Genomic DNA, 72,089 nt, shown 5'->3' with positions numbered 1-72,089 from the left:
TGTGGAAAATCTACATGTTGCTCATCTTTCCTTCTTTCTCAAGTGTTCCTTCTTTGTGTGGCTCCAGTCTAGCCTCAATATGTAGGGAGAGTTTGCCTTATTCCAGACTTATTTCATCCCCCTGGAATTGGTTGGGGGTGGGCGCTCTAGCTGTCTCTACCTTTCATACCTCAGTTATGAGTGAGCTTGCATACTTCCATCGCCAATGTGCCCAGCATTGAGTAATTAATTAATCTTCATTTTCCATTTCACTTAGACACGCTGCATCAGAGGACCTGAGTAACTCTGAAACTGTGTGATGATGTAAACAAAATTCAGATCCTGTGATTAACTACAAGCCTGACGTTAACCTGAACCTATTTGTCTTTTCCTTTTTAAGGTTCATTTCCAATGAGGTATTGTTTCCACCATTTCTCAGTTAGTGCATCACTTGACCCTTTCCTATCTTGTTTGCAGATTTGAAAAATCTACTTTGATATTGAGGGAAATGTCCAAAAGGCCTTGAGTTCAAATCTCTTTCATTTCTCACATTGGGATTTCAGTTTCACAGTTCAGTACTTTAGCAAGCCTCAAATGAAAGGGTTGTTTCCAGGTTATGATAATGTAATTGGATCCAAAGTCATTGTCAGCATTTCATCCCACAGAAAGTTATTTTGATCTTTCTCCTGGGGGCAGAAGTTGAGTTGGTGGGGGGAGTGGGGGAAAGAAGAAACAGCATCTTGCTGTGTTTGAAAGGCTTTAATTTCATCCCACTTCTTCACAGCACATGAAAAGTGCCCTCGTATGCCCTCCATAGCTCCTGCTATCTGCTCCTCCCCTGACACTTCTTTTTCTACTCCTCTTTTCTTTGCTAAAATGGAGGTGATAGAGAGAACAGGAAGATTCCAGAATAGGAAGGATGAGAAGAGAAAACAGTGTCAGGATATGTTCTGAAGGCATTTTTGTGTAGACACAGAGAATACCACAGAGGGGGCCCTACAAGGGCATGTGGAGCTCCTTGGGGGCACCAGGTGCTCATTCCATTGCAGCTGGCAACTTTGCTTTGGCCAAAAACTTGCCCACATCTCTGTTCTCTTAACCCAAGCTCTACATATGAGACAATGAAACTTTTAAGTGAGTGATGTCAAAGAGCAGCTGAAGATTAATCCAGTTTCTGCCAAAAGTAATGCAGGAAGAATTTTTATATCATTGGTAATAGATTTTCAAAAGATAAATCCCTTGCACATCTGCGGTCATCATTGTATATCTCCTTCCACCAAAAAAAGCAAACAGCAACAGAAAAAATAAAAAATGAAAAATTAAAAAAACCAAAAAACCAAAACAAAAAACAAACAAGCAAACAAACAAAAACAGTATCTACTTCCTATTCTAATCTGTACAGGTTCTATGAAATTCTTTAAGATCCAGGCATTCCACTTCCTGTAAGAGGTAAGAAGTGTTCCATGAAATCCTGCTTCCCACCAAGCTGATCAGAAATCACCACTCGGGGGGTGCCTAGGTGGCTCAAGCAATTAAACCTCTGATTCTTGATCTCAGCTCAGGTCTTGATCTCAGGGTGGTGAGTTCAAGCTCCACTATCGGGCTCCACCTCAGGTATGAAGTCTTCTTAAAAAGAAAAAAGAGGAGAGGAGAGGAGAGGAGAGAGAAGAAAAGAAAAGAAAAGAAAAGAAAAGAAAAGAAAAGAAAAGAAAAGAAAAGGAAAGGAAAGGAAAAAGAAAAGAAAGGAATCACCACTCTGTTTCTGCTTCCCATCACCCTCTGTCACTCTGCCATGAATGCTGTGTGACTGTCCAGATCCCCACTCTGTTCTATTGTCACTCGATCTGTTTTCCCCTGGATTAGAGACATTGGTTTAAATGTCAATAAGACTTGCAAAGTTTTCTGACAATTCTTACTCTTGTTCTGAGTTAGACCCTTTTCTTTCTCTTCATAACTGATTCCAACCTTTTGCCAAGTGCATTGACCCCTTTCTCATTGGTACCCAACTTGTCTTGTCTGCCTTGTACTTATTTAAAACAATCTGAAGCTTTTGGGCACAATTCCCCCAACTTCCTTTGCTTCCATTCATTTTTATCTGCCCTGAAACAGTTACAATATCAAAATCAAACATGCCCCTAGTCTTTGCTAATGAATTAAATCATCCACCTGAGTTCTTAGGCCTATTTTATGTCTCCTCTAGGACTTCACTTTCGTCTGATAAGGCCTTATCTCTACTTTATCTTCCATCTTACCATTTTCCTGCCTTACTCTTGAAAAACATTCAGGTAATCTCCATCCTCAAATAAAAGACAGTCTCATCAAGTTACTGTCTCCTCCTTTTTATTCCTTTACTTGTAAGAAAATTTTACAATGAAGGTGTTTATTTAAAAGACATTATTTATTTATAAGAAAAAGTATTCCTTTATTTATAAGATTTATATACATTTTACCATAAGTTATGTGCTTATGAGAGGCATTACAGTACAGTGCATGCATTTTTTTTTTCTCAAAGAAATGATGTTGCCCTTCAAGGGGTAAAAATTGGTTCTTTGTAGACAAAAAGTTCTAAAATATTACAACTGTTTTTGGTCTTCCAAAGTTCAACTCTACTCAATAAAATAGTAATTCTTAGTGATTAATTTATTTCTTCAGGGAGAGTTTTAATTTATTTTTCTGCCAAGGAATGGGGTCTGATAATGAAAAGGAGATTGAGAAAAACTGGTGTGGATCCAGACTACCTGGGTTCACATTCTATACCCACCCATGCTTCACTGGTTGTGTGAGCTTTGACAAGTTACTTAAGCTCACTGTGCTGCAGTTTTCTTACCTGTAAAATGGAGATATTAGCACCTATTCCACCCAGCTGATTTTTTAAAAAGACTAACTGAAGTAATCTATGTAATGCCATGAATTCTAGTCTACTCTTTCAGCCAATTCAATCGTATATACAATAATCTAGCTAGGAAATCTGGTTCCTGCCTACCTCTCCAAATTCACCTCTTTTTTTTTTTTTTTAAGATTTTTTATTTATTTATTTGACAGACAGAGATCACAAGTAGGCAGAGAGGCAGGCAGAGAGAGAGGAGGAAGCAGGCTCCCTGCTGAGCAGAGAGCCCGATGCGGGACTCGATCCCAGGTCCCTGGGATCATGACCTGCGCTGAAGGCAGAGGCTTTAACCCACTGAGCCACCTAGCCGCCCCTAAATTCACCTCTTTTAACTCCAGTTCTCACCCCTTCCACTCCAGCTGCTCTCGCATTTCTAACCATACCCCACGCTCCAGGCTTGGGTTCAATTTCAGGTCTTGGCTTTTTCTGCTTTCTTCACCTGCAATCTCTTCCCCAGGATGTTTCATACACTTTCTCATTTAGTTCATGTTTCTGCTTAGATATTATCTCTCTAAAGAAGCATGCATGGTTTCTATCCTTCTTCATCTCTATTCCCTTTTATCTCACTCTCTAGCATGCATCAATAACTAAAATTGTACTTTTTGTCAGGTAATTTAGTTGTGTATCTCCCCCTAGAGTGTGAACTACAAGAGGATGGAAACCTCTCTGGTTTAGTCACTCTTGTATTCTCAGTGCCTGGAAAATTGTGAAAAGGTCACATATTGTATGATTCCATTTACATGAAATATCCAGAATAAGTAAATACATAGACACAGAAAGCAGATTCGGTTTTCCAGGTCCTGCTTAAAGATGTGGGTGTCCTGTTAGGATGATAAAATTTGGGGGGCTAGATAGAGGTGGTGCTTATACAACACTGTGACTGTATTAAGAGGCACTAAATTATTCACTTTAATTTAATTTTCTTATATGGATTTTATCTCAATAGAAACAGATTCGCTGGAAGCCCACTGAAGAACTGTGAACTAAAAAATCTAAAAGACTATATTTAGAATATATTTGGCTTAACTTCTTAGACACCTCTGACCTTGTTGACTGTCTTCCATTCTCTCCTCCATGGGATCTCATGACATTATTCTTGTCCAGCCTTCCTGCTTGCTATTCTTTCTCATTCTTTTTTATTGTACACTTCTTCTACCTTATTTATACAAGTTTCCCAGCCATTTTCATGGCTTGTGCTCTTTGCCATATTAGAGTAACCTTATGCATACAATATTAAACATATGCTTATGACTCCACAGAGGGCTTGAGCCCTGACTTCTTTCTTGAAATCCAAAACACTTTTTTTTTTTAAGCAAAGAGCATATTTAATCAAATATCCATTGGCATCTGAAACTCAACATGACCAATCAAAATCATCATCATCCTCCACACATTTATTTCTCCTCTACTGTCCTCATTCTTGGCAAAAGCCAATGTTTCTCCAAGTGTGGTCGCCTGACTAGCACAATTAGCCTCATTAGGGAATTTATCATAAATTACAAGTTAATTCTGGGACTCCCTCCAAACCCACTCAATCAGAAACTTTGGGAGTGGGGCCACTAGTCCTCTGGGTGATCCTGGTTCATGCTAAAGTTGGGGAATCACTGGATAAAAATATATGCACCCAGTCACCTGAGTAGAAATCTTGAGTTTGCTCTGTACTCCCTGCATTTATGCCATATTCCTTCTCCCACTCACGGAGAAATTATAATTGATTACCAAACCCTCCTGATGTGGGAAACAGAAGCAGAAGAAAAATTATTAGATTTCCTTACCCACTGACAAGGCCTTGAAACAGGCAGAGTGACGTTCTTTTAGGGACTCAACTACCTCCACCTTGGGGCTTTATTACAGGCAAAGAGCAATCCTAGCCTGACTGACCCCTACCCTCAGCCAGGGTCCTGTCAGTCTACTTTAACAATTCCTTTGGAAACTTCTTTTATCTCTAAACCCTCCACGATAATGTTGACAATCATTCCCAAACATATGGCCCACTGATACACATCTAAAGGGTCTCACGACAATGGTTTTATTACCAGTAATAAATAACTTTTTCCCAACAATAGCTAGCCCCTCAAGGTCCTGGAAACCTTGCTTCCAAAATTCCTTAGAGACTTACACCATCCCTGACCCCCTCCCAACTCACAAGCATATAATGGACCACTCCTCACAACCCAGGGGCAGCAGCTCTTTGTGCCCATGGGTCCTGTCCCCATGCTATAATAAGCCACCATTTTGCACCAAAGATGTCTCAAGAATTCTTTCTTGGTCATTGGCTCTGGACCCCACCAAACCTCACTTACATTCTAAAACTTCATCACTCCTAAGCATTGAGTTCTGTTTCCCCCACCCCTCTCACCCTTCCTTCACATACTTCTAAAGCCTTCACCATCATTCTTGGAAAGGGACCCTGGCAAAATTTTGCCCTGAATCTGGGTCTGGAATCCTCCCTATCCATAAGGTGAATTCACACACAATTGTTTTGGGATTTCTTTTCATTCAATGCCCACAGTTCTTGGTCATGCCACTTCAAAAGAATGAAGAGGTAGACCATATGAAGAGTGGTGGGCAGCAAGGTGAAGTTTTTTGAGTGATAGTACAAAGCTCCTGTAGAGGGAGGGGACTGGGAGAGGGTTGCCACCAGAATTTCTAAATCTTGGGGGTTTTATGGACTTGTTGGCAGGCTTTTTTAATCTGATTAACCCTCCATGCACCTGTCACCTATAAATCCAGTGGGAAAGGGTGCAAAATTTCTTCCAGAGTGGTGCAAAATCCTCTTAAGGATGGTTTCCTCTTATAGAGGGGTCCCTTGTTCCTGCCTGCCTTTCTTCCAACTATCCTTCATTAGTCATCACCACCAGAAGCTTTCTCAAGCACCCTCAATAAATCAGTTGCTTGTTTCACTTTTTTCCTTTAATATTAATATATTTGCCTCTGCCATTGAACCACTGAGCTTCAAAGCATGTTTCTTGGTTCACCTGTGTCAGAATCATCCAATAATCTAATTTAAAAATCTAGATTCCTAAGTCCTACATCTGACCTCAAAATCTCTGAGGATAGAACTCGGAAATCTATATTTTAACAATTGCTCCCCATGAGCTTTTTTGATGTACAAGAAAATTGAGAACTACACTAAACTATGAGCTTCAGTTTCTTTGTTTTCCCAAAGCCTACTGCATGGTAGGTACTCAATAAATATTTGTTACACACACACACACACACATACACACACACACACAGAGTTTTATATAGATGCGTGTATATACACACACATACATTATTCAAGTATAAATAACATACAGTGTTATATTAGTTTCAGGTATAAATATAATCATTTAACAATTCTAAACATTTTTTCAGTGCTCATCAAGATAACTCTACTCTTAATCCCTTTAAATCTAACCCATCCCTCCACCCACCTCCTCTCTGGCAACCACCAGTTTCTCTGTATTTAAGAATCTGTTGAAAAATAAAATATGGTAAAGACAGAGAGGCAGGCAAACCATAAGAGACTGCTAACTATAGGGAACAAACTGAGAGTTGCTGGAGGGAATGTGGGGGTGGGGTATAAGGTAATTTGATCATGGCCATTAAGGAAGGCACTTAATGTAATGAGCACTGGGGGTTATCTGAAACTGATGAGTCACTAAATTCTGCCCCTGAAACTAATACAATACTATATGTGGACTAATCCGAAGTTAAATAAAAATTTGAAAGAAAAAAAAATAGGTCTTTTTTTTGTCTTTTTTTCTTTGTTCATTCATTTTGTTTCCTAAATTCCACATAAGTGAGATCATACAGTATTTGTCTTTCTCTGATTGACTTATTTTACTTAGCATTACACTTTCTAGATCCATCATGTTATTGCAAATGACAAGATTTCCCTTTTTATGAGTAATATTCCTGTGTGTGTTTGTGTGTGTGTGTGTGTGTGTGTGTGTGTGTGACATTATTTTTATCCATTCATCTATCAATGGACATTTGGGTTGCTTCTATATTTTGGCTATTACAAATAACGCTATAAAAAACATAGGGGTGCATATATTTTTTCAAATTAGTATTTTTGTTTTATTTGGGTAAACACCCAATAGTGGAATTACTGGATCATAAGGTAATTCTATTAATTTTTTTTGAAGAATCCCAACACTGTTTTTTCTTTTTTTTTTAATATTTTATTTATTTATTTTATTTGATGCAGAAAGAGAGAGAGAGCACAAAGGGGAGCAATAGAGGGAAAGGGAGAAGCAGGCTCACTGCTGAGTGGGGAGCCCAATGCTGGACTCCATCCCAGCATCCTGGGACCATGACCTGAGCTGATGGCAGATGCTTAACTGACTGAGCCACACAGGTGCCCCAGGCAATCTTTTTCAAGAACAAATGTCTAAAAGAATATTACAGCAGCTCTCCTTCTGTGGGCCTTAGCCACTGAGGCCATTTTTTTAAAATTATGTTTGTTAGTCACTATAGAGTACGTCATTAGTTTTCGATGTAGTGCTCTATTTCTTAATCAGCTTCCAAAACTTCTGAAGAAGAAGACATACACCAATGCTTAGATGGCTGCCAGAATTTATAGTCAACCATCTTCTTTGGAAGAACTGGTTAAAATAGATTCTGATTTGTATTTTTAGTCTATCCATGGATTTTGCAATAACTCCAGTCTCAAAATTATAATTTTCAATCTTCTCTCTTTTTTTGTAGATTTTATTCACAGGATGGTGGTATCTTACTAAATACACCTTTTTCCTCAAAAAAAAAAAAAAAAAAGAATTTTGAAGGAAAAAAATGACCATATTAAAATAAGAAACCAAAATGATGCATAATATTTATTTGACTTTCCCACTTGAATTTCTCAAATGAATAATAACTTCATCCCATATTGTCTTTAACTAGATTCTTTAAATTTAAATCTAAATTCAAATTCAGTGATACACCTATAAATTATCATTATTCTCCATAAAATATATGCCTAGATGCATTTTTCCTTTTTATATCTTTTGTACTTAGGGCTAAGCAGTTAAGTAAAAATCATTAAAGAAAACAGATATTAATTGGAATATACATATATATTCAAGCAACACTCAAATATCCTGAAAAAGTAACACTATTGCAAATCCAGAGAACTAGAATCAGTACTTCTAAGATTCTGTATTTCCACTAGGGAAGTTTGAGGCTAGAAATAAAAACGTGTTTATTAATCTTCAATTAACAATGAGGATGATTCAGAGATATTTGCCATAGAAGTAGTATAAAGGTTCAGATCCTACTCTAAAAACAGAGCTTTCCTGTTGAACAGTCTGTGATCTAGTCCAGGAGAACCTAGTGGCAGGCATTCAGTAATTTTCAATAAAAGGTTTTTGTTAATATGGTATTTGACAGCAACCAAGTAAAGGAGAGCACTCCCTCTTTGATATAGCCATTTTATAGAGAAAAAGCTTAAACTATTTTTATTTTTTTTAATATTTTATTTATTTATTTGACAGACACAAGTAGGCAGAGAGGCAGGCAAAGAGAGAGGAGGAAGCAGGTCCCCTGCCGAGCAGAGAGACTGTTGCGGGGCTTGATTCCAGGACCCAGGGATCATGACCTGAGCTGAAGGCAGAGGCATTAACCCACTGAGCCACCCAGGCGCCCCTATTTTTATTTTTTTACTAGAAGTTGAAGTCAGAATGAAAATTAGAATAGCACCTCCAAAAGCCTCCCAAGGATTACTTCATTACTCAATATTTTTTGACTGATAGTCACTCCAACTAAGTATGTATAGATTTTTAAGAAATTTAAGTAGCTAAATCTATGATTTAGGATGATAGCCAGAAGTATCTTAAATAGTCAACTCACCCCTCTATTTAGGTTTATGATGGTAACATGGAAATAAATACAACTAAAATAAAAAACAGCATCATTTACCTATATGAAAGGTCTTCTGTTGGATAATATGTGTTTTGACTTCTATTAAGTATAGAATTTCTTAATTTCTTTGTTTTCTATTTCTTTTTATCTACACTCTGTCATTGGTATGAACACCATATGTCCAGATAAGAGAGGGAAAAGAGGAGATATGTATAGTTCCTGGAGGCCACCAGAAATTATTGTCGGGTTCCTGAAGATCCATCGCATTAGGACTATAATGTACCTTATAACCAAATTCTGTCATTCCTACAGATTCTTATAGACTCGCCAGGGAGAAAAAATGGAGAAGTGGCTGGAAGAGGCCTTTAAAGGAGCTCCTTCCTGTGTGATCCTATCCATGATCATGTCTATTAATGGTCAAGTCAGTACTTTAGACCAAATCTGCCAATCTACTCCTTCTGTTGCAAGGGACTAGGTCAACATTTCTTTTCTTTCTTATGTACTCTTCATGTCTTATTCTGTATTCTACATCAGTTAAAACTCAAAACTAAGCCAGAGTTAGTAAGTAATTTTGCCTAAGGTAGATAAGCCAAGACCTTCCTTTAATTTTCTTAGCAATTTTTCCTCCTGTTGCAAGTGCTTTATATTTTTAATTTATATAGACAGACCAGAGAGAGAGAGAAAGAAACCATTGTTCTTAGATCAAATAAATATAAAAGACTTAGGATATTTTTCAAGCAGTGTTTTAAAGCTGTCAAGATTAGTAGTAGTAGTAGTAGGAGTTTGACTAATTCCAGCTGCCATTTGAGTTGGGGATGTGGTTGGACAAGATTTAAATCTTGGATAGTAAAATATTCCAAAGCATTCTGCTTTCATATCTAAAGCAATATTGTAATGTAAACCATATATCCATCATATGAAAAACAATTTCTCACTTTATTTTGGAACTTGGATCCTAAATAGTTGTACTACGTTTGATGTCGAAGGTGTTCTATTCAGTGGCATTTTAAAGTTATTAGGACGCAGAAACAAAGTTACCTACTTCAATATTTTGGTCATATAGTGAAACTGTTCATTGATCGAATCCAAAATAAAGGAATTAAGAACAGGAAGCCAAAAATAAAATACTCAAATATCCTTCTAGCCCTGTTGCCAAAAGGGCTTATTTGATTTTCGAGAAGAGATGGTATGTTGTCTCCCCCATGCTCCCCATACTCCTATCACACGAAATATCAGCAACCGTATCAGAGGCAGCGACTACATCGTTCAATATAACAAGAAATTTCAATTGTTTTCTCTAATCTTTACATTTACCTGCAAGGTAGAATTTATTTTCTTTTTTTTAAATCACAGAGTAAACATACAAAATTAACTAACTTACAAGATTAGACAGCTAGAGAGAAGCAGTACCATGTGGCATTTAAGTACATGGACTATAGCATCGCACGGTCATTTATTCCAGATCCAAATCCTCCTTTTCTACTGCAAGTGGTTTCACCTCTCGCAGCTCTGTTTCTTTGATAATAGAGTGATAGTTCTCACTGCATCTCCTCTATTGGGTTTTTTGGAGATTGAGTGAGATATTCAAATGAAAGAGATTAATAAAGTGTTTGGGACATTTGGGCCCATCCCCCCTCACACACACACACAAACTCATGCCCATTCATGGCAAAGCCTATGTTTCCAGTCGTGCTTGTTCTCAGACATTTGTGCTTTCCCCTCATGTACTGTATGTACTCTGTCTTCACTTCTATGATTTTGCTAATTTAGCTGCCTTTCACCATCCAAATAGTATTTCTTTTCTTGGACCACAATACAAGCAGAAACAATTATGTTCTCATTCACCCCTCAAGTCTAAGGATAGTTTCTTCAAAAAATTATTCATGCAGCCCAGAACTTAGCTAGATCCCTATAGAATCCATTAGATTATTCTCTCATATTACTTATCATGTCCCCTGTAAACCCTCCTACCTGTCTGTATCCACCAATAGAGGGTGAGATCTCCAAGACAAGAGCTATGTCCTTTTTTGTTTTTAAGATTTTATTTATTTATTTGACAGAGAGAGAGATTACAAGTAGGCAGAAAGGTGGGCGGGGGCGGGGGGAGCATGTTCCCTGCTGAGCAGAGAGTCTGATGCGGGGCTGGATTCCAGGACCCTGAGATCATGACCTGAGCCAAAGGCAGAGGCTTAACCCACTGAGCCACCCAGATGCCCAAGAGCTATGTCCTTTTACTCCATATCTCTCAACACTTAACACAGGACCTAAGCCATAAAACATAACAAATATTGGAAAGGTGGATGAATCATAGCAGGCAGGAAATGACTGAGATACCAATGCTGTCCTCCATGTGGACAATCCAAACCAGAGTAAGCAGGCACTGAATAAAAAGGAGAATCACGGATTCAAGACACATGTTACCACAGCTGCATTTATCAGGCTTTTCTCCTTTGGGGCAAGGTACAAATTTAAAGACCAAATGCTACAGAAGGTAATGCAGACATATAGAGAATTCAGACTTTGTCCTTCTTCCCTTCCCAAGTCTGTAGGGGGCTAAATTTACCTGATAACAGAGACACTATGGGCTCCCAACACTAGAGTAATAAGTGGTATTGCCGTCTACAGATCCCTCAAAGTTCCCAGGAGAACAGGGCTCCTGGAAAGTGCTTCTCAAACTTCATGGGTAATGTTTTTAACAGGAGATGTTAAAAATGCAGATTTTGATTTAGTTTTACTCTGTCTGGGAGGGAATTTCACAAAAATTATAAGCAGTGCTCAAAAACAAACAAAAAACATGGGGCACCTGGGTGACTCTGTCATTAAGCAGCTGCCCTCAGCTCAGTAAGAATCCTGGGGTCCTGGGATTGAGCCCCATGTTGGGCTCCCTGCTCAGTGGGGAGTCTCTTTCTCCCTCTCCCTCTGCCACTCCTCTTGCTTCTGTGCTCTTTCTGTCAAATAAATAAATAAAATCTTTAAAAGAAAATAAGAGGTATTTTATTCTAAACCAGTATTTCTCACGTTTGACTGTACATTATAAAGACCTGGGAAGCTTCTTAAGAGCACAACACCTGGGGCGCCTGGGTGGCTCAGTGGGTTAAAGCCTCTGCCTTTGGCTGAGGTCATGATCCCAGGGTCCTGGGATAGAGCCCCGCATCGGATTCTCTGCTCAGTGGGGAGCCTGCTTCCTCCTCTCTCTCTCTCTCTGCCTCTCTGCCTGCTTGTGATCTCTGTCTGTCAAATAAATGAATTAAAAAAAAAAAAAAGCACAACACCAGACCAACTGCTGTCGCTGCCCTCGCCCCCCATCAATCAATCAAAATTAGGGGCCGGGGGACCTCTTTAGAGTGAGCCTAACATGAAACCTGCATGGCGACCACTGCTCTGCCAGCCCCCCAGTGCCTCCCCAAGTCAGGACACTCTGCAAGGTATTTGTTACTGCTCTGTGACAAGATAAATGTGGTAACTGAGGGTAAGAGTTTAGAAGCTTTTACAACAGTATGACAAACTAAGTTGATGTCTCGTCGATCTAATAATGAAAATAGAGTCATTTTAAAACACCATTGACTTCTAAAGAAACGTTTTGCTTTTCACTCAAGGAAAACCATTGAATAATTAAATATCCACTACTGGAATTGAGATCATGTTAGACCCCTTCTTTAAGCTGTTGCCTCTCAAAGCCAAAACAGGAAGGTCAGAGATTATTTGCTGGACCAGATCATTCAGAGACCTGGACACAACAGGGTTAATGAGCAGGCATGGGGTAGGTGGGGTTACAAACCAGGAACACATGCCCTTCAAGTTTTCTTTCCCTTTAATTACCAAAAAAACATACACACTCTCACATAACACGGAAGGTGAGAGCTGAATGAAGTTTTCTGGGTAATGGCTTGAAATGTTTTCCTTATGAGAAGTGGTGTTGAGTTACAGCGTACAGACGGAGCAGAGCGCTGGCAGGAGAGAAGTGGCAGCCCCAGCCCGGCCCCCACCTTTTCTTGGGCTCATAGGACGGTGGACGTGGGCTCGGGGAGACAAGTGATATGTTGAACTGTCTGGTGGCTGGAATTGACTGCTTCCAGAGTGACCTAAGGACAGTGTTTAGCACGGTTTAGCCAGGGGCCAGCTGAGCAGGCACAGATGCTCCGCTGGGAAATGCCACGCAGGCAGAGACTGACAAGCAGTAGGAGCTGAGCTTTCCCCTCTTGGACTGCTGTTTCCTGCTGTGTTCAGGGGAGGGGGCATTTCTGGCAACTCTGCTGCCTCCGCTGCTACTTCAGCTCTCTCTCGGCTCAAGGTAAGCAGGCTCCAAGGGAGGGTAGGCAGCAAGCAAAGCCTCTGCACCATGAACAAGATTCGAAAGTTTTTCCGAGGAAGTGGGCGAGTCCTGGCATTTATATTTGTCGCTTCTGTCATCTGGCTGCTCTTTGACATGGCAGCTCTCCGCCTGTCATTCAGTGAGATCAACACTCGGGTCCTCAAGGAAGACATCGTCAGGAGGGAGCGGGTAGGATTCCGAGTTCAGCCAGACCAAATGAAGATCCTTTACAGCAGCATAAAAGAGATGAAGCCCCCACTGAGGGGACACGGGAGGGGCATATGGGGTAAAGAGAACTTTAGAAAAACTGAAAAGAGTATGCTCAAGGTTGAGGATGACTTGGACCAAACCCAGAAGGAAAGAAAAAGGCAGAACGCCCCAGAAAGGGGCAAGGTTGCCCCTTTGTGGCATCCTGAGTACCTACAGACCCTTCCAGTGAGTTTTACCAAGCAGAACTCAGAAGGGCAGGACCTCAGACCTGAAGCCTATTCTCGCCGCTTGGCAAAGCAAATGAGAACTCAGGGGACTCAGAAAACCCCATTCATAGCTGCAAGAGAAACTCATTTGGCCGAAATCTCTGTACACACGGGACCTGCCGGTGTAAACCAGGAAGCTTGGAAGAGTCATGGTCTCGGCAGTGACACATCAAAACAAGCAGCCGAAAGAAATCCAAATGTGACCATCAGACCTAATACTGACGGATCAAAGCAGCAATCACAGGCAGTAGCAAATGAGAGGACACACCCTGCCGGCCCATTGTTGCCAAAATCTAGGGAAGCCATAGCCTTAAATAAAACTGAGACTCAGAGCAGAGAACTAGATTCAAATAAACGTGGAGCCAATAAGAGCCTTCCCTTTTCCAAGTTTATTGCCAACTCAAATCGCTCAAAGAAGCAATCTATTAACGAAGTACTATTGGGAGGCTTGCCAAAGGATGATGGAGCCAAAGTGGCTGGTGGGAAGAAATTCAGTTTCTCTGAAAGCCACGTTGTGATTATAACCAAGGAGGAGGAGCTCCAGACAGACTCCAAACAGGCCCCCAGTCTTAAAAACAAAACTGTGCTCCCTATTATTTTGGGTGAAAGCCGAGGGAAACACATTTCTGGGAATAGAAGTGAAACATCTTTCCCCACACTTGCTCCACAGAGAGCAATGGTAACTCAGTCTCATCAAGCCTTAGCTGAGGGGCTAGAGCCAGCAAGAATTGACTTGACTGCCACGGCCCAACTTCCAGAACTCAACCAAAGTCACATAAAAGCCTTGTTACCTGAAGAACATGGACTGCACCATGTGTTAAGAATTGATGTGACACTTTCTCCAAGGGACGCCAAAGCTCCAGGCCAATTTGGACGGCCTGTAGTGGTTCCCCGTGGAAAGGAGAAGGAGGCAGAAAGAAGATGGAAAGAAGGAAACTTCAATGTCTACCTCAGCGATTTGATCCCAGTGGACAGAGCCATTGAAGACACCAGACCTGTTGGGTAAGATCCATTTCTCTTCTCTTTCTTCCACCTGAAGTATTTTGGCCCTTGTAGAGAAGATTTATTTCTAGGTAATTTTGCATATTTTTGGTCACCTAGAGAAGGAAAGCAACATTAATCGTGAGACAGAGCCCAGATAGTCCACCATTCAAACAGAGAAAAATTCAGATAGAGCATACCCACTGTGTTCTCTCTCTACACTTAACTTCTCTGAGATTTCGGCTCTCACCCTTATTAGCTTATGCCCCATTCCTTTCCTCTACTGAAAACCTATTAAGACTATTGATGAACTTAATTCCTAATAAGGTCTATATGAATGGTAGAACTTAAAATGTAATTCCATTAAAATAGTGACAATGACATGGATTCCCAATTTCAGAACTTTACATTATTAGCAAGGGTGTCAGGAATATATTTGGGAAATGAGCACAAATAAAAGGAGCCTTCTAGGCCTCCCTGGAATTATATTCTAACCAGCAGAATTCCACCTAATCATGAGTAATGATCACCATAATAGGAACTGAAGAAATGACTTTACTCCCTAAAATGTAATATCCTTTGTAGGTGGGATGGTAGATATTATAAGAGTTTAGTTATAGAGGGAAAAATAATGTTGGGAAAAGCAATCAATCAATAGCTTGTAACATCTGCAGGATGTATAAGAGCATATCAAGAACCACTTATACGTTTAGAATTTCACCATTTACAAAGAGCCTGCATACACATCACATGAACTGCATAAGAGCCCCCAGATAGGAGCCAGTAGATATGATGGGTTCAAATTCATAGATGAGGGCCCTCTGAAAATTTATCACTTTCCCAAGGCAGCACAGCTCCAAAGCTGCCCAATGAGCCTACACGAGCCAGCTCTTCAATGAATTAAAGTCCTGTAACTACACCACAGGGATGTGGATCAAATCACAAATATCTCATCTGATCCAAATGCAGTTTGGTTCCTGGTTCTTTTTTTTATTTTTATTTTTTAAAAATTTTATTTATTTATTAGACAGAGAGAGAGATCACAAGTAGGCAGAGAGGCAGGCAGAGAGAGAGGGGAAGCAGGCTCCCTGCTGAGCAGAGAGCCCTCTGTGGGACTCGATCCCAGGACCCTGAGATCACGACCTGAGCCGAAGGCAGCGGCTTAACCCACTGAGCCACCCACGAGCCCGGTTCCTGGTTCTTTTTAGTAGTCATATGTTCACTATCCATTAATTGACAATACGGTTCCATGTAGGCCTTGATCGTCAGTTCCTGAGCTAAACGATGCTTGCCTTCAAGTTGGAATTATGGAATGTCATAATTCAGAATTAACACCTGGGTAGGTAAGCCAATGGCCTTGTTTGGCCTCAGTGAAAAACTCTTGTTTATGATCTAAGTGGCCAGTTACTAGGAGGAAGGCAGGTATAGATGAGCCTCTCATATTAGTAAGAGGAGCCTCTTCATGATGATGTTTTATCTATCTATCTATCTTCAACTCTTTCGGCCACTGGCAGGTAGCTATCAGTTAAGCACCAATACCTGCTAGGCTAAGGACCGTGCCACTCATGTCCTTTTCTCCTAAAACTCAGAACATGGGGAACAACACAAATATGCCCAAAATAAAGATGATAAAACCGAGGCCATGGGAAGTTATATTGTCCGTGGTCATAGAGCAGTAAATGTAAAGAAATTTTTAAAATCCATGCTCAGAATTAGGCTGTGCTCTTTATCGCTGGCTGATTACCCCCCAAAAGGATCCTAAAAGTTATGTGGGACCAGCTCTGATCTGAAATGCTGTATATCACATGTCACACATATATTTATGTATGCATATGTAAATTTGCCAGTTTGGAACACAAAATGCCACAGAATGAAGCAGTAGGTCAAGTAGCTCCATTTTGATGTCCTTTCGGTGGTCTGACAGACTGCTTTGGAACCTGGGGAAGAGTCAGGCACTACACAGAAGCTCAGGCTGCAGTTCCAAACCAGAGAAAGGGCAATTGTGTGAGGACCGGCAGCAAGTAATCATGAAGTTATTGGTCCTCTGAGCTACTGAAGGCTCAGCGGTGCCCAGCACCTATTAGGTTCTGAAAATTGGTGTGCGGAAGATGAAGGTGGCATAAAAGTCACAGTCAGGCTCAGTCATCTGATGGAGGCTGTCCCAGCTGAGGAGATGCTGACACGTGTGCTTGAGAGCATGAGTCAGCCAGCATGTGGCCGGGCCCCCTCCCTCTTATCACACAACCCACCTTGGCTAAACATAGGCGCTCTCCGCAAGCTGCTTCCCTGATGCTCCACGCCAACAGGAGGGAGGTGACTCCGTAGCCACCAGGGATCCTAGGCAGAGGGCCCGCTGAGGTATTTATAGCCCGTGTGTGCCACTCTTCCTTGAAAGAGGGTGAATTATTTTTCCTCTCTTTTATCCGAACACCCTGACTATAAATATGTGCCAATTATGGATTCATATGGATGAAGGTTGGGAAAAAATACAAACGAAAAACATTTGATTCATCAGGTTGGCACGATTTGAAGTCTTCTTATTTTGATTTTATTTATTTTCAGCCTTGCTCAGAAAGTATCTGAAATGGCTTACAAGAATGCACACATTAAGATTTTTTGAAGATAATACATTTTAGAAGTCAGCAGAAGGGGAAAACTGTCATAGAATATAATAAGAAAACATGTGAGAGGGAGAGACAGAGAGAGACAGAGAGATCTATAAGGACACAGGAGGACAGGAGGGCTTGCCTTGAAATTAGCCACAGTAGCAACCCACTGAAGCCCTTTAATTTTAAGAGTTCTGGGGAATATCTTCCACACTGCTCTTTACATTTTCCAAAATGCACCGCTATGGAACGATTAACACAGTAACTGGCATAACTAACTGCCTATTGAATACACACTGAGCCAAATAAAGGATGAAAACCTTTTACTAGATTGGCTAGTACGTTCCTTTAAATTCAGTTCCCCTGAGTAAAAATATTAACCAGTACCAGTGAAGTTAATATCTTCTTAAGGATGATTTAACTGATGCGCCAGGATGAGGTTGGCCCTGAGAAGGAGAGGAGACAAGCAGGATGTCCAGGACAATTTCACCAGCTCTCTTTTCAAAATCAAACTCTCTTTTCCAAAGCTCCTCTTCCCTCCTATTCTCCTGAGTCCCAGAGAACCATTTCTAAGCTGTTGAGATTCAGTCATGGCCTCTTCCAAAAGCACAAGGACCCCTGTGGGTCATGAACATTATTCTCGATCTCCTTTTCAGTGTCACCCTAACCTCTGTCCCTTGCATGATAGCTGGAGCTTTCTGCATATGACCTTCTCTCTACTGTGGGGTCTCTGCATTAGGAAAGTATCTCATGACATTTTCCTGCAATCATGGTCAGTACCATCCACTGATGTTCCTCTTAACTGGTGCCTTCCTACTGGCCCCACCAGCCTCACCTTGCAGAATCCTTACCCTTTCCTCCCACGCACACTGGTCGAACATTACTCAAAACCCAACTGCAGCTTATCTCCTCTTAGACCATGATTTGACTGTGACCTCGAAATTCCAACAACCTTTAATGCGCCCACAGTCACTGAAATACTCCCTATCATGTGCTCTTCCTTCACGAGAGCCTTAAGAATTTGTTTGCCTCCTCAGTGAAAGTATAAGCTTCTCCAGAAAACTGTCTTTTCTTTCATTTTCTGCCTCCTTGGCCCTGAACAATATGGTGTTTTGTTTTTTTTTTTTTAAGATTTTATTTGTTTATTTGACAGACAGAGATCACAAGTAGACAGAGAGGCAGGCAGAGAGAGAGAGAGAGAGAGAGAGGGAAGCAGGCTCCCTGCTGAGCAGAGAGCCGGATGTGGGACTCCATCCCAGGACCCTGGGATCACGACCTGAGCCAAAGGCAGCGGCTTAACCCACTGAGCCACCCAGGCGCCCAACGATATGGTTTTAAAAGATATGTTTCTCAGAAATGCTTTTTGAAAATTGATACTATTTTAAAACAATAAATGAAAGGTAATCATTCAAATACGGCATGCAATAATTCTTTTTATAAACTAATAATGGCTTCCTAATTTTTCATTTTGGATATATAGAGTATGTTATTAGTATCTGGCTTAAGGTAAATACATCCTGTTCTAACACGATGATCTATTCATTGATTCATACTTGTTCTTCAGTCCATAAGTTGATTGTTTGGTTTTTCCTTTTAATGTTTTGACTTTCAGGGGAGGAAAAATCTCCTTATTTTGTTTATAACAATGCTTGGTGTCCATAAGTAAAATACAGTTTCATTTTTGCCTAGAACTTTTGCCTATAAAATATGCTTCAAATAAAAATTTTTGATATAGTCATTTTAAAGTTCCATATTTATTTTATTTTTTTTTTTAATAAAGAGCCATCCTTACAGTTCTTGCTCTCAACTACTGAAGTTCGTTTCAGTCAGCAATAATCAATACACGCAGATTTTGCTAAAACGCTGTCCTATCTATGAGAAAGGCAGGGCCTTTGTATGGCAAGATGTCTGTCTTCTGGCCTGCCTCGATCTAGTTAAGATAACACTCCAAAAGTAAACTTATTTTAAGAGTGCACTTCCGGAATATGTTTTAGAGAAAAATGACTCAAAATTATTTTTTTGCTGCCAGCCTTTAGTTTTTAAAGTACAATAAGAATGATAGCATGCTGTCCTACCACTGCTGCGTCGTCATGAGGTTACTCGGTTGCTTAATGTAATGCTTTGCTTTTCTACAGAACTCCGGCAAGCTCCTTTATAAAGCAATTAAAACTGATGTTTACTCTCTTAGCCCAGAGCCAGGACTGTCCACCAATGACTTGATTCCTTCCCACACAGCTACAGAGACTTTTTCTTGGGGAACATAGGAAAAGGAAAGGATAGCACCACGCGTTTGCCACAGACCAGTCTAAATTACTGAGGGGAAAGAAAAACCTTTCTAGAACGTTAATTTCCACTCCTTCCTCCCCTCTCAATCCTACTGAGGTCAAAAACCGTAGCTAATAAATTACTAGAGGAGGAGGAGCAGTCAGGAGAGAAAACATAAACCGACCACATGTGTTTCTGAAGTTCAGGCTCCTGAAAGTTTATCTGGCTGGGAGAAAACAGAAACTCGAAAGTTAAATGAAGTGCGTATTCTTTATTTTTACACAGTGTGGATATTTTAATTGACGAAAGGAGACTGCTTTTGTGACTAACAGTGAAAAGGGAATATTATCTAAAACTGATTGCAGGAGCTCCCTGGGAAACTAAGCAGGAGCAGGAAAGAAACATCTGACAAGATGATTTAAAAGGGTTATTTCGGGTGCTTCTGAATTGTTTGTGTGTGTGTATACATGTACATTGGTGCACATCTGTGTGTTTGTGAGTTAGAGCACAGTGTGCTATTTCACTGAAAAGTCATGTCGGAGAGCAGGAAATAAACAGCAAAATTTGTTTAAACGGTACAGGCTACACCACAGCATAACAAAGGTTAAACGTAGCTGAAAGATGACACAGGGCCTTTCAATATGTTCATTTATCACACTCTCCCCATCACTTGAGAGCAGTAAGGAGGAAGATAATCAGAGGACACAAAACACATTTCTGCTACTAACTCAGAAGAAAACAATGAAATAGTGCCTGATTATGTAAAACTGAGAAATGTTAGAGCAGATCAGTGACTTTTTCCCCTAAATACTGCCAAAGACCCAGAAATGTCTCTGAAAGAAAGGAGGGGAAAAAATGTAGGAATTCGAACCTTTTACACCTCTCTTTTACTCATCTAATCCATGTGCCTAATTTAACCGCCAGCCTAATTTTATCAGACTCTGGCTGCAGTATTGCCCTGGGTACACTTTGTCTCAGAAAATAACTACCTGTTGGGCTGTTCTGGGTGACCCATTCCCCACAGAGCCTCTCAAGAATGAAACACTGTTTGCTCAAGGGTCAGAAAATTGGGGAAAAATAACAGTGTTTAGAAGCTCTCTTTTGTTGTTTGCTTTCAAAATGAAAGGAGCTTTTTAGAGTCCCTTCTCTGTTTAAAAAAAAGTCTACATTATTCCAAACTAAATTGTCTCCAAAATTGGCTCTGCTTCTAAAATGTTGTTATATGGACATGTGTGAGAAGGAGTTGTACGGAGAAACAGTATTTACAAGGGCCTTCCGACTTGCCTCCTGTCATCTGATCCTTCAAACCGTTCCTTGAGGCAGGGACAGTCACCATCCCAGCGCTGCCTATGGAGAAACTGGACCTTGAAGAGGCAGCTGAGCTTTTAGACAGCGGCCGATAATTCACTGGTGGCAGTCGTCTTTCTTCCATGTGCTGTCTGCTCACTGCCTATGAGGAGTGGGGCTCCCTATACCGGGGAGCTGGGACCGTTCATCCTTCACGCTCACCTTCCCACTTGAGCCTTACAACAGTCGTGCCAGACTGGTAAGCGTTACATCCCCTGAAGAGATGAGGAGGTAGAAAAAAAAAAAAAAAAACTCAAGGAAAGGTATTCTGGCCCAGGGTCCAACCGCTCCCAAGCGACACCACTGGAACCCCAACTTTTCTGATTCTTCCTCACTCCATAAAGATTCCACCACCCGGGGTTGGCTCTCTCCCCGAACCAGCTCCTCCTGCCTCGGAGTGACCATTACCCTCACCTCTCCTGTGTTGGCCGAGGCTGTCTGAATCAGGGGATTCTCGCTTGCGGGGCCTCACCGAAAAAGGGCTTATTTATGTTCTAGGCAACGCTGTGTTTGTGTGTGCATGTGTAGATTTTATAAGTGTATGTGTATGCACACTTTTGTTCCAACCAACCCTCACAGCAACACTATGAAAGACATATTATCTCTCAGATGTTTTACAGGTGAAAAAATGAGGCCGAAGCTTGAAAAGAATGGACCATGTATCTGCTGTCCCTGCGAGCCAATAGCCAAATTGCTAAAACTTCCTAACATCTAATCCCAGTCCTCTTTCCATAAGGATACATCTCCTCCTTCCTTTTCCTTTGCTTCCTTAGAATCACACAACTCTGACAGAAATTAAAACATCTCTCTTCCTCTTCCTTACACATGAGTCAGAGTTGTGTGAAAGGAATTAGTGTTGTTTATCAGCTACCTCCTCAGAGAGAAAATTGGTAGGAAAGTATTTTCTATACAGCACTAAGCAAATGTCGACCACAGCAAATGGCTCTGAGCTCCCACTAGGTGATCTACCATCTGAGCAAGCTCCCTGCCTCCAAGGCAAGGACTGCAGAACGTTTTGCGGAAGCACAGGGTATTCCCAGAGTAAGGAAGGGAGACCCTGTACCTGGCCTGAGAGAGGACAGAGACCGGAAGGGTAGGGAGTCAGAGAAGTGGGGGAAAAGCGGAAAAAAAAAAAAAAATCCATTAAGAAACTGAAGGAAATCCGACATGAGGTTGGGGAGTGTTGTGGAAATGAGATCATGGAAAGTAAGCAGAACACAGATCCCCTCAGAACCTTGTTAAGGTTCTTCTAAGGACCAGTGAGAAAATGTGGAAAATAAAACCACTTGACGTACCTTTTCTCAAGGGTCTTGTGACACAGAGGGAAGCACTTACAGGTGAACAAGGCTCAGGTTGCATAGACAATCTCAGAATGTTACTACTGGATGAAGCATCAAAGTTGATCTAATCCAGTCCCTTGGGTTAAAGAGAAGTCTGAGAAGGGAAGTGACTTGCTCAAGGTCATAGCTACCCCCAAGGTGCCCTGACCGTCACCCAGAACTATTTCTGCCACATGACATCACCGCTGTTCTTTTCCCTTTCATGCTGATTTCACTCCAACAGCTGCCTGCTCAAAATAGCCGATTGTTAAACTGAGAAATGTTGATCCAGAGTCCAGTAGCTTTGATGGATATAAGGCGACCTCAGAAACCACAGCCTCAGCTGGCTGAGGCTTTTGGGGTAGAGGTGGTGAGTGTGCCTGAAATCTTCTAAATTAGCAGTCAGGCAATTTTGACTGAATGTCAGGGTTGTCTACTCTAGAAAGAACAAAACACAGAAGTAAACTTTTTATATAACTATACCCTATTATCAGGGAGAAGTCAAGAAGCCCCAATATATCAAACATCTCCTAGAAAAGAATATAATTCTGGAGGAAGCTCCTCAGTGGGATGCCCTATTCCCCCTTCTGATCCTCCCAAAGATAGCAAAGCTTAGAGAGTGAAGGCCCCTGAAGGCTTACCTCCAGGCACTAGTTGAATTGCAAATCGGACTTGAGAAATATTCTCCACGACCTTCTGTTCAAACCTGAGAAGACTGAGACTTGACCCACATAGTACATTTTGATGGTTTCGGAATAAAATGAAAAATTCATAAAAATGAGAGAATGTTATCATTTCCCCAATCTTATGATTTGAAACCTTCTTTATGGGACAGACTACATTCAAATCGGGTTAGTGGCTGAGCATTCAGCACTCACAAGCCAAAAAGGCAAACCACATCACTCCCTGAGTCTCTTGATAACTGACGAGCCCCCTTGACAGATCTGAACTAAAGGTTTGCCTGAGAAAAGGTCATTGTACCCAGTCAAAATGTGTGTGTTTGCATTGTGGATACTCTCAAGTCCTCACATGGGTTTTTGCTATGGACCCTACACAGTATTTTTATATGCATTATTGCATCAAATCTTCACAGACACTCTGTGAGGAAAGCATTGTAATCTTCACCCTAAAAGTAAAGAAACTGAGGATGTGCACAGTTACACGGCTTACTTGTGGTCACGCAGCCAGTAAGTGTCAGAAAGGAATCAAAACTCGGTCCCTTCTCATCTTTCTCAAGTCTAGAGAAAGTCCAGAAAGCTGTTCCATCAAAGTAGTATCAGCCATACGCTGGTCAGCTGACCTCACGTCAGAGCCTCCATTAGGTAAGTACCTGGATTGGCCGCCATGATGTAAGTCCTAGTTTTTCCCAAACCGAACAGATTGGTTTAGTTTTTAGAAATAGTACGGAGTCTGTGGGCTCTAAACACCTGACTTGTGAAATGGATGAACATCTAGAATAAAAATATGACTTCTTAACCTCAAAAAAGATTACAAACCCAGGAATAGCTTGCATTTAAATGAGACTTCACCTGAGCTGCAACTCCTCCCCTCACTACAGCAGAAAGCAGGGTTTCCAACAGGCAAATCGTAAGAAAGGAAATTTGCTTTTAGCTGGTCATTGGAGGATCATTTGAAATTCTTTTCACAACCTGTAGTAACCTAGATGACTGTCAGTACATAAAAAGGGTGTAGGCGTTAATGTGGAAAGCCCTTCTGGTCTGGTGTACTGCACCTTTAAACAAAGCTAGCTTGCTAGTTTTTCTAGACACCTGGAAACTTGTTTGCCCTGCTGAGTTGTGCAGGCAAACAGGTACATATAATTGTTAGCGTGGCCCGGCTTCTCAGCCACCCAAAGCAAGGCACACTCTGTAACTTTGTATTTCCAGTCTCTCTCAGCTCCTTCTGTGCCCCTTTTCCCCATCCTTTGATGCTGCCTCTTTTTCCAGGCACCAGTGTGACATGTACAATATAATCTCCCACAGAGTCATCTTCAGTGGGTTCTTTAAATGCATCTGAAATATGTGTCTGCCAATAATTGGCAGATTTCCTGCTTATTTCCTGCGATTCTGGCATCTAGTGGAATCCTTCATGACCCCACCCATTTGGATTTCTAATTTTAAAACTAAGGCACCATGATGGGCTGAGGAGAATGGAAGCTCAGATATTTGGTTATGGAGGTGCCTCTCCCCAAATCTCAAATCTCTGAGAGCTCTTCCAATCTCTAATTTCATACTGGCTTACGTGACAACACTTCTTGGAACTTCCTTCTAAAAGAGACCAGAAATCTACTGTTTTATTATTATATGAGAAGATTCATCAGCATTAGACTACAAGGTTAACTCCCCGATGTATTCTCGTTTATAACTAGATTTTCTAATATCAACCAAATTTTAACAGTAAAGCAATTCTCAGGACTTCACAGAGAGGCATGTTGGTTCAGACGGCTCAGGCAGAATTTGTGCAGCTGACCCTTTCTTTTTAGAACTGGTTTATTTTTCTTAGCACCGAATCATGTAAGGAGTATTTAAGTGTAAAATGTGCATTTTCCATCCATTTGCATTATAAAATTAGAGATGAGGAAGTCATAGGGAGTCACTGATGTCTTCCTCAGGCTATTAAACTCCTCTTAGCTTACTTCTTCTCTCCCAACATATAGCTCACGATGGAACTTTTACCCATTTTATACCAGTATCCTCAAAATCCTCTACCATTTTTCTTTCTATTTCGTTTGCTCTGATGACCCCTAGACTTGGATTAATTTACCAATTTTCTTTTATCTCCTCCTAAATTGGGCTGACAGACCCTCGTGGAGTAAATCACACCAGCATTTTGACTAAAATTTTCAGATCTTCTAATTCAGGAAAGCACTTAGTGCCCCTCAGAAATCCTTTCATAAGTAGTTGGCCATTACTCCCTCCCATTATTCATAGTGTCAGTTCGAAATACTCTCTATTCTTCTCAAAGCCCTACACATTAACAAACAACCTTTCCTCCAACATGAGCTACAAATTCTTTCAACTTCTCTGTGCATAAATTCATCTGTATACATTACCACCTTTTTTCTTCCTATCTCAAAGAAAAATGTCTCTTCTTCCACCATTAATATTTTGATTTAAGCTCCATTCCATTTCCATTTTTTTATCCACCCATTTAATACACATTTGTCAAATATTAATTATGTGTAACTATGCTAGAAGCATTGTAGTAAGCAGGAAATTCTGGATGCAGAAAATAAAAAATAAAATCAATAAATTAATGCTATGGCCTCCAGAACCATGAAAGAATATGTTTCTGTTTTTTTAAGCTATGAACTTGGTTATAGCAGCCAGAGGAAACTAATATAATTTGGTTTCAAAGAGTGGGTTGCTGATGTCACAAACACCTAAAAATGTGGAAGGATTATTCAAGTAATATCGAAAGAATCGAATAATAGATAAAAGCAGGGAAAATTTTGAGAAACACAACAGGCCAAGCCTGGATTGCCTTGAAGAAATTGTTAGTAGAAACATACATGTTAAAGATGCTACAGGTGAGGGCTTAGAAGGAAGTGAGAAGTACAGAAAAGAAAACTTCTGTCCTCTTTAAGAATACACATACCGACTTGAATAGAATGTTGGTAAAAAATATAACCATTCTAAGTGCATCTTGTGAGGGTTCAGAAGTAAATGTAGAATACAAATACTGGGAACAGGAGTTACAATGACCCTTGCAAGATAGTGGCAGAAACTGTGTCTAAATTGTGTCCAATAGCTGTGTGGAAGCAGAAATTGTAAGCCATGCACTTGGATAATTAACTGAAGAGAATTCCAAGTCAGATGTTGAGGGTGTATACTGGTATTTCTTTTCTTTCATAGTAAAATGTGAGAAGAAAGAGATAAATTGAGAAAGAAACTGATAAGCAGGGTTTTTTTTTAATTTGTTACAGCAGCCACAGGAAACTAATACAGCCCTTAAATATCTCACATTATTTAGAAATGCCAATTCGTTGATCTCTAATGTAGAATCAGATCAGTTTGAGTTGCCTACTAGTTGATGTTAACACTGGGTACCTGATTACTAGATCAGGGTATCTGGTAAAAATGTATCATTTTGATTTTACATCACTTGAAGATTTGGGACATGCTCCCATCAGCGCTCTCTCTCTCTCTCTCTCTCTATATATATATATATATATTTTTTTTTTCTTAAGATTATCTACAAATGCTAAGTAAAATTAAGTCCACCTTGTCTTAGAGCTCAGATTCCCAAACTGGCCTATCACAACTTGTGGGTTGTCTAATTGTTTGTAGAATTTTACTTACATTGTTTGTTTGTTCTTTAAGACACAGATTCTCAGGGATTATTCAGAATTGCTGGATAGAATTTCTGGGGCTAATGATTGGCTATGTATGTTTTCATAAGGCTTTGTAGGTTAGTATCATAACTATCCACTTTAAGGAACCATTGAAAGTACAGACCAAAGCTGGGTTTGCCTATCTTTTCTTAAGTATCTGCTGTGTGTCAGATAAATAGTAGGTGAGTTTTATAAAATACTTGCACTTAATCTCACAATAAATCCATTCTTCATCTCTGCTTGGATGTTCTTAATCTCGAGCAAATTCAGGTTCAAAGGAGTTACACAATTTATCTAAGCCAGTAATTAGGGGACCTGGTATTTGACCACATACTTACCTGATTCCAAAAGCCATGTTCTTAGTACAGAAAAATCAGGATAGTGCAGTGGAATGACAACAATTTGTTCACATTTCCGTATATATCCTTTTTAGGTGAATCATATTGGATAAGCCATCTAACTTCTCCAGCTTCAGTTTGCTCTATTTAGAGAAGAGGGTAAAAATATGGATCTCAGACCGTTGTTATAGTTATCTACATGATAATACTTTATTAAGTACTATTGATAAATGGTGAGTGCATGGAAATATGGTTTTACTATGGTTTTTGCTCTTATCTATTTCTTTTTTAGGGACTAAGCAAAGTGTAGCTATGTCGTCTGGCAGAAGTGCCTGCTCCCACAAAATGCTACATCTGCTGCCAGCTTCTTTTATTCTTGAGAACTTAAGGCTTCCTGAATGGCTATTTCTGGAGCCAAACTGGACAGAGTTTGAGTCCCAACTCTGCCATTTACTAACAGTATAATCATGAATTGCCTTGCCATGATTTTAATTATTCATCCATAAAAAAGGGAAGAGATGTTGTTGGTTTAAATTGAAATAATACAGCATGCCTATAATATTTATTTATGGTCATTATAATTTAATTATGACATTATAACAGTAGTTGTGTTAGAGGATGGCAAATACTCTTTGTGAGGTTCCACTCGGCACCCTCCTATGAAGAGTAACAGGCAGGGGATGGAAGAATGCCAGCAGTGAGGCAGTACACATTGCAGGGTGGGGGGAAAAAAAGAAAAAAAACAAGACCAATTACAACCCACCTGAATACCAACTCCCACTGTAGCCTTATCCTCCTCTCTATCCCAGGACTTATTTCAACTGTGGTTACTCTGTAGCACTGAGAGTCTCAGCAAATAACCCCTAAATAGATAGAGAAGATGAAGAGTTTAATTATATATCTCCATATACATCCATAAATACACTCACATGCAAGGTGGGAGAAAAAATATTTCCTTTGGCACTTGGCAGGAGGCCCTTTGGAAGGGCAATCAGAAACTACTTGGTAACATTAAATAAGTCAGAGTGTTCTCTTGTGGTATATGGTCTAAGTAAGATAGCACTAGCTACCATTTGGTGAATTCCTATGCCAGGAACTGTGCTAGACATTTCATGTGTGTTCTCACTAGACTGTAAAGCTCTGTTGAATAAGAAACTTTACCTAATTTTAAAGATGTAGAAGCAGAGATACAGAGTGATTAAGCATGGTATCAATGGATAAAGACCTGGGAAATATTGGGGGTGAGATCCAAAATAGTGTCTAACCACCTGCAAAGCCTATGTCCTTCCTGTCCACTACAGCGAGTTGCCGCTACAGGGACTTCTCACATCTTGTCTTGCATTGCTAGTCCTTTCACAGCAACTGCTGTTACTGGCTATTCTTACTCTGCTGTCTATTTTGCTTATAACCCTCCCCAAGAAAAACACATGATAAAATCATCACTGATATATATAGTAGATGTTGGATGGATGAATGAATAAACAGATATACAGACAAACAGAGAGACAAACAGATAGATATACAAACAGATAAACAGAGCGTGTGAGTGTATGTATACCTATATACAATTGCCCTCTGTGACTTGTAAAACCATCTCATTAGTTTTAAAATAAGTCCTGCTTGTGTCCTGGCCCAGGTGTGCAGAGCAGCTCGTTCATGATAACCTCCCAACCACCAGTGTCATCATGTGCTTTGTGGATGAAGTGTGGTCCACTCTCCTGAGGTCTGTTCACAGTGTCCTTAATCGCTCTCCTCCACATCTCATCAAGGAGATTCTGCTGGTGGATGACTTCAGCACCAAAGGTAGGAAAACCACTCCTGAAAAATTGAAGTTCGATATGAGGCAATAGCAGTTTGGGTGGATGGCAAAAATATCAAATCATTGTTTCATGTGGTGCTTTGGAGGCATAAAGCCAAGCATCTATGGGATATAGAAAGTGAATTCTATCTTCAGTTAGCTGTCTCAGACTTTCCTTCCGCAGTGCCTTCTCTGCCATGTAGAAATGATTTTCTAACTATAGCTCCTTGGAGCACTTTGAAATCCCAGAGACAAGAGAAGATACTCAACAGTTTTATGAAATCTAATAAGCTAGTATCCTCACAATTAATAGGATGCCTTTCCCAGTGATAATAACAAGTCAGAGTTAGACTCTACGGAAAACAAAGAAATGGAAGGCCGATGGTTTCTTCTTCAATAGCAAAGCAAGTTATGTGTTAAGTGTTGAGAAGACAAATTGCCAAAAGAACCAAAGAGATGAGGTTTCAATAGAGTGCAAAGGCAGAAACGGTCTGGAAGAAGTGAAGAATCTCCTTTTGGGGTCCTCACATAATTTGTGTATATAAATGGTCCATTTCCACCTGAGGTCCCATAGCTACCACATTACCAATTCCCAAAATGCAGTGCACTTTAGAAAATTTAGAAAATAGCAAAGAGAGGACAGCCCCAATAGAACAACTCAGTTCTGTTCATGACCAAAATGGCATGAGCCAGTTTCATCAGCCTCAGAATTCCACTAAAATGCCTTAAAACAAACAAACAAACAAAAAACTGGTTGAAAATCTTGAGAAGGGGCCTTGAAAACATAAACAGAAATAGTATCCATTCACCAAGCAAATAATAGTCTTTTTATGAATGACAAATCCAGGGACCTGAAGAACCATTTGGAGAGATCTAGCTTACATGGTTTTGAGGGTCCTCTTTAAGGAAAAAAAAAAAAAAATCCCACAAAGTCAGTAAGGAAGTGAGCAGCAGAAGTACTTCTGGAAACCTTTCCTTCCTGGGGTATCTGTCAATAGCTTAATTACACATAGAAGTGACTGCAAGTCATGTAAATATATCCCATAAAACCCCAACAACATTCCTTTAGATGCATTCCTCCTTGGCCACCCAAAAGACAAAAGATGTATGGCTCCGATGATGTCATAGTAGGGAAGTGACAGTGCCCTTAACCAATTGCAGTTATAATAACTTTCTTTCACAAATTTTCCAATTTGCATACAATGCTTAGCCTCTGGTCTGGGTCTTGGAAGGGGCCTTTGTAAGCCAGGAATTTTGTACAGAAACCTGAGTTTTCATTTATCTCAGGGCAAATTTGCCCCTGTCCTGACAAATATTTAGAAAAGGTAAGCCCTTCTATGGGTCATTTGGCAACACTAAAAAAAAGGATTTGGAATTTGAGAAACAGATAGCGTGGTGTATTGAATACAGAAAAAAATTCACCCAAGAAAATGACATCAGAAAATAAAATCATGCCCCAAGGAGTAAAATTTACTGACTACAGTAAACATGGTTTCTGGAATTTGATGTTGAGAAGCCACTGCTGGTATTATCCCCATCTTGTTACTTAACATGTGTCCTTGTCTGTTCTTACTGTGATATAGACTACCTAAAAGGTAATTTGGATAAATACATGTCTCAGTTTCCAAAAGTTCGGATTCTTCGTCTCAAAGAGAGACATGGCTTGATAAGAGCCAGGCTGGCAGGAGCACAGAATGCAACAGGTAAGAAACTGCCAATTCTTTTTTGTTTTACCTATATTTTCGTTTTAGTTTATTTGCTTTCAAATATATAGCAAATTTGAAATAATACTTCAGTGAACACCCACATGGCCATCATCATGCCACCAATTTGAACTTTCTGTACCATGTGCTTCATCACACATATACACAAGCACGTGTCTATACATACACAGTTTTATCTTCAACTTTTTAATTCACAGACATTATGACACTACAGCGCTGTGTACCTTAGTAGGCATCTCTGCAAAATACAGACATTCTCTTAGATAAGCACACTTTCCTATCTAAATATCCTCTGGTTTATACTCTTTCAGACCTCCTCATTGCTCCTAAAATGTTTTGTATAACTACTTCTCTCTTTTGAAATTTGAGATCTTATTACGTCTCATGCACCACACTTAGTTGTTTAGTTTCCCCAGCTCCTCAGTCTAGCGTAGACAACACACTACTTCCAGTTGACGTGTTTTCAGAGTCCAGGCCACATTCTGAAATTTTCTCATTGTTTCCTGATGTTACACTCAGGATAAATGTTTTTGGCATGAATAGTTTGTAATATTCTACTATGTAGGTGGTAGGAATTACGTATTGCTTAATGGCTTCAAATCATTGATACATGATGTCAGGTTGTCCCACTGTGGATGATAGTAATTTTGAACATTTGGTTAAAATATTGACAGCCAGATATTTCTTTTGGGGGTAGGAAGTATTTGTAATGTGATACTTTTGATCCATATGAATACTTTTTTCCTTACATTTTACTCAGTGGTTTTGCACCCATTGATGATAATTACTTGAATCAGTTATTACACCGGGGCTGTCCATTTCTCTGTCCTTCCCTCCTCTTTTTATTCGTCCCTTTCTCTCTCTCTCTCTCCTTCCTCTTTCCCTCTTATGCTCCCATCAACAGGAATTTATGCTTTAAAAAATTCTATGTGTATATTATTAACTTCCTTTCTTCTGTCTATTCTTCCCTCCTTCCTTCCTTCATTTATCTATTTCTTTATTTATTGCAGTTATATTTATTTATTGCAGTGGTCCCAAATTGGACCACTTGGAGCCCCTTTAAGCCTATGCTTTTTTGACCTCATCCATTGGTATTTGTGGACTTAGAATTGTTTACTTTTCTCTTCCTTGACCTATGTGTATGTCTGTTCTTCTAATAGGGCTGTGTTCCCAAAGAGCAATATAATCTTCTTCTCTTCGCTTCTTTTTAGGGTGTGGGTGTTGGTGAGTGAATGGGGGGAGCCAAATCTCTTCTGCCCATGAGTACTCTAAAAAAAAAAATCAAACATATTGATTTATTTTCACAGTCTTCTGTGGAAAGACCCATTCCCTGTAATAATAGCTGAACTTATGTACCAGGTTCCATTCTAAATACTTTGTACAGTAATTGATTTCATCCTCACAATAACCCTAGGAGCTAGGTACAATAATTTTCCTCATTTTACAGATGAAGATATGGAAGCACAGAGAGGTTATGACTTGCCCAAGTTCTCCCAGCTAGTAAGTGCTACAGCAGGATTGGAACCCAGAAAACTTAGCTCCAAATTTGCACTCTTATCTGCTACATTTTCCTACCTCTAGACATCTAGCTACTCTTGCCCTAAGCTATGGCATTACTGATCTCCACCAGCTTGAATTTAAGCATGTTCTTTTTTTTTTTTTTTTTTTTTAAGATTTTATTTACTTATTTGAGAGAGGGAAAGAGCATGAACTGAACAGGGCGCCTGACGTGGGTCTCCATCCCAGGACCGTGGGATCACTACCTGAGCCAAAAGGCAGATGCTACTGACTGAACCACCCAGGTGCCCTGCATTTAAAAGCATGTACTAATGATAAATTATCTGCTCATCTAGTTATACTTCCTTGTAACTAGGCCCCAAATTTTGAACTTTTCTTATCCCATTGGTTTGCTAACAAATTTCTTTGGCCTGTAATGGAAATCTAAAATGAACTACAAATACATCACACCAAAATTGACATTGTGGTGATAACTAAGATTATTAATGATAAACCGTATTTGGAACATTAAGTAAAAATCCACGTTGGATTTCTTTTGGGAATAATTACACACAATAATTTACAAAAATAGGATAGTGAGGAAATAGGCCAAGTGGGCAAGTTTGGGGCTAAGATCTGGTTGAAGAACCTTCCCAGGCAAGTGGAAAAAGAAGTGCAAAGTCCTGGTGGAGAAATGTTCTGTGTATTAAAGTTAAGGAAAGCTTATTCTGGCTGATGGGTGCTGAGCCTGGAGAGAGTGACAGGAGATTCATCTGTGGGGCAAGACAAAGGTGGGCTTTTGTAAAGTATTGAGTCATTTAAGGAGTGTAGGCATTATTCTTGGTATCATATGAAAACAATGAAGTACATTAAAGAGGAGGATAAAATTGTTTGGCTTAATTTAAAGCTCACTTTGACCACCTATAGACAATGGGTATTAGGAAGAGGAGAGAGGAAGGAGGGAGACCAATTAAGAGGTTACCATAGCAGCGCCTGGATGACTCAAGTCAGTTGAGTGTCCACTTCTAGCCTCGGCTCAGGTTGTGATCTCGTGGGTGGTGGGATTGAGCCCCACAGGTGGCTCTGCACTCAGAGGAGAGTCTTCTTGAAGATTTTCTCTCCCTCTGCACTCCCATCACTCATTCTCTCTCTCTCTCAAATAAATTTAAAAATTTTAGAGAGGAAAAAAGGAGGCTGTTATAGTTGTCCAAGCACAAGGGAGGTACAAGGACAGTGAAAGGAAAGGGTCAGAGTAAGACTATATTGTGGACATGGAGACCACAGGACTTGTCATCAGATAAGATATGAAGAGAGCAATAATGAAAGGAGTCCCTCCAAAAAAACCAAAAACCAAAACAAAACCCTAGAATTGGCATCTGAGCAATTTGGTGGGCTGTAGGGCAATAACCAGAGGAACAGATTTGGGATTGCAGTTGAGTTCTGATTTTGTCCATGTAAATTTGAGATGAAAATGAGACATCCATGTAGAGAAAGCTGACAAGCGCAGAACCAAAAATGTACTGCTTTTAAAAACCTTCTCTGTGCCTGCCTGGAGCACAGAGCATGCTGGCGATGATCTCCAGAAGAGTCCAAACTGTTAGACAACATAGGAGTCCTCTTCGGATGGGCTGCATGAACTCGCTCAAAGCAGCTGCCTAAATCGGCCTGCTCAAGTAGTTGTGTTTATACAGCCAGCAAATAATTTCTTTGAATTTAGAAAATCCAAATGTAAAAATATAAACTTGGCTCTCAGTCAGTCATTAACATGCTTGAACACATTAGCTCAGTTTTTGTTGGGTAATTCTCAAATTATTTGGACTATGACCCATGTTAAGAAATAAATCTTACATCACAACCCAGTGCATATATATATATATGTTACCCATATAACTACAGTAGACATTTCATGAAATAACATATGTAGCAGATTCTAATACTTTCTTTGCTATTTTATTTGTTTCTTAGAGTCTGACAAAGCCCACCATATTGTCGCAATGACTTGTTAATGGGTCACAACTCTACTTTGGAGAGTCCAGCTACGTACATCTTAATTGCTTGCCACTGTCTAGTGAAGAGTTGCTTCTCAAACTATCAGAGAAGAACTTTTTTTCTTTCTAATTTCCAAATTTTGTGGACCCACCCCTTTGTAAATTATAATAAACTACCTAAGAGAGAAAAAATAAAGCTATAATCACAATTATATGTGCATACATCTATACAATATGTATATAGATATATGCATAATTTATTATGTATAACATATACATGTGTATATAGATAAAATACATAACATAAAAAATGACATAAAATAAATACACAGCATAAATAATGACATATAAGTTATACACATACACATATATAAAACAGAGAATAAATTAACAAATTCCAGCAACCTGCTGGAATTTTAAAGCAATCATTTTCAATTTCTGTTCCTGTGTCTGATGGCAGGGTCTGTGGCCCACAGTTTGAGTAGCATTGGAGGGACACCAATCCCTGAATTTGGAAAGGAGTTGAAACGTGTGTTCTGTTGGGATCAGTAACAACTTTGTTGAAGGATACATCCAAAAGGCCTAAAGTGTACCTGACTCCTGTGGGCAATTCAAAGGGATTCAGAAGCCCATACCAGTTTTGGCTGAGGAAATAATTCAAGGACCATTCGGGGACTGGCCCTAAGTGGGGCTGGCCAGCCTGTTCACTCTCCCAGACTCTCCCTGGGCATTCCGCAGCCATCACAAGTAAAGCACAGGCAGGAGACATTGTGGGCCTAAAAAGTCTCTGTAATCAGAGATCAGCAAAGATACCAGGGCAGAAATTTTCTCTAGACCGCCTCGGCCAAACAAAGAGATGAGAGACAAGAATCTGAATTCAAAATCTGACAGGCCCTGACAGCTTTTGTTTCCTAAAGGATTTTTCCTTTAGGATTCAGAGAAAAGGGAGGGGAAGCCACAGGCAAGGATGAGAACAAAGATCCAAGGACCTACAGAAACTATCCAGATGGCCCCATTTTGGTCCCAGGGTTTTATTAGACTCTCCAAAAGTATGTAATATGAAATAATAAGTCACAAAACAGTGACTCTCTGAACACTAGCAATGTTCACTACATGTTTAGTTTCCAGTGTATGACAGGTTCTTCATCTGGATATGATTCAGGCAAAAAGATCGGGTCCAATCAGTCATTTCCTGAGATGGAGGAGATAGAGACTTCAAGTAGGACTTAAAAATCTGAACGGTGGTCCAGGGTCAGTGGGTCTCTAGGGGAAGTGTCCTGCAGGAAACCAACAGGAGTAAAAAGAGATGCAGTAATTGAGGTACAGGGTGAACAAGCCGAACATTCGGATCTCATGTGAGTATTGAACAAAAGAGCAAGTTATTGCCCTGCCAAGATGAGTCTACATGGGCAGGTTCAACAGTACACTCTGGAGAGTCAGAGTAGAGATCAGATTCTCATTTCCTTTATAACAAGGGCATTTGGCAAAATATATGACATTGCCATGAGCATTCCAAAGAATCAGTTGGCTAACTTTAAGTATGTGAACTAAAATGACATCTAACTCCTGGACAGCCCTGAGGTCTCCTGAAAAGCGATAGTCTTTCTGTAAATTTCTACAACTTGTTTCTGTTGCAAGTAAAACAGATGGTTTCCTTAGCATCACTTATAAATTATTATGTAAAATTAAACAACCAGCCAGGCCCACATCCCTCAAGGAACCCTAAACACAACATGCCAACACTAATTGGTGCTGGCAACAATATCCCAAGCTGGTTGGCTCAATAGAAATGGGGGGCCTGTACTCAACAAGGAACCAAAGCTTTCTGGTACATTGTGCATCTCTAGGTTGGTCAAAAAGTAAATAAATAAATAAGTTACAATCAAACCCATCTGCAAACAATCCAGCATCACTGTTATCTACTTAGGAAACAGAAAAACCTGTCATGTGGTCATCAAGATAAAATTCTTGGGACACCTGGGTGGCTCAGTTGGTTGGACAACTGCCTTCGGTTCAGGTCATGATCCCGGAGTCCCCAGATCAAGTCCCGCATCGGGCTCTCCTCTCCATGGGGAGTCAGCTTCTCTCTCTGACCTTCTCCTCACTCATGTTCTCTCTCACTGTCTCTCTCTCAAATAAATAAATAAATAAAATCTTTAAAAAATATATATATAATTCTTTGGGCTCTAGCTTAAACACTCATTGAAAAAACAGTAATATCACTAGCTATTTATAAGAAATTTAGGTTTCAGATAGATCTTAGAACTATCCCCATAAGGTAAATCTCAGAAAGGGTAAGTAATTATCCAGTGTGGCTAAGGAAAGCAGAGCTCTGTGGCTTCGATCCTATGTTCATTTCACCATGACACTTGGGGTTAGGAAGAGTGTATGAAATGTCCACAGATCATACCCACTACAAGTAGAAGTCCTAGCCAGAGTCAGCTACATAGACAGCTCCCTGGTCTAGTTCCGGAGATCTTATTTTAAGTGAAAGTGTCTGAAAGTGGAGCAATGACATTCATGCATGGGAGGATTCTTTTCTCACCCAAAATAAAACAGTATAAAATTCCAGTCTATGTTTTGGGCAGAAGCTGCTTCCTTTGGGTTCTGGCAACAAGTGAATGAAAATCTGTATGGGAATCTGGGCCAGGTGGGAAGTGAATGTAGGTTTGGGTACCCATCCTGCTGCCACCAGAGATTTAGAAAGTTGATCCAGGCATCTTTCACCCTGCCAGCTTATTCTGGGGACAGGGACTGGTAGTCTGGTAGACACTGCTCTTTAGTTTGAATGGACCAACAGTCACTGAAGTAGTGAGAAAAAGGAGGTTATCTTCTGCATATGGTATTCATAGCCAAGTGGGACCTTAAGCAGGCCATGCTTGCATACCCTACATACCTAGATAACCCCTATGAACTTTCCCACACAGGGAGCAGGCTGTGCAAAATAACACCCTTAGTTGATTATGAACCATAATCAACTAACCTATAATCTCTGAAAATAGGACTCCACCAGCATGATAGGGGTTGTAACCACTGTCTCCAAGAGTTGGGGGTAAGAGAAGAGGGACTTCAGTCTAGCACAGCCTGGTTATGCCTGGAGACTTCTCAAGGACATTCCTCAGCAAGACCTTGGCTAAGGTCAGTTTCTTTACCCTCATGCGAAAATACCACTGTTGATCAGTTAATAAGATATGGAACCACTAATTAAGAGGTAGTTTATCATTTTTAGTGGCTAACGTTAAGCTTTCTCATTCTCATAGCCCTGCCTCTTTATGGCCATTTTTTTTTCTTTCTTTTTTTAGGAACACAGGCAATGGAATAAACTATGTGTTTTCTGATATCAAGCTGCCACTTGGCTGAGCAAACTTGAAAAAAGTGCTTAAGTTCTTTGTTTCTATTAAATGGGAATAAAACTCAGACCTACATCTCATTTCTTAAGGGAAAGACAAATTAGATTGATACATCAGGTTTGTTGTGTGGATTAAACAAGACAACCATGAAGAATGTTTAGGACCGTGTCTGGCATAGAGTAAGCACTTAATAGAAGGTAACTGATGTTATAGGTTTGTCAAGAGCTTAGGGGAGCAGCCAGGGGGCAGAGTGGTCAATTCAAGCAATAAAGCCAAAAGGAAAGGGACACTCAAATCTGTATTTCCTCCACTAACATAACTAGGAAGTATAAGAATTGAAACAGAAGAAAGTTCTGACTCCCTGAATGTTCCATGTTTCCCTATATAGAAATGGGCTGGTAGATTGGGCAGATGTGAGAATCATCTCACGGCCTAAGGAGCCCAGAACAAAAGGCTCCTCCTATATGCATTACAGCCTGGGCCTATAGTGGGAAAAGGAGAGGACTTAGAGTGGGAAAGTACTGAATGTTGAGGCAGGTGAGGAAAATGTCTTGGAGACCTCCTGACTTCCCATGCAGTAAGACAGAGATCTTGGCCTAAAGGAGGTCTCCAATGGAGGAACCTGAGCTAGGAATGAAGCTATGCTGAGAACATGTCCTCTTGACTGCAAGTCCCTTCACAGGTTGTGGTGTACTGGCTGCAGACCACATCTGGTGTGAAAGGACAGCCTCCACACATGAGGACTTGCCAGAAAAGCCTTTGTAATTTGGCTATACTGAAGAAGCACATCTAGGATTTTGGTCATAACATAACCCAGATTCCTCAGGTTATTATTCATCTTCTCTCTCTCTCTCTCTCTCTCTCTCTGTCTCTCTCTCTCTTTCTCTCTCTCTCTCTCTCTCTCTCTCTCTCACACACACACACACACACACACACACCACTTGTATAAAATCATTTGGAACAATGTAGATGCTACAGAGAGAGTGTTACCTCACACAACTAGTAGGAAAAAGAATTTTTAATGCTTGTTTTTTGGACTCCAAGTTTTTTTGTTCTTTTTTTTTTTTTAAAGATTTTATTTATTTATTTGACAGAGAGAGATCACAAGTAGGCAGAGAGGCAGGCAGAGAGAGAGAGAGAGAAGCAGGCTCCCCGCTGAGCAGGGAGCCCGATGCAGAACTTGATCCCAGGACCCTGAGATCATGACCTGAGCCGAAGGCAATGGCTTAACCCACTGAGCCACTCAGGCGCCCTTCTTTTTCTTTTCTCTCTCTCTCTCTCTTCTCTCTCTCTCTCTCTCTCCTGCAAGCTTTGGATTTTTTATTGTGGTAAAATAAACATAAAATCTTAGTTATTTCTTCAATGCAGTCCAGTACTCTGAAGTATATTCACACAGTGGTGCAACCAATCTCCAGAACACTTTTCCTCTTGCAAAACTAAAACTCTGTCCCCATTAAACTATTCACTATTCTCCTTCCTTATCCCTGTAACCCTTTTTACACTACCTTCTAGCTTTGCTGATTCTTCCTCTTTTGTTTTCACCCCTGTTATGTAGAATGATTTCTCCTTTTTGTCATTCCTAAAGCCCACCTTGGAATACCAAACTCTGCCTGGTCCACAGGCCCCCATTCCAGGTTAATGGGACCCACCCTCCTTAGAAAAGACAAAGCAGCCACCTTTACTGCTTCAAAGTCTTGGCTATCCATTCTAAGTGGCTTATCAAGTTTTCACAAGCGAAAATGATGCTTGCCCTAAGGACTTCTAGAAACAAAATTCATTTTATTTCACTATAGAATGAAATTCTAGGGACCATAGAAGTCTAGAAGACTATTTCCCTTATAATCACCTTTCTGGAGCAATCCCCAAGACCTTTGGACATGAAGTACACACACTCAGTAAATCTGCATTTTCAAATGTTGTTTGTTTTTTTGTTTTGTTTTGTTTTGTTCCTGGCTCTCTAGGTGATGTGTTGACATTCTTAGATTCTCACGTGGAATGTAATGTTGGTTGGTTGGAACCTCTTCTGGAAAGAGTTTATTTAAGTAGAAAGAAAGTAGCCTGTCCAGTAATTGAAGTCATCAATGATAAAGATATGAGGTAATACTGTCATATTCTACAAGATACTTCTAAGTTATATTTAACAACAGCAGAAAGTACTGGTCATATTCCATATGACCATATGGAATGACCATATGACCATTCCATACACAGTTCATCCATTTAAATAAATGAAAATACATAATAGATATCTTGGGATCAGAGAAAGTCAATCCAGTAGTTTATTTGGTCATCAAAATACTTAACTCTTAATAGCAATAAATCCTAATATTCATTGTTCAGTTCTTTCCTCTTTCTAGTCAGCTGTACCTGAACCCAGAAAATATCTACCTTCCTTAAGATTAGTTCATCTTTTTGTGGGAAAAATACATTTGCTCCTAAATTGTTTTTTCCCCTCAAAAATAGTCAGAACATTGTTAAAAGTTAAGTTAAAAACTAACAATCCAGCCAGTTAGTCACTAATATGACTTGCACTCATAAATTTGCTTGAAATGTTATTAAAAAGTTTGTGATAATCTAAAATCATTTGTGTAAGCACTTGCTCCATTTATTTGAACAAGACATGGTATCAGGTTGATTAAGTATATGTGATGATCTCAGGGAGCACTTTTGGTTTTTGTTTTTCTGTGTTAGTTACATGACAGTAGACAACTTTCAAAGAGGCATCTTTGTGTGGCCCATGAACTTTGGTTGGAGAACAATTCCTCCAGACATTGTTGCAAAAAACAGAATTAAAGAAACAGATATAATAAGGTAAGTATGTGAAATTTAAGATTAGAAAGCAATCATGTATCTTTTTATAAATGTGTAGGAAGCTATTCACAAAACAAGTATTTCTTGTCATTCTGTAGACCATCAAGAATTACAACTTTAACCAGTAGATGATCAAAAGTGAACAAAGTTTTCCTAAGGTATTACTTTCCCACTATCAAAACTCATTTTTGTATGGTCAAATGTACCTTTTTCACCATGAACCCAGAGAAATTCACTAATACTTTTCCTGTTCTCTGGGGTTTACAACCTAAGAAATACATACTAATTGAATATGCTGCATAAATGCTATATAAACACACATAATGTTAAAGCCAATATAAGTAAAAATTAGAAGAGTAAGTAATAGTAGTAAAAATATTGTAATAATAGCTACTGTCAGGATTTTCTTTTTAATTCTAATCTTACCCTTTCCATGGGAGGGGTGCCAAATTCTGTGAATGAATTAAGAAATAGATACAGAAGGAAGATTTGAATTAAAAGTGAGGTTTTATTGCTGGAGAACCTGAATTGAAGAACACAGCTTAGACCTGAAGCCAAAGTGAGAACTTCTGAACACTTCCCCCAGACTATAGACCTGCAGAACAAGCATGCAGCCAGCCTCAGGCAGAATAGCAGGAATCCCAAAGCCTTCCCCCTTGGAGAGAGCAGTTGAGCAGACTAGTGCCAAGAGAAAGCCTCCGGCCACAGTGGATTGTAGCACTATTTCTCAAAATTTAACCCTCAATAAAGCATGCCTCATTCCTTGCTAGGTGTGATCCCTTCAGAATTGTTATTCCTAGTAAGTCAGGGAGGAGTACTACCCTTGACTAAACACTGTGCATTTAACCCTCTCTATTACTCTAGGAGAGAGATGGTAGTATTGTCATTTTAGAGATGAGGAAATTGACCCTAAAAGAGGTAATTTCCCCAGGGATGTACAGTTAATAAAAGAACAAATTGGGATTCAAACCCATATCTGCCTGAATTTAACACACTTAATCTGATCCCATATCTAAAGAACCTCTGCCGAGGTGCCTGGGTGGCTCAGCGGGTTAAGCCTCTGCCTTCGGCTCGGGTCATGATCCCACGGTCCTGGGATCAAGCCACGCATCACATCGGGCTCTCTGCTCAGCAGGGAGCCTGCTTCCCTTTCCCTCTCTCTGCCTGCTTCTCTGCCTATTTGTGATCTCTGTCTGTCAAATCAATAAATAAAATCTAAAAAAAATAAAAATAAAAATAAAAAATGAGACTCCGCTTTGAAGGTCAGTGTCGTGATTGAGTTCAGATTATATTCCACGTAACATTAGGAAGAAAATGCATTCTGGATGGACTAGAAAGGACATTTGGGCATTCAGACAGAATATGTGCATAAATTGTAGGGGAGGGGAAGTAGATGTGGGGCAGAAATTATCTTAAATTGCATTGTACTCTAAACCCAAGACAGGCTGTCCACACAATTTCAACTGGGTCAGTGGTTGCCACCATGGAAAGTGATTACTGCCCTGTCCAGTTGCTGATTCAAATGTAGTGTCTATCCCCCATAATCTATAACAGTCGTGAAGACTCTGGAATCTGACTCTTTGGATTTAAATCTCAACTCTACTTCTTCCTAATGGTGTGAGCTTTAAAAAGTCTCTTAACCTCTTTGAATCTCATTTCCTCATATTCGGCCTTAAGACTAAAAAAGGAGCTACCTCTATCATCTAAGAATTAAATCCAATTATATGACATGCTTTAAAAAGTTTTGCCACCTAATAAGCTGTCAGCAAACTCCGTCTACAGTTGAGGCAGTAGAGTGGAGTGAGAAATCATAGAGTCAAACCAGACCACCTAAAGTGAACCCTGATGTACATCATAGTAACCTGTGACCATTTCTTTATTTTAGTTTCTTAATGGTACATACTTGTAGGATTTTCATAAAGTCTGAGATAGTACATATATAATACAACTGTGCCTGGTACTCCCTTTGCACTGTTAAATAAACATTGTTAAAAATAACCTATCTGGAGAGTTTGTGCCAGAAAGTAAAGGGCAAATAAGAATTCTACTTCCAAGCCCCATCCTTCCTGACACTAATCAAGCTCTGCCACCATGAACCAGGGAATGATGACTTCAGGGCTATTTGTGACTCCATTCTAAGACCTCCCCATGCTTGGTAGCTATTTTGAAATATCTCTTAATGCCATCACAATTGCACAAGGGACCCACTTGAAAAGTGAATTCCCATGACATGCAAGCTTAAAAACACAAACATTTCTTTTTGTAGGTGCCCCGTCATGGCAGGTGGATTGTTTTCTATTGATAAAAATTACTTTTTTGAACTTGGAACATATGACCCTGGGCTTGATGTCTGGGGTGGAGAAAATATGGAGCTCTCATTCAAGGTATTACCAAGTGGTCCTCAAATTCTCTCTACAAATTCTCTCTCTCTTTATCATTTGGTTTTATTTTACTAATATAATTAGATATGGGACTGCCTCAGGGAGGAAATTCCACAGAAATTTTAGGGCCTCTAGATTAATGTTTTAATATCACAGGTTAAATTTGGATGAATCAATGGCTCTCATGAAATTTATTAGAATTCCCTAGTATTTTATAACACTGTTTCTACATGTGACTATGGGGGAAATAACTGTCTGCCATTCTTTATAAGTGCTGTGGGATTCATACTTCATACAAAATATCTCCAGGAATGTTTTTCTAGTATATCAGAAGTAACAAAATCACTGAGTAACGGGTCATGTTAGACAGCGCAAGTGACAGAAGTACAAAAAGTGCCTTTAGAGCAGGCCATCAACAGGCAATGGTGCAGCAACTTTGGACATTTCAGATAGCTCTGGGTATTTATAACCATTGATCAACAGCTAAGCAAGTCTTGGCAGCAGCCAGAGTAAAGAGAATCCAAAAGGCAACTGCTTTCCTGAGGAATGGGGTGATATATTATAAAAGGGGTATTATTTTGAGCTCATTTTCAAGTTGTGCTCCATATGGGTCATCCCAAGATGAGAAGGGAAAGTTGAAAGCAGAAATATATACTCCTTTCCTTAATCCAACCAAAAAAGGAATCCATATTCCATATTTTACACTTTGGGATTCAGTGAGAATTTCTTCGTAAAATAAGAAGGACACTACAGGGTAGGGAAATATATATATATATATATATATATATATATATATATATATATATATAACGAATCCTAAAATGGTCCACAGCAATGTACAAAACTAAATAAACCTGTTGAGTTTAACTTGAAACTATTGGACAAAACTACTTCAAACTGGAGGCAGGAGGGAGTGGTCACCAGGTGGTTCTTTGTTATTGTTAACTAACGCCCATGATTTGGGGACATCATTTGATAATTGATGTTTATTATCAAACTGTTTCAGGTGTGGATGTGTGGTGGTGAAATTGAAATCATTCCCTGCTCCCGAGTGGGCCACATATTCAGAAATGACAATCCATACTCCTTCCCCAAAGACCGGATGAAGACAGTAGAGCGGAACTTGGTGCGGGTTGCTGAGGTCTGGCTGGATGAATACAAGGAGCTATTCTATGGCCATGGGGACCACCTCATAGACCAAGGGTTAGATGTTGGAAACCTCACCGAGCAACGGGAACTTCGAAAAAAACTAAAATGCAAAAGTTTCAAATGGTACTTGGAGAATGTTTTTCCTGATTTGAAGGCTCCCATTGTGAGGGCTAAGGGTGTGGTAAGTTCAAGCAGCAATTAAGTTCTGACTCCATAAAAATAAAGTTTAAAAGTTCTTGAAAATGTGTGGAAAAGAATAAAGGTTTACATTACAAGTAAATACCAAGTACGAGCGCAGATGAGAGAACACTGTTAAGGGTTAAATATAGGTGAACTTGAGGGAAGATTTTAGGCATTCAGGTTCATTGATTACCTCAGCAAATATCTACTGGGTATCAATAAACCAGACAGCATTTCAGAACCATACTATAGGGTGATGTATAAAGCAGACTTGATTCCTATTTGTGGAGCTTAAAGTTGAGTAGGGAAAACAAGGTACGAGTATGTAATGTTTAAAAAAAATAGAACGGCTCTCATTTAGGGAACTGGTCTTAGGGATGAATCTTTCTAAGGTAGAGTATTCAACTTCGAGGAGATGTTGAAGCCTAGGCCTGAAAGACAGGTGTTAGCCAAGCTCTGAAGGAGAGAGTCTTAGGCAGAGGATGACCTTTGTGCAAAATCTCTTAAGATAGATGACTGTCCAGGCCCTGAAGAACTGCCAAGAAGATGAATGTTGTCAGGGTATGAATGAGAGGAATGGGACGATATGAAGGGGAGCAGAGAGAAAGTCCGGTCACATAGTCCTGGCAGGCAGGATAAGGGTCTTCCTTGCTTCCTTCCTTCTTCCCTCCTCCTTCCTCTCCTTCCTTCCCTCCACTTTTTCTTTTTCTTCCTTCCTTCCTTTCTTTTTTTTTTTTTTTTAAGTTTTATTTATTATTTGACACAGAGAGAGAGGGAACACAAGCAGGAGGAGTGGAAGAGGGAGAAGCAGGCTCCCCACTGAGCAGGGAGCCTAACGACCTGGGGCTCGATCCCAGGACCCTGAGATCAGGACCTGAGCAGAAGGCAGATGCTTAACAACTGAGCCACCCAGGCACCCCTCTTTCTTTCTTTCTTTCTTTCTTTCTTTCTTTCTTTCTTTCTTTCTTTCTTTTTCTTTTTCTTTCTTCTTTTCCCTCCCCCTCTACCGAATGTAACAGGAGGTTATTGAGTAAGGTTAAGCAATGGGACGACATGATTTAATTCCATTTTTACAGATGTCAGACGGGTTGAATATAAAAGAAATTGTCAAATAATGACCAAAAAAATTCCAGTGCACAGTATAATGTACCAAAAGGGGAAGAAACCACACAAAAGAGGTTGGACAGAGTACAAAGCTAAGAAATTAAAGCAAGAAAGCAGAGAACCTGGATGAAAGCCATTTCAAACCCATTCTAGGAGTGGGGCTTAATTTGAAGAGGATGGCAAGACATGAGGTTATTTACCGTAGAATGGGTTTAGAAGTGATTAGTCAAGCCTTGACCTAGAGCTCTTTCCCAGTCATGCATACGGTTTATCTGCGTTATTATTTTCTCATTTATTTTTATTTAAAAATATTCCTGGCATTATTTCATTTTCTTTAAGAATTTTCTTCTTCTTCATAAAAGAGGTTCTAAGACTTGATCATCAGTAAGCCTGCTTTTTGGTCCATTTTTGTTCAGTTCTCCCTAGAAAGTGAATTGTACAAACCAATCATTCTCCGCCTAGGAAATTTCCTGATGACAAGGACTTAGTAGAGCCATTCTCCCTGACAGTACAGGGGAGAATTCTGGAAGAGTATGGAAGAGAGGAAATGTAAAAAATTCAACTGACAAACCAGTACATGTGACCTATTTGTATGTAACATAATGTAGTATAAAATTGTCATTTTTATAGGTCAAAAGAGAATAGCAACTATTTCCGGTGGTTCAACCTGGTGTCTTTTTCTAAGTAACCCATTAGAAAGAATATCCTGGATTTATACACTGTTCAAAATTGTGTCTGTAAAATAAATTTACATTTTTCTTTTTTAATTCTAACTCCTGAGTAAGAGAAAAAGAAATTCTCACCATAGTAATTTTTTTTCCTGTCCTAACAGACTCTCAGCAAGAGCATTACTGAACTTTAACCACCAGAGGGAACTAAAAAACTACCTTTTGCCTCCTCTGTGAGATTAATTTATAATTGCATTCCCATGAAAATTTCTGAAACGCTCTTAAAACAGCCTTCCGCTGATGCTTGAGCTATAATATATTAAAATGCAGAAAATATTTTTAAATTATTTTTTAAAATTCTATTTGTTGCTTTCCTTACACAAATCATAAAGAAGATATCATTTCCTCCCTTCTGAAATAACCAGTAAGGAGCATTATTATTTTTTTATTAAAAGTTATTTTCCAGACATTTCAGACTAAGATTAACTTGACCATTATTTTGAACAGACAGTTTTGAAAAGTCCCAAGAAAATAAACTCTGCAACTTTTTGTTATTTGCTCCACATTTTCCTTTTTTCAACTAATTTAAGAATTTAAATCCAGTGCAAGGTCTTTTTTTTCCTTTTCATTTTTTTATAAGAACACATCAGATCTTTTTGAACCACAAATACTTAGTGAAAGAAAGAACCTCACTAATAATGTGTCTTTGTATTGAATTAGATGCTTAGCAAATAGCCTATAGCCCAAGGTTTAGTAATTCTGTGATAAACTGTGGGGAACTCCACCTCCTCAACTGGAAAGTGAAATAATTCAAAATGGGTGATTTAAAATTTAGATACTGACTGATTTTTTTTTTCAAAAAGATTGAAATGGTTTACAATAAAATCATAAATATAATTTCTTGAAAATAAATGAAGAATCAATTTTTAAAACCATTCATAATGAGATAAAAAGTAACAACTCTTTGGGAGTTCATGAATCATTTCTATGTGAAGAAAAGTAGTTTCTCCAGAAATTTCTGGTAGGGAAGAAGGGAAACAAATCTTCAGAGAAAGCGAAGCGTGGCAGAAAGCAAGGGAAAGAAAAATTTCCCCCTCTATCTAATGCTTTTCTATGCTTGGCAGACGGGACTGTACAAAATAAATACAAAGAAATCAGTTAAACCAGGGGTTCCCATACACTGCTTTGGGCAATGTTAGTTGTGCTGCCAGAAATAGGATCCCGGGCCAGATACACTTGGCAGCCGCTCACGCTGCATTCCCTCGTTCATGTTTAGCTCTCTGGAAGTTCTGTGAGATTCTGGAGCAGTACAACCTGTTCGGCTGTATTGAAACCAGGTTTCTAAACCCGTGGGAAGAGAGAATGTTTTCTGGGTAATCCACAAATACAGAAGTTTATGTTTATCTCTGTTAAAATCCAGAGAACAATTGGAGCACATTTCCTTTCTTTAATCTCCAGGATTATCCTACATTCATGCATTTCTATTAAATCTCTTCTCTGAAGTTAATTCCTTTTGTGCGTCCTGACCGCTCCATTTACTACTGGTGGATAGTCTCTCCCCATATTTGTCACTCTACATTGTGAATAGAGCTTTCTTTGAAGATTTCTGATGGAAATTCTGTCCTTCTAGATTTGTTTCACATGCCGGCTACCCAAGAAGTAACCAATCTGGTACTTGTTGTTGTTGTTTAAGATTTTATTTATTTATTTGAGAGAGAGCTGGGTTGGGGGGGGGTGAGCTGGCAGAGGGGGCAGAGGAAGAGGAAGAAGCAGACTCCCCACTGAGCATGAGCCTTTTGCTGCAGGCCTTGGAATTGAGTTGATGTGGGTCTAGATCCCAGGACCCTGGGATCATGACCTGAGCCAAAGGCAGATGCTTAACCAACTGAACCACCCAGGGACCCCCAACCTGGTACTATTTTTATGGCTGTCAAAGTTCCTATCCAATGGAAGTAGAGTAAACTTGTATCTCAAACCCAGATGAAGGTCCACAGAAGGTTCAGATTCCCAAGGGAGACTCTAGCTACCATGTTGTCTCCCTGTGCTACGGGGTAAATTGTTTTTCCCAGGACATGGTTCTACTGAGGGTCTAATTCTTTAGTCGTCCATCTTTATGTGAAAGACTGCAGTTCCAACCCTCTGGCTTACCCATGTTTTTTCTCCTGTCCTTAATAATGTTGGTCCCTTGCCTACCAATATTTGCAGTTTTCCCACTTTCTAAAGGGTTTTGTTTTACTTCATTTTCTGCATTTTCTGGTCCCCGAAGATGCCCCTGATTTTCTTGCAAGCTAAGCTATGCATGTAAAAGGGAGGGCCACCCCAAGAGCACCCTGTTATAAAGGCTTTCAACTCTGAGCTACACAGCTATATCATACAACACCCTCAGAAGAGGAGGGGGCACAAATAGTGTCCTTGCCAACATAGACTTCGCCACCTCTCAGCTCAGAAGGCTTTTCTGAGTGTAGACTTGACTCTACACTGCTCTTCCAGAAATCTAAGAAGTCTAAATTGCACTATTAACTCACCATCTCGTTAACCTTGCCCAAGATGTCAAAGGGGGCAAGGGAATCAACATTTTTCTGCATTAAATGGTGACTTATAGAAAGCTACCTCCATATTTGACCCTGCAAATCCATTAAAAACCTGGGGGCCTGCCAGAGAGTGCCTTTAAGGTTGGCTCTGTATTAGCTTTCATGACTTTCCTGTAATGAATTGTGGCTTGCCTGAGTCATTAGGAAGATTCTGACAGGGAATCAGCTGGAATCTGCTGTTCTTTGAAGGACTCAATTTATCTATGATTCAGTGCCTAAGCAGTGAAATTGCTTGAAGGGGTCAGACCGGGAACAGAGCCCATAACTGTTGGCTTGATTAAATTGCAAGTCTGTGCATTGACTTTTAATGTATGCATCAGAAAAACTTGAGACAAGAAAATAACTACTTTTCATGTTACCTTTTGCTCATTCTCTATTTAGCATTCCAGGCAAGGGTTAATTAAAAGCTTCTGTTTGTTGGCTCTGAGGCTGAATCATAGGCTTAAATTGACAGATTGAAGCTGTACTTTAGCAAGATTACATTATGTCTCTGTTAGAGATAGCAACCAATAAAATCGTATAGTGCTAAGTAATGCTAAGCTATCAACTTAACTATCTTTTAACCTTATTATAGTTTTATAGTCTGTGCTTTCTGAATGTCTTGTTCTACTTTAAAATATTTTTTTCTTAATGCATATTTTATATTTTGTTCCCTAGCTTATTAATGTGGCCTTGGGCAAATGCATTTCCATTGAAAACACCACAGCCACTTTGGAAGACTGTGATGCGAGCAGCAAGGTACCCGCTGGGCTGGGTTTTCTCTCTCATCAATGACACAGTTGATAGAAGGCCCAGGTGTACCTGATAAGTGCAAGTGTGGTACATTTACTGCTCACTTGAGAAATTCATTTTTGCTGTACAAACAATAATTAATTTATAAATTGCTGCATGATCATAAGGTTGGTGATAAGGTAGCCCACCACTCAGTGTAAAGATAGTGACTAAGGGAGTAAAATTGTGCATACCAAAGTCAACCCACCTGGGACCCAGTTCTTGCTCCATCACTTTCAAGTGTGTTAACATTGCAAATCCTTTAACTTTTAGGTAAACAGCAGTTATAACAGAGCCAACCCCTAAATCAGGTTTGCGGATCAAATTATGTCATACAGATGAAGCATATAGACCAGTACTTAACCCTCAGTGCTCCATAGACGCTTACTGTTCTAATAATAAAGACAAAAAATGTGAAAAATAAAAATTACATCTAAAGGAAAAATAATAAAGGAAATAAAGGCAGAGAATATTTTCAAATAATCTAAGGGAGCCATTTTGTTGATTCAGTTCTCCTGAATCCATATTGAGAGTAATGCAAATTACATAATCCATGATCCATGGTGGAAACCCTTCAACAATCTCTGACAAACTCAGAAAACAAAGGGAAGGGGAGGAAGGAGAGCCAGGGAGACCAGCTCACCAGGGACTCTGCCCAGCTGGAGGTGAGCTCTGAGTGATGGTACCTCCCTCTTCAGTGTATGTTCCCCACCCATTCTCATTCTGTGCAGATATTATTGGTTTGGATGCCAAATAGAACTCATAGAAACATCAATTCATGAGTAGAACTCAGCTTCCTAAAATTGTAGATCACTCTTTGGTAAAGAAATTCTTTTGTGGTTAGAATCTAGGTTTCCCCAGGCTTACCTATTTGCTTTGACTTAAGAGATATTGCTTCTATTTCTGACCACATCTCCCCTCTACCTCTGAATTAAAGCGGGAAAGACATTTTTGTCCTCTCTGTTGCTACAATTCAGCTACAGACTGTAAACTTGCGACTGAGGAAGCTCTTTCTTAATTAGGAAAGAGAGGAGGTAGAAGGAAGAGAAACGTGTCAGAAATCATTTGAAAGATACAACTCATATTAACAATTCAAAGAGGAAATAAAATCATAAATTGCAAAAGAAAACCACAAGTAGTCCAAATTATATGAAAGTAAGGTATTATTTAATTCAATCCATCAAGACGCATTCTTCTTGTGATTTTCTGTACCTGATTAACCAGGATTTTTTCTGAAGATCCAAGTTGTGGTCTGGATAACCACTGAGGCTCTCAAGGGGAAACTGGGAGGCAAAAGTATGAATACGTAGCCCCTGCTTTCCACAAACCCCCATCTCCCTTTTTGTCTTCTTCCTCATTTTTAGCTTGTAGTTTGTTTTAATAACAAAAAGTAAAGGGACTTGGAGGAAGTTAATTTATTTTGGCAGAATTAATGAAGTTTAATACCAAACCAGTTTATAGCATTCAACCAAAAAAGCTCGAAAGGAATAAAGGCTGAGGATTGAACCACCAAGCCTTAACCTTCACTTTACCTAGAAAGTCCCCTTAGCTATTAACTTTTCAACCGTTTGAGATGTCCCTTTTAAAGGTAATGCCTAGCTTCTCTTAGTAGCCATTTAACTTCCTTTTATTATGACATAAGACCATGCTTCTCAATTTTTAATGTGCATACAAATCACCCGGAAATTTGTTACAATATAGATTTCTGATTCAATAGGTTCCTGGTGGGGCTGGGATTCAGCAGTTCCAGCCAGCTCCCAGGTGATGCTGTTGTTGGTCCAGAGATTACCCTTTGAGTGGTGAGGTCTAACCCAATGACATACCTGATGATCTAAGTTAAATCTCAATTACATCACGAATGATTCTCTACACAAAGGCATTTAGATAGATTTTTACCAGCCATCTACTTTTTTTATGTTCACATTGGTGAGAAAAAACAAATTTCCTGCAGACCCACAGACTTAGAATAAATTGACCAGGCAGATGATACTAGGGTGTAAGTAACTGGAAAAATTACTTATAAAAACTGAAAACATGGTTCCATTACCTGAATCAGTATTTATTTTAGACATTGGCAACTCCCCAAAACCGGACTTCTCCCAAGAGTAGTTCTTACAAACCACAGGATGCTAACGGAGCAGAACCTGATAATTCTTTCTGCTATCAGCAAAGAAAGATTTTTAACTTTTCTTTAAATAGGAACATTTTTTTTAGCCTTAAGAAAGATTTTTAACCTTTCTTACAAAACCTCCAGGAATCCAGTAATCTGGATAGTCTTAAACAAAGAAGCATAATAATTTCCACCAAAGCAATTTAGGACTGTGACTTGGATCTCCTTATGGCCCTAATGGCTACAAATGGTTTGAATGTTCCACTACTTCAAGCACCTGTCTAGGATTGTCTAGGATTGTCTAGGATTCAGACCACCTGAAATAACCTCCATTTGCAGATATACACTAACTGTACTAAATAATTATTATTATTGCAGCTCACATTTATTGAGGGCTTACAGTAACTTCACAGTCATTACCTAAACTCTCTGAGATACTCCCTATTGCTATCCAACTTAAAAATAATAAAAATGAAATTAAATATGGTAATAATATACCCATGCTGTCAGAATTGAAAGTGGCAATACTGGGATTTGGGTACAAAACATTTGACCCAAGTGCCTATATCCTTAACCATCGCTAACCAAAATGTTTGGCAGAGACCCTACCTGTATCTGCTGCCTAAAGTGACCTTCTCCTTGTTCATTTCCTGACAGCTTCAACAATTCGATTACACCTGGCTAAGACTTATTAAACATGGAAAGTGGTGCTTAGCTCCTGTGCCTGAAACCGGGGCCCTGAGGCTGCACCCTTGTGATAATAGAAACAAAGGGCTAAGATGGCTGCATAAATCAACATCAGTCTTCCAACCAGAGCTGGTAAGTAAAATATGGGTACCTCTTCTTTATTGCAAATCCAACTTCCGGTTAAATGGGACGTAAAACTCCCATTGTCCGCGTCCTCAGTCGGAAGCTTTCAATGTGTTTATGGCAAAAGAGGCAGTGTAAAAAGTTCATACAGAGAGATAAACAGATATTTTTGCAAATTGTCAAGTCCTTTTATTCTTTTACAAAATTTATTTCAAATCTGTTATTTTTTAAACACAAGCCACCCGTTGCTTTGGTTATATTGCTATCAGCATCTTTGTTTCTATAAGTCATTCACTTCAGTCAACTAACAATGCCAAAAATCCTGCTTATGGGCTAGAACTGGTTCTCCCTGGTTATCAGAGAAGCCTGAAGGAAAGTACATAGGGAAAGCAAGAAGCAGTGTTCTTCCTATAAGCTTTGCACTTTAGAATGACTCTGCTTTTCAGCGTTCTAACTCCTTTCCATAAAGGGAGACTTTTTCTCACCCCCCACCTCCTCATTCCCAGAGACCTGGGCCTCAACAGGTGGTGGAGGCAGCTCCCACCTGCTTGTCAAGAAGCTGATGGTGTGTCTCGTGCACTTCCCAACATCACATTCAGTGACATCACCCTGAAAGCTTGAAACCAGCCATGGTGGGAGGAATTACACAACCCTATGCTACTAATCCAGGGATGTTTTTCCAGAGGTCCAATTATTAATACTTACCAGTCCACCCCTGCTATATTCTATTCACCTTCAAAATGATAAATGTTAAAGTTCTGATCGGTTTCCCCAATTCTATTTTAACAAGATACAAAGTGATAAGTTTTGGTGTAAGATCTTGAGGTGACAAAAATAATTTCAGGTCAACCTTCTTAAACTTTCTATTATCTCACTGCAAGTGACCACCAAATCCACAAAATACATTGGGTATATGAAGACCATCATTTTGCTCAGGGTTGTCGCCAAAGTAAGCACTTTGTTTCCCCCTTGGAGTGCATCCATTTCTTTTGATGTCACAATCAGTGACTACTCCCTTCATGGCATTTTTCTTTCTACTTGGGGTCAACATCATATTTCCCAGTCTTTCTCCCTTTCAATCTTCTCTGCTATATTTCAATTCCTTTTGGGCATTTTTTTTTTCTTTAGTGATAATGACTACCATTGAGTTATTTAGGAAAATTAGGAATTAATAGTGTACCAGTTACTAATTTTATGTTGCATAATGTTGGAAAAATCCATAAACATCTATCAAATATTACCTTCTGCTTCCTTAACCTTATGCCAAAGAAAGCTGGAGGCTGGGCCAGGGGTGAGAAAGGATGAGAATGAGAACACATTTTTAATCTCCGGAAATGAATCTGTTACCAGAAAAAAATTCAAGCTAGTTAGAAAATATGTAGGAGGCAGCAGCCCTTAAATCAAAAAGTTCTTATTTATAAACGGGGTTGGCCCCATTGAGAACTTAAGCCTTCATTAGCTGATTTTCATATAGGCTTAATTTTGGTCCCTCTAAATGGCAAGCCAATTAGTAAAACAGTAATTTAATTAAGATGGCAATAATTCAATGTTTCCCGATGCTGTTTGTGCTTATGAAGTTGTAGCATGTCACACAGCTGTCTTCTTCTGCCTTAAGTTCCCCTTTCCATGCTGCTAGATGTCATGGAGATTAATATCTTGATAATAGTCTTCCCTATATTTTCAGTGTTTTGGTAATTTTCATACTAAACCTCCTGAGTCCTCCATATCTTGTTAAGTCTTTAAAAAAATAAACAGAGCAAAAGACTGAATAACAGGAACATGTCTTTCCCTTTAGCATTAGGAATTGAGAGCTTCTTAAAAGGAAATAGGGTAACAGTGAGTTTGATCCTAAATACCAATGAATTGTTAAAATTATACATTTCTAATCTGCATTTAAAAGATATTCTCTAGGCCAGCTCACTCCAAGTGTTATGGATTATAGACCCCTAAGAGGAAATTCTTTCATAGGTAGTTCCTATGAACTGTGACATGGAATGACCCTCCACCACTTGTCCCTTCATCAAGTATCTTTAGACTGGGGACAAGTTATTCAATTACCTCTTTACAATCCACTGGCAGAATGTTGTAGATAATCCAGGATGATTTTGCTCAAGGCCAACTCCTTTACAAAACCGTGAGCACACTCAAACATCATATTTCCAAAGTCCTACAAGGATGACAGTGGTTTTGTAGGAATATCTTTAAAATACACTATTATGAAATTACCCCTATTTGTTATATTTTTTAAAACATTTCAAAATAATATACATATAATTAAGATTATCTTTGTCATAGTCATGGAAAAAACGAGAGGATTAATAGGTAAAAAAATTATAAAGTCATGAGCAAGTTCTAAGTTGGTTATCTATTATTTCTAGGATATTCAATAAATATTAACAAATAATAGAACTCTGAAATACCTTTGATCTTTTTCTAATTACATCTGGATTTTCTGAACATCAGGCATTACATATTATCAGATATTATGGTGGATAGCTTATAAATATATACATAATTTCTGGCACTTTGTATTCTAAGTTTGCTTTCAAAGGTATGAACTTAATTAAGAAATTAACTGACTTGCTTTTTGTGACGGTTGTTTTTTCATGACCACCATCAGTTAGAGAGCCATCGTCTATCAAATATAGCAAATGCCATATGGAATTATTTCTTTTAAATAATACAGTTACCAGACCCATCAGAAAATAAACCTTTTGTTTCCTCCCTAAGGAAGTCATAAAAGTCTTAAAAGCCCTGTAGCTTAAAGAAGTGAGAAGTTAGTTTGAGATGGAGACAAATTTAATACAGTCCAAAGACTATATTCCTGTTGTTCATTTAGTTCAGAAGAATTCCTAATAAATCAAAAATAAAATTTTTTTATTAGTTTTCTTTTTTTGTTTGTTTTTTTAAGATTTTATTTATTTAATTTGACAGACAGAGATCACAAGTAAGCAGACAGGCAGGCAGAGAGAGGAGGAAGCAGGCTCCCTGCTGAGCAGAGAGCCTGATGCGGGACTCAATCCCAGGACCCTGAGATCATGACCTGAGCTGAAGGCAGTGGCTTAACCCACTGAGCCACCCAGGCACCCCACTAGTTTTCATTTCTTTATATTTCAGTTGTCAAATTCATTCTGTGGCTCATTCCCAGATCCCTTTTCTTTCCAGGTGAATCACATTGTTTTTGGGAACTATCATCATCAGTTGTTATGCTTAGAAGGAAACATTTCTCAGAAGACCCTGAAAGTTGCTGCTTGTGACCCAGAGAAGCAATACCAAAAGTGGAAATTTGAAAAATATTATGAAGACTAAAGAACAACTAATATTTTTTATCTAGTAAACCCATTAGACACTGTGAAAATGACAGTGGACATAGGGACTGTATTTCTCCATGGTAGTTTACATTTTCAAAATTATTGGCATTTGAATAGGAGATTTAAAAACCCGCAATATTTGAGAACCCAAAAGTGAGCTCAGGGAAACAACCTAACATTGAACTGGAGCCCGTCTGCAGCTCGAGGTGGCCTTTTGAATTGCATGCTTCCTGCCCTGTACTGGATGGACCTCAGCCTGCAAACTTCCCCATGCAATCAAACAGGTAACAGGAAACACAGGAAATGAAGCCAAAAGTACTTGAGGAAGTACAATGATATTCATGATGACTGAGTTGGATAATAACCAGCTCTTTTGGCCCATAAGTAGGTATAATCAATGAGAACCTACACTTTTATTTGCTTTTTTTTTTTTTTTAATTAAAAGTTGAGTTCCAATGACAAAAAGACCTCAGAAACACACAGCTGTCATCTTGGTGAAGTCCCTCCCAGCGACACGCCTGCGCACCTAACAGTTTGAATGAGTATCGGTTATCATACTACTCAATGGTAGGACTTTGATCTAGATGACTACATAAAGGTTTTTGTTTTTTGTTTTTTGTTTCCCAATCTGAGTCAGTGGAAAAAAAACTTTAAGTGAGGAAGTCAAATGTTTATTCAGTTCCAGATATGGACATGGTTTCAATTCATTTTGTGCTTTTAAAGCTACACTTTTAAGAAACGGTCATACTAGTAACTTTTAAGACTTAGGTGGATATTTTAAAAAAGAAAAAAGAAAAAAAAAAGGCAAGGAGAAAGAGGCTAGGCCATAAGGCACTATAGTCACCAGAAAGGCACCAAAAATACACTTAATTGCAGTGTAATGTAAGACCAAATAAAAGGAGCTGAAACGAATAAAGCAGCGACAGAGCACTAACAATTATTAAAGATTTATACAAAATATGACTTTAGATTTAACAGCATTCACAAGGATGAAATATGCTAAAAGTAAGCTCTAAAAGATTTCAAAGTAGGAATAAAATGAAGTAAACATAATGAAAGGGGAAGAGAATGAGGTAAGAAACCCTCTGGAGGAGAGTTAAGAAAAAAATTGACCTAGACTTGCCAGAAATAAAAAGGAATCCGGCACCTCTGTGGGGTGGGGCTGAGAGATAAGGCCTTAGGTGCAGGTCTGATGATAACATTGATAAATCTGAGGAAACAATATCTCATCAATCCACATTGAATTCCTAACCTTACATATGCCAGTATTTAGGCATACCAAAAGAGAGTCTAGAAATCCTAACATCCTTTATATTCATTTTTGGTAAGAAAACTGATGCCCCGAAAACATATTACATAAGAGTCCTACACCAGTTAGAGATGAGGATTACAATTTGGATCTCTAGAGACAGGGCTCAGTTCACTGCCCCAGGCCGCTGGCCTAAATAAATCTGTTCCACAGCATTCTTAAGAGAGACATAAACATTTTTGCTGGGTTTGGGTGTCTGGAGGAAAACCGTGCTATATGCTTGTTAATATAAAAATGAAGCTTTGTTCAGTTGAGCTGGTGGTTAAACTGGGCATCTTTAGTTCTGACTTCCTATTTAAAATTTAATTTTATCTCCCAATTAATTGTACAAAAGCAGAGCTATAGCTATGACTCAGAAGGGGAAAGAATTCTGCCTATTTGCATCATATTTAAGATGTTTTATTTAGATAATTGACATTGCAGATGAGATAAGAGAATGACTAGAAAATGAGATAATTCTTTTCAAAACAGAGCCATATGGGGGATAAAACACAAGTCAGTTGCCAAAGGACTAACTGAATTGCTGACCAAACCGAATGTGCTGAGTGCCTCATACAATTTTTTGTGTAACTGCAAAAATGTTGAAAGGTTTTTTTGCCCCGTCTGAAGACGCTTTTTATTCAAAAACAGTTTCCAGAAAACACATCAAGTCTGTTCAGAAAAAGACAAATTATGGTTCAGAAACACTTACCTAGGGGCATAGCAATGAAAGAAATTAAAATGTTTTCACAAAAAAAAAACAAAAACAAAAAAACTACAGTCTGTTGTTCAGAGCATGCTCTTCCTGACTTCACCTTGACTTAATACAAAGCTATATGGTTGTCAATATAGCAAAGGATTGTTTCCATACATGACATGTTTGTTCTTGGAAAAAATTTTTAAAAAGAGCTTTTTCCATGTATTTGCTCAACTACTCTTTTTTTTTTTTTTTAATGAATTCCCACTTTTTTTTTTTTTTAAGATTTATTTATTTGACAGAGAGAAATCACAAGTAGACAGAGAGGCAGCCAGAGAGAGAGAGAGAGAAGCAGGCTCCCTGCTGAGCAGAGAGCCCGATGCGGGACTCGATCCCAGGACCCTGAGATCATGACCTGAGCCGAAGGCAGCGGCTTAACCCACTGAGCCACCCAGGCGCCCCTTTGCTCAACTACTCTTAAGATGCAAGGAACTAGTCACAAATTGGAAGTCTTATAGACCTAAACGTCAGAGTATTGACTAATTGTGAAATCTCCTACCAACATTTTTTTAAGCATTACTCTCTATATTTTGTTTTCAGAAGACTAAAATAAAAGTGTAAATGCTACTAGGCCTCTGGTACTTCTAGTGAGAAACCCCTGAGTGGGACACATTAGGGTCCTATTCAACCCTAAATTCTTTTTTTTTTTTTTTTAGATTTTTTTTTTAGATTTTTTTTTTTTTAATTTATTTGACACAGAGAAAGAGATCACAAGTAAGCAGAGTGGCAGGCAGAGAAAAAGAGAAGCAGGCTCTTTGCTTAGTGGGGAGCCCAGTGTGGGGCTGGATCCCAGGACCTGAGCCGAAGGCAGAGGCTTAACCCACTGAACCACCCAGGTGCCCCAACCCTAAATTCTTTAGTAGGAGGCTGTGTTGGGAGACATCAGAGTATTCCGTGCATTGGCTTAAATCATTGCTTTTTCTTAGAGAAGTGTCTATACGTTTTGTTACTTTAAACACAAGCATAGTTTCGGTATTTTACAGGACTTATTCGATCAAAACCTAACTTACCAGACCATCTGAGTGCTTCTGAACTTTTTGGGTTGCACCATTCCTTTCTCTTTTTCAGCAGTTACCCAGAGCTTCTCCCTGAAGGATGACACAGCTGTTGTTGGTACAACCATGTTTTATCACCAGCATCAAATTTGCTCAATTCTGCTTGCTGACATTCAATCAGCTGTCATTCACAGGGCCAAAAACCACCATATGCCACAATCACAATGTATTGTTAGTGTCTCCACAACTAACTTGGAAATATTCTCTTAAATAAGGAAACACCTTGCTTATAGTATTGCCTTAGGTATTGTAGAGGGGCAAAGATATCAGTTATAGTGTATAGGAATTCAAATTCTCCAGTCAACCCTGAATTTATGAATGGCTTAGGATGATTTTCAAGGGATTCTCATGCAAAGAGAGTGGGGTTGAAGCAGGCCAGATAGTACCATCTTTATTTAACAACTTTAACTTCCATGTTCAAACACAGAAAAGAAATTATGCCTCAGATGAGGGTCCCAATATCTTTGGTATAAACAAGGAATTTACAGGGAATAAAGGGAAACCCGATGAGAACTGATTATCTTTGAGTACCTGTCATGTGCTAGGCACCAATTGTTCCCCATCTCACCGTTGTGCACAACTCAGAGAGTTAGGTCTTAACTCTTCTCATTATGCAGACAAAGATGATGGCTGAGAGGTATTTTATCTAAGAGCATCCCACTAGTAAGAGATTAAAATCTAGTTTCCATTCTACCTGACTGGGGAAAAAAAAAAAAAAAAAGAAGGACGAGGAGGAGGAAGAGGAGGGGGAAGGGGAGAGGGAGAGGGAGGAGGAGGAGGAGAAGTAGACGAAAAGAGTCTCATGCTCCTATGACTTGTTTTTTTCTCTAAGTAGGGAAGTCAGCTCAGGTGGGCTCAGTTAAAATCCCTTTATTGTGAAGTCTTAGGTCTCCCTTGGTTGTGATATAGAGGCTGCACCCTTTCTGTTAATCACCTAAGTGTGGGCTTAAGTTTAGCTATCCGCACATGCTTTACAGTGGTCTATCTCCTTGACTTCATGCAGGACATAATCTTTTCCATTTCCTATAATAAATATGAGAAGGAGAAGCAGACATAGAGAGATTGCTTCCCCTTAAATAATATTGCCACCTCTTTCTTTCCCCAACCATTAATCAAAGCCGACAGATTGCCCAATTTGAACAGAGGTGGGAAGTAAACATTGAAGAGTCCTTTAATTTAAAATACGAACCAAAACCTGTAACTTTTTCTTCTGGAGATTGTCACCATAGTGCTTTTACAACTTTTGTGTAGGTTGTTTAAAAATTGCTATGAGCCACAAGCCTTGAAATGAGAAAAGGAACACTAGCCAAAGCTAATGTACAAAATATTTATTTTTGGCAAACAGCCATTCTGTGGACAAGTTTGCGTAAGCTATGTAAAGTATTAAATACTGCTGATGAGGTTTAATGGATGGTATTTCAGGTAGGTGTTGGAACCTTAAAGAAAGGGGAAAAAATCCCATCACAATAAGCAGATTCAATGCCTCTGTTTCAACCTAATGGGTCAACTAGGAGTTACCATTCCAATTAGGGTCTCCTTGCAACTTTATGTGAATCATTGTTTTGCAAAAACACAGGAAAGTTCTCATTTTTCAGCAAACAGAACAACTTCTAATATGGTGAGTTTCTAATGATGACAGTTGCCATTAAATAAATAACAGATAATATCTTTGAAAACAGAGGCTTTCTATTTTATTATTGATTGACTGGTATTTACCAGTTCAAGGATTTCAGTTATAAATATCTGTATAAAATAAAACCTTTATATTAGATATAAAACCAATTTTTTGAGGGACTAGATTATCATTACTTGACCAAAATGCATCTATCTTTGTAAATATATATGTATATATACATACATATATTCATATAGAAAAGTATGTGTATATATTCTTATATGTGTGTATATATAATTATATCTAGGAATCTCTACATTTTATGCTTTGAAGAGGGAGAAAATAAGACCAAGACTTCCTGCTTACAAACATAAAGAAAACTATGAAATGTTTTTGGATAATTTTAATTCTTTTAAGTGCACAATTTTGTCTGCATCTGGCCTTCTGTACAAAAGTATCTCCAGTGGACTTTGACTCTGGGTATCATTTTCCATACTTGAAGGGAGTAACCAAACTCTAAATCATCAAGATTCTTATACATTTTGGATTATGCACATGTCTTAATTCTCCTCCTTCAAACAACTGCCCAAACATTGCTAGTTTTATACATATTAGCTATTAAAGGTGGACAGAAAAATAAGAGAAGGCAAAGGTCAGATTAGTGAATTTTCTTATTGATTACCTAAAAACTTCTGTTAATGGGACAACAAGATTGAAGCACTGGAATATAAAGGAATTTGGAGTTAAGTTGAACATTTTGAAGTAACCAATTTTCTGCCTCTACTCACTGATGTTATCATAAAGAAGGAATCAAATATGTAATTTTAAGTCACTAACTAAAGATTCAGGTTACTTTCCAAATTCATTTCCAAAACTCTCCCATACTGGCAGTTGATTATGAGGCATTGTCCTTTGATTTTGTAGTTTGCCATGTATCTGTTGGGTGATTTCTGCTGTTGATTACTACCTGTGTCATTGTGTTTATGTTGATTGTGTGGCTGAGTCACTTCATGTTCCTCATGAGCTGTATGCACATTTTGGTATTCATATTTTTTATGTTACTGTCTGATATTTTAATATTGGCAAATGTTTGCTACAACTTTTGACATTACTTTTTATAGCGCTCTTGTTTTTATAGAGCAATGAAAGTTAAGCCTTTAAAAGTAGTTGCCTTTCTCATATGGTCAAACATATTTCTTTTTTATAATACTCTGGTGCTTCATCTTTTTCCATAATTCTCTATTATTACTTATTTTAAGTGTTTTTCCTATCACTTTGAAAAACTTAAATGTCCGTTCTTCATTTGAAAATGTGCCAAAAGTACTAGCCCATGTAAATAGGCAGAAACAGTTACTATAAAAGTGTCAGCATGGTTTAAATGTATTTCCTTCAGGGCTAGAGAGATACATATGTGTTTTTCCAGTTGTGGAAGTTAAGGTGTATCTAAACAAGAGCTCAGTTCCTATAAAAATAACACAAATTTTTCAGGAACATTAGGTATCTACCTGCCAGAAGTTTTTGTGTTTCTTTTTTTTTTTTTCTTTTTACAATCATTTTAAGACCTTTTTGAAATAAATAATGCTTTTTGGATTTAAATAAAGTGTTCTCTTGATTTCTAAAGCATCATTTCTTAATGGTCTTTAGTAGCTGCTGATATGCAAGCATTCTTCCTAAATTTTAAAGGACAGCAAAAGAAAATAAATCCTTCACACCAAAACAAGGACACACACTGTTATTGAAAGCAAGTCAGACACAGCAGTTCTTTATTTAAACTGTAGACAGATGATAGGTGGATTCTGACATATCCCATGTCTTCCAATATAGCATTATAGGAAAAGTAAATTTTTTATTGACAAAGAAATAGAGATTTTATTAATTCATATTCACCCCAAAACTAAGAAAAATTAAAAGTCATGTAAGAAATAGCAACATTCTCACAAGAAATCAGTTCCCCCTCCTACCAGGTACCAGAGTCCTTCTTCCATCCAACCCGAACCTTAGATCACAAAAGCAGTAAATCTGCCAGTATTATTACCAATTTGTGTTCTAACTTGTTCTGTAGGAATGTCTAATATGTTAAATACCCCTCATGAAATCAGAACCATACCCTTGCCTTTCCTAGGTTATGAAGAATCAAATAGTCACCTAACCCCATCATTTTGCTTCTGATCACTTTAACTCTGTGGCCTTAGTGTAAGATGGAAGCATCTGGGTGTTAATGTCCAAGAGTAGTTTCAGTGCTCTTTTGTAACTGCACTGCCTCATCCATAAGCATTAAGCATTTGCTCATTGAACATACCCTGAAAAAGTCTTTGTGGACAGTATCTTTCATGCTTGGTTAATTAGATAGTAAGAGCACAAAGCTTTGAAGGCCAGTGTTACTCTGTACTGGATCCCCATAAGAGCCAGTAGCTTGACTATGTCACACCATAGACCACCCAGTTCACTCAGATTCCATAGAAATTCAACACTTCTGTTAGAACAATTAAAAATAGAGGCTCTGTTGATGTTAGGTTAACAATATGCTCCTGTTCCTTGATGGATAACACAATACTGTGCTTTGAAGTTAAGTAGAAAATTGTAGGGCTCATCAGTAACCCAGAAAAGAAAATAGGTTGCCCAGGTGGAACAATTTAGAGGATCTAAATAAATAGGAAATTGTCTGAGTGCACCAATCTTTTACCTAAATTTACCAATAAACACCTGATTTTCTCTGACTTTCTTCTGAAAAACTTGCATTATCAAGAATGAAATCTATAGGTTCTACAAATGAAGAGCAACAGCACTTTTACATGATCAGGTTGTGAAATATGTTTGAAAGAATAAAAGAAGCACTTCAATCTTGAATTCAAAATTGAATCTTGTAAACAGTAAATAATAGTAAATGATATCCTGGAAATATATTATGTGACCAGGAAGAATTAAAGAAATTTCCATTAGAATGTGTGGGATTTGTTACACATAAATAAGCAATAATCTAAGAAGGCCTAACCCGGGTTTTTTCACAAAATGAAAAAGAAATAAACAAAGGGTTGAATAGTACAATGGAGACTGTATTACATTCAGACAATAAGGAATTGTCTTTTTATTTGCAGGGCCAAAAATATCTTTATCTGTGGTGACAGAAAGTTCAGGGTGATATATATGGATGCCTGAAATAAAAAATTATGAAACTATCTAAGAATAAAAATATAGACTCTCCCTTTTCATAAATATTTAATACATTATTTGATACACTGGCTTCAGTGAAACTCCACAGGCACAGTCTTAAGCATCTTGATTTGGGCTGAGGTCCAGTAAATTCTATATTCCCAACGACTATCAGAGCTTTCTTACTAAAAATACATGCTCACACTCTACTTTGAAAATATCCTAAGATAATTATTTCCATTTTCATAGTAACTAGTACAGTTATGACTAGAGTTGTCTTGGGTTTCTAAGGAAAGAAAATTATTCTGAGATACTGTTAATAAGAGAAAGTGTGGTAATAGAGAAGGGTATTTTCTTAAAACTGTGCTAAAGCTGTCATTTTCACTTTTAATGACTTTAACTGTGCTAGACGAGATTTTATTTTCAGTCACAAAAATAAACTATCTGACTCCTTAGTCTATTGCCCACCAATCCTCTAGTCCCTCCCTGTATCAACCTCACAATGGATTTTATTCATCTTGACTGCATAAATCCAACATTTAATAACAGAATTCTCCTGACATGACAACTGCTCAGCCCCTCTAGTGAGAAAATTCAGTCAATGGTAACACCTAGGAAGAAGGCCTATACAGATTTTTCACTCTGTAGATGCCAAGGAAAGCCACTTAAAATCTTTTCTGAAGATAATAGGAAAGGCAAAACATTTTGGACAGCTTATTGCTAGTGTCTATAAAAACAAGTTGAAATGAAATAGGCTTAATACCAGACTTTCTAGCACCCTCAATGTACAGGAAGAAAGACACCAAAAGAAATACAGGTCATTTCTCATAGTCCTCTTTCATTTGATGACTGTATTTCCCAGTGTTGTTACTTTTAACAAGCCAAATCATGCCAGATTCTCTAGGGGTGCTTGCTGTTTGCTGTTTAGTGCTTATCACACAAGTCCATATTAGTGAAATTTTAAAAAGCAAATGCCCATGAATGAATCTAAAGCTTTTTGACTTGAGGTTACCAGACTGAATTTTGTCTAGGATTATTTCCATATTTTTCCTACAGTGAAACAGAGGTTAAGCTTTCACATCTTTAAAGAGGATGACTCAAATAAGACATGCAAAGATGTGTCTCAGGAAAATAGAATTAGATTTTGCTTTAGTGGGCAGGAGAATTCCTCAGTTCCATTTAATTTATAAGTGCATCATAGACTCAAATTCATCAATTCTCTGCTTGGTGTTCCCCTTCCTGATTTTCCGATAGGATATTGTATTGTATCTTGAATAAGCATTTCTAGAGATATCACTCTTCTTCCCGAAGGTTGGCTGCTCCTCAGGCGTCACAGGTTGGGAACTGGGGCTGCTCAGTGGGGAGTCCTCATTTGCGTCACCTTCCCCTTTTAATTGAGAACCCTCTTCATTTTTTTTCTTAAATTCTATCACTCGAACTTCATCTTCATCATCATTGCAATCATCGTCATCATTATTAATTTCTTCATCCCAAACTTCTTCCTCCTCCTCATGTTTAGAATGCAACACATCAACTTGGCTAGGTTTCCGAAATCCCAACCATTCAATTTCAGCTGCCTGGCGAGCTTTGTTCTTCCCATCCTCCTCTTCCTTCTCTTCTAGAAGTTGTTCAGCAATCCTTTCCTTCTGTCTACTTATTTCCTGGTTACTGATGCTCAGAGGAATCTTCTCCCATTGATGTCCTGTAGCAAAATCAATTGATAATTGAGATACCCAATTCTTTTTTTTTTTTTAATTTTATTTATTTACTTGACAGAGAGAAAGAAATCTCAAGTAGGCAGAGAGGCAGGCAGAGAGAGAGGGGAAAGCAGTCTCCCCGCTAAGAGGAGAGCACTATGCAGGGCCCAATCCCAGACCCTGAGATCATGCCCTGAGCTGAAGGCAGAGGCTTAACCCACTGAGCCACCCAGGTGCCCTGGGATACCCAACTCTTATTCTTTAAATTATGTTTCTGGACAATCATTTCCCTACACATACCTTATAGGATATTATTCTGTGGGTTAATAATATGTTTTACACAATAAAATGGGTTGTACTATCAAATTAGTTTGGAAAATATCACATTAAACACCGTTAAGTAAGCCTCAGAATTTACGCAAGCCTTTAAAATGCCAATAAATATTGTGGGTCTCTAAGAAGTTGATGCCTCAACTTCATTTGACCATAAAACGTTTTTTTGTTGTTGTGGACTGTTGTATCTAGTGAGACTGATGTTCCTGAGACAGACTTTTAAAATCCTGTCTAGTCTGTAGTGACTAGAAATGTGAACATAGAAAATAAAATATTTGGACCTATCTTTTACACACACACACACACACACACACACACACCACATTCCTCAAGGAGAATTAGAAAAATATCTCACAGGAGAAAAAAGGTTTTCTTCTAGTAGTAAAAACAATGACTCCTCCCAACTGGGCATGCTCAGAGTAGCGCATTCAGTATTTGCTACCATGATTCTCAGAGTTGTGCTAAAGTACCAGTTGTGGAAGGAGGAGCAGGGAGCCATGGGTGGTCAGGGGTCCTATGTTGGGCTAACAGTGACACCAAGCCCATCAAAGCATCTAAGATCTGCCATTGATTTCTAGAGAGCCAGACTTTAAAAATCTTGTCGTGGTCCTCTCTATATATTGGTAGATTAGCCTGTTACGTTAGACATATCCCTACTAACGACTAATTAACTCAAGTTGTTTGGTACCGTGCAGTGACTTTTACAAGGCTTAATTCATGTCAAATTTCACTTTTCAAACAGATCACATTAGCATATCCTTAACAATATTTATTGAGTTTGCTAGAAAGAATTAGAGTGGAGGTTGTTCTCTGGGCTTTCACCTCTGAAGGGGCTACTATGAGAAGCTTCAGTCTACGTGTGACTTTAAAATATTGTCTAGATTGTGTGCCTTGTCAGGCTTCCATTTCTTCATCCCAAACTTCAGTCTAGTTACCTGTAGTGTGTTGAAACTACCCTACAGTAGTGTGTGTTGTAGTGTGTTGGGTATTCCCTTTCAACACCATAAGAGTCCTTAAATAAAGTGAAAGGCAGTGTTTGTCTTAGTCTTTCCCCATCATAGCTTTCTACTTTCACTGAGAGATGTTCAAAGTCCATTTCCATTCAAGATTTTTCATTCTCTTTTTGTGTTTGCTTGTTTGTTTGTTTGTTTTGTTTTCCCAACACAGGGATCAGATTGTATACTTACAGAAAGAGATAGAAGTCCTAACTGGTTGTACACAATTCCTATTGGGCTGTTGGTACCCAGTTAATTTTCTTTACATTATAAATAAATATACATTAGCATGTTTTCTGTAATCTTAAGTAAGCTTTCTTTTATTCTATTTTTTCCCATAAGAGCCAAAGAAGCTGATCTTTTTGCTCACACCATGACTCAGGCATGGAGTTGTCATGCATGAAATTACTTCTTGAATTTAAATTATAGTTTTTCCTCAATATTTTTAGCATCTTGCTGTTTTTCAACCAAGGAGTATTCTCTTTGGAGACTTTATAGCTGTTTGTCATTGTGAAAATAGAAGACACCAACATGTGCCTTACAGGAAAAGCATATGTTCCACCAAACACAAAAGAATTCATTCAGGGAAAAATTCACCCTGACACCATCTACTTAAAAATCCAGACTGCTTTCATTCTGTATTTGACAAAACAAAAGATCCTAGAAAACTGCTATCTCCAGTGGATTTCCTGATCAGATATTTGAAGGGGTCTCTGGGCACCTGGGTGGTGCATTTGGTTAAGAGTCAGACTCTTGGTTGTGATATCAAGGTCATGAGATTGAGCCCCCAGTCAGGCTCCATGCTCAGCTCAGAGTCTACTTGAGACTCTCTCCCCCTCTCTCTCTGCCCCTCTCCATTGTGTGTGCATGCTGTCTCTCTCCTAAATAAATAAGTAAATCTTAAAAAAAAAAAATTAAAAGGGTCTCTACATGCACTTTGAGATCCCTGCCTGTGATAACTTGTTATATTGGAAACAGAAAGATAAGGGCAGAGAAATTATTTAGTTCATTTCATGGGGCTTAAGGCTTAAGTTTTATAAATTACCTGTGTTAATATAAAAGCTTAATAATAGTTGTTCCTTACTACATCCCACTGCTACATAGGGACCGCAGATAGTCTGGGAGGTATCCAGGCAAAGTGGACAAACCCCCAAAATTGCCAGTCACATCCCTGTCTTGCTTGACATCTACAATTTTATGTGATGTTATAATATTTAAAAAAAAATTATTCCATATTTTGCCTATTAAGGTCCAAGCTAAGCTAAATTGCTCAAGGTCTAAAGAACCAACTTCAGTTTTGAGATAAGATGCTTATGGCTGCAAAAGAAGAAATGAGTGATTAATTAATACGTGTTTATCCTGAACCTGATTTGGAAATGGCTTCAACATAGGTATCTTCTGAGAAGTAAAATATAAAAGGCTTTGTGTTTCTTAGTCTCTTGAGTTTATCTGAAATATGTCACTTAAAAATCAATGTTCTTTTTATTGTCTCATTTTCTGAAAGAACACAATTAAAATTACCTTCATTACCTGGTAGATTTCTTTAACAAGAATTAGATAACAATTTTCAGCTTACATAGATGCTTAGAATTTTTCTATAGATCAAATAAATTTATAATATTATTTTAAAATGTATGTCAATAGTAAGCTTTTAGGATAAACCCATTTTTAAAACATTTACATTTCACAAGGTGCCTGACACAGATTTAGAGACACTAAATAAATCTTAGTGGACTGACTTATTAAGAGACTGATATCATTTTGTCAGGTCAAGGCATGCCAATCAGTTAGACCAACCTATGCAGTCTCAGTCTTGATGCTTCTGGAACACTTTTTAAGGTGAAACCCACAGATAATCAAGACTACTCCCTTATCTGCCTATAGCAGCTTTGAGCTTTTGAAGGATCTGTCTGGATGGCTTTTTCAACATCACACTCACAGAACATCCCATGCAAAAACTACCATCCATATTCAGTCAGACAATGTCTGTGTACAAAATGGAAGTTCCTCTCACCTTCTCTGAATGTCATTTCATCAACACTTGTTTCTTGGAGAGAAAGATCCGTGATAGCCTTATGAACAATAAAAAGATTCTCTTCTGGTTTTTCTGGGGGGAAAAAATACTCACAAGATTAATACTATATTTAAGCAGTTTAAGTTTAAATAAATTATCAATTTAGATTCTAGCTACATAGATCGATTTAATTTGCAATTGTGTTCACTAAAAGTAACTGTTTCACTCTCCCAACTTATTCCTTCATTGGTTCCTACTTATAAACCTAAGGATAACCTCTCCTTTTCCATCTAGTAAGTTATAGAACCATGAATTCAGACAAGTTCAGGTATATTTCAGAAGGAAAACTTGAAATGCTGAATTTTCTTCACTTAAAAAATATCGGGGCTGTCCATAATACTAATAAATAATATAGTTAACATTTAACCAACACTTAGTAATCCTCACAACAACGCTTCAAATATCAGTACTTATATTTCTTTCTGCTAACTGGGAAAGCTAAGGAGGCTGGGGAAGTTGTCCAGGGTCTAAAGCTATCAAATAAATAAGCCTGGAATTGACCTGAGGCAGAGGGTTGGTCCTTAGTCATCCAGCCACAGTAGAATAAGAGACCACATTTGGGCAAGGACATGGGTAGGAGGATGGACAGCACATTTCCATCATAACAGTTTATCAAAAGAATTACGAATGAGTTTACAAATTGAATTGAGCAAATCAAGGAGAAAGGAAAAATGCTTTACCTTTTAGAATCTTCTCATCCGTGGACCAGTTGCCTACAATATTCCCTTGTAATTTTTCACTTTTCTCTTGATTTCCTTCTGTGGGTAGGTCTTCAAGATGGGGTTCTACGCGGTAGTATGGTGGGGTACCATCCACATCACTGGCTTCCACATTTGTTTTAGTGATCGATTGTTGACCATTTTCGGGTGGTGTGTCCCCATTGCACTCAGCTGGACTGAGTGTCCCTGGAACATCTGTCATAATGTAAAGTTGAGTCCAAGGACGCAGAGAGAGCTATGAGGAAACTGAGTGAAAGGATCCTTGATAGATGTGTTCTCTCCCCTTCAAGTTCTGTAGTTCCAACTCCTACTCTAAGAATACAAAGTATTTGCTTGAGTACCTGATATCAAACTGCTTTTCCCAAAGGTGTCCAAATAGAGCTTAGAACAGAAGCAACAGGATTTGTCAGATTTGCCACCAGCCCAGAAGCAAGCATCCAGCCAATCACCACCTTCTTTGTCTCTGAGCAGCCCACTTGCTGAATTAATGGAAGCATTTTGATTTACATAAACAAACAATCTGAGGCAATCAGGCTTTTGTGTTGGCCTGTAGAAGGGGACTTTCAGCTTGTCAGTCCCCCTCTGGGAACAGAGATTTTTGTCCCTTTTCATAATGGCCCTTTGTCATTTTCCTTGTAACAGGAGCCACAATTGTTCCACAGCTTTAATCCAGAGAGAATGACCACCTTGAGGCATATTAGTTCTGTGTAACCAGCTTAACATTTCCAAACGGATTTTGTTCAAGTAAAACCTTAGCTATTTTGTAGGGGATAATGGCATCGTTTCTTATTCATTAAAGAATAAAATCAGCTTATCAAAAACCTGTAAATAGGACAACTTTATTGTAAGTGGTTCTGGCAGCAGATTCCATGGTGTGCTTCAGGAGCCCAGAGGAAAGACCTAAGGAAAAAAAACAAACAAGAAACTCTACCATTTTCCAATATCAAAAATTTTACATTTAGATAATTCATTTGATCTGTAGCTTCTTACTCTCTAGTTTATTTATGTTTATTAAGGCCCAAACTATCCTTTGAACCTGTAATATAATTTTCTCCATGGAGTTTTCCCTTTCCCCTATCAGATTTATTCTCAATATTCCCTACTGATGTTGCATGATGCTGGTAAAATCATATAGCACCAACATAGCCTGCCCTTGGGGGAAACAGATAATTATGGAAAATATCCACTGCTTACCAACCTTTACTTTTTTAATTTTAATTTTAATTTTTTTAATTTTTAAATTTTAATTTAAGATTTTTAATTTTATTTTAATTTTTAATTTTAATTGTTTTAATTTAATTTAATTTAATTATTTAATTTATGACACACTGAAAACTCATTAAGTTTCAATGGAAACACATTAAAGACTCATATGTTATTTTCCTTGTGATATTGAAAATATGAATTCAAATACACGTTCACAAACAAAATGTGCAAAATTTTTTCATGGCAGTGAATAATTCACTAGTTTGTTTTCTGTTAGAAACAAAATGAAAACCAACTTCTTAAAAGTTTAGGTTCTTTTCCATAAGAAAATTTGACTCATGGTACTCCAATAATTTGAGAACTGGAAAAAATTCCTTTAAGACTTAAAGGAGACAGAGCAATAACATCAAATAAACTGAAAAATAAAAGTGTTAGTTTGAGAATAAACTCTAATAAAACAGTGTGATTCCTTGTAAAGTAGATCAGCATTTTCTAGTGATTGGTTATCTAGATTAAATCTAGATAAAATCTAGATTAAAACCATACGAGTTGCTCTGACAAACAGGAGCAGAAAGATGGTAGTTTAATGTCGCCAAATGCTTTAAAAATAAGAATTGCTGCATTAGTTTCTCAGACTATCACAATGATCACTAAGTTAAGAAACCAGGTTTTTTGGTTTTTTTTTTTTAACTTAAATTCAAGTCACTTAACATACAGTGTAGTACTCGTTTCAGAAGTAGAATTTAGCAATTCATCCCTTACCTGTAACACACAGTGCTCATTACAAGTGCTTCCTTAATAACCATCGCCCACTTAGCCCATCCCCTGCCCCGCTCCCCTCCAGCAACCCTCAGTTTGTTCTACAGAGTTAACCCTCTTATAGTTTGCTTCCCTGTTTCTATCTTATTTTATTTTTCCTTCCCTTTCACTATATTCATCTGTTTTGTTTCTTAAATTCCACATATGAGTGGAATCATATAGTTTTCTCTTTCTTTGACTGACTTATTTCATTTAGCATAAAACACTCTAGTTCTATCCATTTTGTTGAAAATGTGAAGATTTCATTCTTTTTGGTCACTCAGTAATATTCCATTATTATATATGGGATTATATTCCATAATATTTCATTATATATATACACATATATAGGTATATATACAGATATATCACACATATACCATATGTATATCACACACATATATCATATACATATCACATCTTCCTTATCCATTTATTAGTCTATGTATTTTTAAATTTTTTTTCTTTAATTTCCTGGTTAACCCATTCATTTTTTAATAAGAAGTTCTTTAACTGCCATGTATTTGTAGTCTTTCCAAATTTTTTCTTGTGCTTGACTTCAAGTTTCATAGCATTGTGGTCTGAAAATAGGCATGGTATGATCTCTATCTTCCTATACTGGTTGAGGCCTGATTTGTGACCCATTGTGTGATCTATTCTGGAGAATGTTCCACAAGCATATAAAAAGAATGTGTATTCTGCTACTTTAGGATGAAATGCTTTGAATGTATCTGTTAAATTCATCTGGTCTAATGTGTCATTCAAAGCCATTGTTTTCTTGTTGATCATCTGCTTAGATTATCTGTCCATTGCTGTGCATGGGGTGTTAAAGTTCCCTACTATTATTGCATTATTACCATCAGTTTATTTAAGTTGGTTATTAATTGATTTATATATTTAGTTGCTTCCAAGTTGGGGGTGTAAATACTTAAATTATCACATCTTTTTGTTGGATAGAGCTCTTCACTATGATATAGTGTCCTTCTTCATTTCTTATTACAGTCTTTGGTTTAAAATCTAGTTTGTCTGATATAAAGATGGCTACTCCAGCTTTCTTTGATGTCTATTAACATGATAGAAGGTACCCCACTCCCTCATTTTCAATCTGGAGGTGTCATTGGGTCTAAAATGAGTCTTTTGTAAGTAGCATATTGATGGGTTTTGTTTTGTAGTTGTTTTTTTTTTTAATCTATTCTGATATCTTATGTCTTTATATTTGAGCACTTAGTACATTTACATTGAGAGTAATTATTGAAAGATATGAATGTTGTGCTAGTGTATTATGTGGAAAGTCACTAGCCTTATAGATTGTCTCTGTTCCTTTCTAGTCTTTGTTGCTTTTGGTCTCTCTTTCCCACTCAAAGCATCCCTTTAGTATTTCTTGCAGAGCAGACTTAGTGTTCATGAACTCCTTTAGGTTTTGCTTGTCTTAGAAACCCTGTATCTCTCTTTCTATTCTGAATGACAAC

The 72,089-nt window shown here is 38.6% G+C and overlaps 2 protein-coding genes across 2 annotated transcripts; one reads left to right on the top strand and one right to left on the bottom strand.

The window, feature by feature from the left end:
- The first annotated feature begins 12,579 nt into the window (after positions 1-12,579).
- On the top strand, positions 12,580-56,496 carry GALNT5 (polypeptide N-acetylgalactosaminyltransferase 5). Its single transcript, XM_059167291.1, has 10 exons — positions 12,580-14,503; positions 28,327-28,493; positions 30,072-30,191; positions 39,009-39,144; positions 39,739-39,858; positions 42,125-42,242; positions 43,246-43,569; positions 48,589-48,669; positions 51,470-51,631; positions 54,788-56,496. Exons 1-10 carry the CDS (start codon positions 13,053-13,055, stop codon positions 54,929-54,931), a joined length of 2,823 nt encoding a protein of 940 aa, XP_059023274.1. The 5' UTR covers positions 12,580-13,052; the 3' UTR covers positions 54,932-56,496.
- A 4,884-nt stretch (positions 56,497-61,380) lies between these two features.
- ERMN (ermin) lies at positions 61,381-69,085 on the bottom strand. Its single transcript, XM_059167289.1, has 3 exons — positions 68,578-69,085; positions 67,838-67,930; positions 61,381-64,500 (listed from the first exon to the last, which is right to left on the bottom strand). The coding sequence occupies exons 1-3, from the start codon at positions 68,816-68,818 to the stop codon at positions 63,983-63,985; spliced, it is 852 nt and encodes a 283-aa protein (XP_059023272.1). The 5' UTR covers positions 68,819-69,085; the 3' UTR covers positions 61,381-63,982.
- Positions 69,086-72,089: the final 3,004 nt, after the last annotated feature.

The sequence above is a fragment of the Mustela lutreola genome, chromosome 3, assembly GCF_030435805.1.
Source record: "Mustela lutreola isolate mMusLut2 chromosome 3, mMusLut2.pri, whole genome shotgun sequence".
NCBI classification, from domain to species: Eukaryota; Metazoa; Chordata; class Mammalia; order Carnivora; family Mustelidae; genus Mustela; species Mustela lutreola.
This window is presented reverse-complemented; position numbering and strand designations above follow the sequence as displayed.

Bases quoted from the DNA above. Each gene is read 5' to 3' on its own strand.
- GALNT5 (XM_059167291.1), top strand. From the start codon at position 13,053: ATGAACAAGATTCGAAAGTTTTTCCGAGGAAGTGGGCGAGTCCTGGCA. The intron at 28,494-30,071 runs GTAGGAAAACCA...ACTGTGATATAG, and splicing joins GGATGACTTCAGCACCAAAG to ACTACCTAAAAGGTAATTTG. The intron at 42,243-43,245 runs GTATTACCAAGT...AAACTGTTTCAG, and splicing joins ATATGGAGCTCTCATTCAAG to GTGTGGATGTGTGGTGGTGA.
- ERMN (XM_059167289.1), bottom strand. From the start codon at position 68,818: ATGACAGATGTTCCAGGGACACTCAGTCCAGCTGAGTGCAATGGGGAC. The intron at 67,931-68,577 runs GTAAAGCATTTT...TTTTCCCCCCAG, and splicing joins GGATGAGAAGATTCTAAAAG to AAAAACCAGAAGAGAATCTT. The intron at 64,501-67,837 runs GTGAGAGGAACT...ATTTTGCTACAG, and splicing joins TGAAATGACATTCAGAGAAG to GACATCAATGGGAGAAGATT.